The sequence below is a fragment of the Arvicola amphibius genome, chromosome 8 (assembly GCF_903992535.2).
Source record: "Arvicola amphibius chromosome 8, mArvAmp1.2, whole genome shotgun sequence".
In the NCBI taxonomy this organism is placed as follows: domain Eukaryota; kingdom Metazoa; phylum Chordata; class Mammalia; order Rodentia; family Cricetidae; genus Arvicola; species Arvicola amphibius.
This window is the reverse complement of record NC_052054.1, coordinates 26,274,989-26,347,077: the sequence shown is the minus strand read 5'-3', so window position 1 is coordinate 26,347,077 and position 72,089 is coordinate 26,274,989. Positions and strand designations below refer to the sequence as shown.

The following is a 72,089-nucleotide window of genomic DNA, read 5'->3' as shown; positions in this document are numbered from 1 at the left end:
TTCTTAACTTGTGGATCTCGACCCTTTGGGATTTGAAAGACCCTTCCACGGGTGTTGCATATCAGACATCCTGTATATCAGACATTTACATTATGATTCATAACAGTAGCAAATTACAGTTATGAAGTTGCAACAAAAACAATTTTATGGTTGTGGTCACCACAACATGAGGAACTGTATTAAAGAGTCATAGCATTAGGAAGGTTGAGAACCAGTGCTCTAGGGAATAACCAAGACTGTTCTGGGCTTATGTACAAGGAGGAATTCCCTCTATTGGAAAGGAATTGCTTTTTTTTAAACAGTGTTATTCTAGCCCAAACAAAATAGAGGAGACATGCCACTAGCTAGCTCCTTCTCAATTGGTTCATTTTACAAAGAAAACTTCTTACAGGTTAATAGGGTAACATTTTATCTCAAGGCAGATCATTCATTTCATTAATATACAATTGAAAGTGTTGTAGAATTAGTGAGGAGTGGAGTACTTGCTATGATCCTCTTGGGAATGTCTTAAATAAACCAAACTTGAAGATTTCAATGGCTTAAAATAATGCCCCAATGCCGGAAAGTTCATGTCTCTCATCATTTAAAAGGGAAGCTTCTGATAAAATACTACCACAATATATAAGTAGAGAACCAACCATGTTGGATGAGGAGTGGGCCTGCTTTTTGTCCCAGCTGCCCAGCTAGATTAACCCCCAAAATAATCATACAGAAATTGTATTAAATCACTGCCTGGCCTATTAGCTTTAGACTCTTATTGTCTAACTCTCACATCTTGATGAACCAATTTCTATTAAATCTGTGTATTGCCACGTGACTGTGGCTTACTGGCAAGATTCTAACCTACGTCCGTCTCAGGTAGGAGACTGATGGTGTCTGTCACTCTGCCCTTCTTCCCAGCATTCTGTTCTATCTACTCTACCTAAGTTCTGCTCTATCTAAAGGCCAAGGCAGTTTCTTTATTCAACCAATGAAAGCAACACATAGACAGAAGAACCTCCTACACCACAACCAGAAGCTCAACAGAACACAGAAAATATCCATGCTTAGTGTTTCAAATGTAAAACAACAATGTATCTGAATTTTTCCATATGTTACCTAGGCTAGTACAGTGAAACCTACTCCCACAGGCTCACACAAGCCAATAGCAAAACCTGAATTCAATGGCTCCTTGGGTTGCTAGGCTAGTATTAGTCACACTAGGAATACACACCATGCCCCAGGAATGCTATTAAAGGAATTCTATTAACCAGAAACCTGATTACTATACTAATGTATAATGTAACTCTTAAAATATACAGTGCTTTTAGATTTATTTAGCCACATAAAGGGAAGGCTCTCTTTTATAATTTGTATCTCTAAGCTATCCTCATAGAAACTGTTCCAAATGGAAACAAGGAAGGAAAAGTGTTCTTGACAGTTAATTCAATTCTAGTTATGCCAATCAAAATGAATTCCAGAAACAAGCGAAGCAGCATCCTTAGCACTTAAGAAAATGGGTATCCTTGGAGCAGACCTTCAGACCCAACACTGTGAAACACTGGGATTATTTTAAAAGTCAAAAGTACTTTGAATACATAGGCTTAAAACACTTCAAAGATCTTTTATAACAGTTAATAATTCTTGATATTTAGTTATCTCAAATCATCAGTGATTGATTAGCTTAAGCAACAATTTCAAAGTAAAGGACCAGAATAATTTCTTATTATTTTCCTCCCCAAACTAAGCTTAAAGTCCTTTATTGCTCAGCTTTCTATTGCCATGAGAAATCAACTTAGAAGGAGGGAAATTTTGGTTTGACTTGTAGTTGCAAAGGTAGCCATCTGTAGTGTTACTTTGCTCTGTTGATTTGGGGCCTGTGATTATGTAGCATGTCATGGGAGAGTGTTTTGGGCATACTGTTCATCTTCTGGGGCTAGGAAGCAGAGAGAGAGAGAGAGAGCGAGAGCGAGAGAGAGAGAGAGAGAGAGAGAGAGAGAGAGAGAGAGAGAGAGAGAGAGAGAGAGAGAGAATGAATGAGACTCCATAGTTTCTCCTTCTGGGGGACACTGCCACTAATTTCCATCCTTTAGGCTCTATACTCTAATATTCAACCACCTCCCAACAGAGCCACAGGTTCATGATTTAAGCTTTTAGCATTCTGAGTCTCTAGGGGGAAATTTAAGATGTGAATCTTAAAAAGCACAATTTAGTTTATAGGTAGTATTAGCATGTTTATGGTAGATAGCTTCTAAGATGAGTTTTAATGGTCTACATCTCATAGCATTCATGTCCTCATATAATCTCCCTTTGAACTTGGACTAAACCTAATCACTTACTTTGAAAAAAAGTAAAGTAAAAAGAAAACAATGGATACTACTTCCAACATTAGGTTACCTCAGAGACATGACTTTGGGGCCAGGGAGATATATCAGGTAAAGGTGCTTGTCACCAAGGCTAAAGACCCAAGTTTGATTAATCCCCAGGGCCCACAGGAGAGAACTGCCTTCCATGAGTTGTCCTCTGACATCCACACTTGTGCTGAAGCAAGCATATAATGCCTCCCAGTTGACTTCTGGCTGATTTCTCCTCACTTAATCTCTTGCATGCTGTCTCCTTATTATACACTTCAGGTCAGGTGGCAAGGAATTGAGGGAATTGCTGGTCAGAACTTCTTGAGGGTTGAAGCCACAGTCTCTAGAATGAGTATGAAAATGTTCCTCACCCAGGTGATAACAGTACAGTCTTTGGTGAGACCCTGAGTTTAGAGGGTGCAGCTAAGCCATACCTAGGTAGCTGACTTCCAGAAATGGAGAATAACAGCTGTTTTCAGCTAGTGAGCTGCAGAGGCCTTTACCTGGGTATCAATAGATCATGGCTACTGCAGTATTCAGAAAGGATTCAGAGAAGGCCAATAATGCCTAGCCCGAATAACGACTAAAATACCAACGTTACATCATCCACAGAATGCAACAATAGAAAGACAGAGGTTTAACTGTGACAAAAACCCAGATCTTTCATATAAAAAGCTCACAAAAATGAGCTTTCACTGACACTTTTAAAGTACATTCCGACATTTAAACCGTGAAAACTGATAATTCTGTGGTCACTGCAATAGGCCCAAGTGAAAGTTATGATTTGGTGACTTTAACTGGTTTGACATAAAAAGCAGCCTCCGGATTTTTGAAAACTGTCAGAGCAACATTATCACAGTGACCATATAGCAGGGGAATTATGGGTAGTAAAGCTAATGGGAATCTGCTAGCTATCTACGGGGCCTCTAAAACTGATGAGCCAAGTGACTAAAAATATGCAAAGCCAGTGACTTTCTTTAGGTTTTCCTTTAGTTTCAAATACATACATCCACACACAAGTGTATATTTGTATATATGGGTGCTGCCCAGCTTTTGTAATACTTATATTTCAAAAGAAATTCTGCATGCAAAACTATATATAAAGAATATGTATTTTCACATTTTTTCAAAAATATTGATAAGAATCCTATGAACTGCTACCCTTCCAGAGTGGAAGGCACCAGTGAAGCCAGGAGGGGAGTGCAGGGTGGGTGTGGTGAAGGAGAAGCAGAGTGATGGTGTGGAGGGGAAGGCTGTCTTGGACAAGGCTACTCATCTTTTGTTTCTCAGAGACAGTGGGATTACTGAGGTCTAAGACAATGCTGAAGCTGAGGTGAGGCAACACTATGAGCAAAGAAGGCTCAGAAGTTAGAGGAAAAATCAAGTTTGGGTGTTATGGGGGAATAGAATTCTGACCTTACAGTAAACTCATGGAAATAATAAAACAAAATATATTTTTTTGGAGGCAAACATTTGAGAACACTATTAGTATTACTAACTGAGAACAATCTTTTGGGAGAACAGATTGTCATTTAATAGTCAATGCAGTATTTGCATTCCTATTCCACAGACACTCTTTTAAGGGGCTGCAGAGATGGCTCAGCAGTTAAAAGCACTTGTTGCTCTTCCAGAGGACCAGAGTTTCATTTCCCAGCACCCATAACCAACTGTAGTTCCCGAGGACTAGATACTCTCTTCTTGCTTTCTTGGGCCTGCACATGCGTATATGAACATGCATGCGCACACGCATAGCATATATTCACACAGGTACACACATATAAACATACACAAATGCAAAAAATAGTACCAGCTGTTGTGGAATATTAATTGAAGATGTGTTATATTTGTTTATGCTGTGGAATGTTTGTTTAATGATGCAAAGATGTGTTGCATTCTTCTATGTTGCATTTGTTTAACTCTGTGAAGCTGTGCTACTGTGCCTGTCTAAAACACCTGATCGGTCTAATAAAGAGCTGAATGGCCAATAGCAAAGGAGGAGAAAGAACAGGTGGGGCTGGCAGGTAGAGAGAATAAACAGGAGGAGTAAGATCTGGGAAGAGAAGATCAAAGAGCAACAAAAGAGAGGACGACTCCAGGGAACAGCTGCCCAGCTACACTGCAGGCCACAAAGTAAGAAGTCAAGAAATATATACAGAAATAGAGAAAGGTAAAAGCCCAGAGGCAAAAGGTAGAATGGATAATTTAAGAAAAGTTGGCAAGGGAGGCTTCCAGGAGAAAGCCTCGGGACCGTGGAGGGTGGCCCAGGCCACTGGGAGAAGCCTTATGTGCATGGTGGGCACAGCGACAGCAGTGCCTCCACAAATCTGACCACTGGATCCTCAGCCTCAGCCCCGCCTGAACCTGGAGGAGCAACCATCCGAGCCTTGGGCCGGTAGACACCTGGAGGAAAGATCATGGAGGCTCTGCTCTGCTTACACCTGAAGGAGTGTTCAATGGAGCCATAGCCCCCAACTGCACCAATTGGAGGAAGAGGGACCCCCTGAAGCAAGGCTCCACCCGTTCTGATTGGAGGGAGAGATGGGTAGACAACAGGGCAAGAACATACTCAACAACATAAAGAGCCACATGGCACCACCAGAAACTAGTGGACAGCAAGACTTGCACATCCCAATGTAGATGGAGCAGAAGAAAACAACCTTAAAAATAAGTTTGTTTGTTTTTTGTTTTTTTCAAGACAGGATTTCTCTGTAGCTTTGGAGCTGTAGACCAGGTTGGTTTAGAACTCACATAGATCCTCCTGCCTATGCCCTCTAGAGTGCTGGGATTAAAGGCGCATGCCACCACTGCCCAGTTTCCTTAAAAGTAACTTTATGAAGATGAATGGAGCCCTTAAAGAGGAAATAAAAAATTCCCTTAAAGAAGTGGAGAAAAAGACAAAAAATCGGAAGAAATCAACAAATTCCTTAAAGAAAACCAAGAAAAAGCAATCAAACAGGTGAAAGAAATGGTTCAAGACTTGAAAACTGAAATAGAGGCAATAAAGAAAACAAAAAAAATGAGGGAAATCTGGAAATGGAAAATCAGGATAAATGATCAGAAACTAATCCGTATATAAGAAATGGAAGACAGAATCTTAGGCATTGAAGATACGGTAGAGGAAATAGATTTATTGGTCAAAGAAAATATTAAATCCAACAAATTTTTAACACAAAATATCCAGGAAATCTGGGACACCATGAAAAGACCAAAGGTTAATTGGAATTGAAGAAGGAGAAGTCCAGCTCAAAGGCACAGAAAATATATTCAACATAATCATAGACAAAAACTTTCCCAACAAGCATGCCTATGAAAATACGAGAAGCTTAGCTTACAGAATACCAAACAGATTAGACAAAAAAGTCCCTTTGCCACATAATAATCAAAATAATCAAAACAGCAAACATGCAGAATAAAGAAAGAATATTAACAGCTGAAAAGGAAAAAGGCCAAGTAACATATAAAGGTACACCTTTCAGAATCACACCTGACTTCCTAACAGAAACAATGAAAGCTAAAAGGTCCTGGTCAGGTGTTATGCAGACACTAAGAGACCACAGATGCCAGCCCAGACTACTATATCCAGGAAAGCTTTAAATCATTATAGACGGAGAAAACAAGATATTCCATGACATAACCAGATTTAATCAATACCTATCTACAAATCCAGCCCTAAACAAAGTACTAGAAGGAAAACTCCAACCTAAGAACTTCATCCACAAAAACATAGGCAATAGTTAGTTAATCACACACCAGCAAATCCCAAAGAAGAGAAACACACACACACACAATAACATCAACAACAACAAAAATGAAAAATAACAGGAACTAGCAATCACTGGTCATTAATATCCCCTAATATCAATGGACTCAATTCGCCTATAGAAAGACACAGGTTATCAGATTGGTTGCAAAAACAGAATCGATCCTTCTGCTGCATACAAGAAACACACCTCAACTACAAAGACAGCTATTACCTCAGAGTTAAGGGTAGGGAAAAGGTTTTCCAATCAAATGTACCTAAGAAACAAGCTGCATAGCTATCCTAATATCTAACAAAAAAGACCTCAAACTAAAATCAGTCAAAAGAGATAAAGAAGGTCATTTCATATTCATCACAGGAAAAAAAATCCATTAATGTAGTCTCAATTCTGAACATACATGCCCCAAACACAAGGGCATCCTTATTTGTAAAACAAATATTACTAAAGCTTAAATCATACATTAAACCCTACACACTAATAGTGAGAGACTTCAACACCCTACTCTCACCACTGGACAGGTCTGCCAGACAAAAACTTAACAGAGAAATAAAGGAACTAAGAGATGGCATGACTCAAATGGATTTAACAGACATCTATAGAACATTTCACCCTAACACAAAAGAATATCAGTACCTTCTTATCAGAACCTCATGGATCCTTATGTAAAATCAACACAACTAAGAAAGAGAATTACAGACCAATCGTCGCCATGAAGTTTGATGCAAAAAAAAAATACTCAATAAAATACTGGTAAACTGAATCCAAGAACACATCAAAAAATTATCCACCTTGACCAAGTAGGCATCATCCCAGAGATGCAGGGATGGTTCAACATATGAAAATTCTTCAATGTGATCCACCATATAAACAAATGAAAAAAAGCCACAAGATCATGTCATAAGATGCTGAAAAAGCCTTTGAAAAAAAATTCAACCCACCTTCATGATAAAGGTCTTGGAGAGAGTAGGGATATAAGGAACATACCTAAACATTATAAAGGCAATATACAGCAAGCCAACATCAAACTAAATGGAAAGAAACTCAAAGTGATCCCACTGAAATCAGGAACAAGACAAGGCTATCCACTCTCCCTATATCTATTTAATATAGTACTTTAAGTTCTACCTAGAGCAATAAGACAACAAAAGGAGACAAGAGGATACGTCTTGGAAAAGAAGAAGTCAAACTTTCACTATTTGCTGTATGAAAGTATAATTAAGTATAAGCAGAGACTGTTTTTTCCATTTTCCAGCCACCTAGACCTGAATAATTACACAAAACTACATTAATTATAACACTGTTTGGTCAACAGCTTAGGCATATTCCTAGATAGCTCTTTCATCTTAAATTAACCCATTTCTATTATTTTACATTTTACCATGAGGCTCATAGTTTGTTACCTCTTGTTTCTTGGGTAGCTACATGGCGTCTGCCTTACTCTGCCTTCTTTCCTTCTCTATCTCTGCTTAGACTTCTTGCCTTGCTATATTCTGCCCTGCCATAGGCCAAAGTAGCTTCTTTATTAACCAATGGAAATAAAACATATTCACAGCATACAGAGGGGAATCCCACATCACATAAGTAACCCCAAAAATTCTACCATGGAACCCTTACAACTGATAAATACCTTCAGTAATGTGTCAGGATACAAGATTAACTTAAAAAAATCAGTAGCTCTCCTATATACAAGTGATAAAAGGGCTGAAAAAGAAATCAGAGAAACATCACCCCTTATAATAGCCACAGATAAAATAAAATATTTTATTTATTTTTTTTATAACTCGGGGTAACTAATCAAACAAGTGAAGGACCTGTATGATAAGAACGTTAAATCTTTGAAGAGGGAAATTAAAGAAGACGCCAGAAAATGGAAATATCTCCCATGCTCTTGGATAGGTAGGCTTAACATAGTAAAAATGGCAATCTTACCGAAAGCAACCTACCAATTCAATGCAATACCCAGAAAAATTCTTCACAGAATTCAAAAGAAAAATGATTGACTTCACATTTAAAAAAAAAAAGGACAGCCAAAACAATTCTATATAATAAAGGAACTTCTGGAGGCATCACCATCCCTGAGTACAAACTTTACTATAGAGCTACAGTAATGAAAACAGCTTGGCAATGGCATTAAGAACAGAGAGGTGGACCAATAGAATCAAATTGAAGACCTGGATATCAATCCATACACCTATGAGCACCTGAATCTTGACAAAGAAGCTAAAATTATAAAATGGAAAAAAGAAAAATTTTCAACAAACGGGGCTTGCATAACTAGATGTCAACATGTAGAAATAGATCCATATTTATTGCCATGCACAAAACTCAAGTCTAAATGGATTAAAGACCTCAACATAAAACTAACCTCACTGAACCTCACAAAAGAGAAAGTGGCAAGAAGCCTTGAACACATTGGCACAGGAGACCACTTCCTAAATGTTTCTCTAGTAGCACAGACAATAAGAGCAACAGCTAATAAATGAGACCACCTAAAACTGAGAAGTTTCTGTAAAGCAAAGAACACGGTCAACAAGACAAAATTGTAGCCTACAGAATGTGAAAAGACCTTCACTAACCTCACATCTGACAGAGGACTGATGTATAAAATATACAAAAAACTCTAGAAAGTGAATATAAAAAATTCATTTAAAAATGGGATATAAACCTAAACAGACAACTCTCAACAGAGGAAACTCAAATGGCTGAAAAACACCTATAGAAATGTTCAACATCCTTAGCCGTCAGAAGAATGCAAATCAAAACAACTCTGAGATTTCAACTTACACATGTCAAAATGGTCAAGATCAAAAACAGTGATGACAGCTTATGCTGGAGAGGATATGAGGTAAGGGGTACATTCCTCCATTGATGGTGGGAATGCAAACTTGTACAGCTGCTTTGGAAATCAGTATGGCAGTTTCTCAGAAAATTAGGTTTCAATCTACCTCAAGATCCAGCAATACTCAGTTTTGGGCATATACCCAGAGGATTCTCAATCATACCACAAGGACATTTGCTCAACTATGTTCATAGCTGCCAGCATCTAGTGTGTTGGGGTCCCTGGGTAAGGGTCTCGTGCAAATCAGGACACAGGGGATGCAGAGTATGAACAACTGCATAACAAGCTTTATTTTGTATGGCTTTTTATACAGACTAAAAAGCATTACCTCAACTCTGAACCCCCCCTTTTCCCACGTACATGATCATGAGAAACTCTTGCCTCACCTTGCAAGAGACAATACCTCAATTAATAACAGTAATCAAAATGAAAAGAAGTACACAGAAACAAGACAAAAAGTATAAAAAAGCAAAGCACTCCTTTGTAACTGGTAGAGCATGAAGAACTGAGCTCAAAGGCCACATCCTTATCCAGGTACAGATTCTGACAGAATGTTTGAGAAATGGGCAGAGAAAGTTTGCTTTCATCTATGCTTGGTTTGCCAAGCAACCATTTCCCAACTTTGTCTCATCTGTCCCAGTTCTGTGTCTCCACACATAGCAGCATTATTTGTAATAGCCAGAACCTAGAAACAACCTAGATGCCCCTCAACTGAAGAATGGATAACTAAAATGTACATTTACGCAATGGAGTACTACTCAGCAGTAAAAAATAATGAACCTTGACATTTGCAGGCAAATGGATGGAATTAGAAAAAAGTCATACTGAGTGGGGTACCCGAGACCCAGAAAGACAAATATAATATGTATTCACTGATAAGCGGATATTAGATAAAGCAAAGGATAACTGTCCTACAGTCCACAACACCAGAGAACATGGACAACAGAGAGGACCTTAAGAGAGACATACATGGATCTACATAGGAAGAAAAAAAAGACAAGACCTCCTGAGTAAACTTGGAGCGTGGGGGAAAAGGGAAGAGGGTGGAAGGGGAGAGGGAAAGAAGTAAGGGGAGTGGGAAAAATGTATATTTCAATAAAAATAAAAAAAGTTGGCAGGAAATAAGCCAAGCTGAGGTCGGGCATTTATAAGTAATAATAAGTCTCTCTGTGCGTATTTATTTAGGAGTTGGGGGCAGGCCTTTAAAAGAGCACAAAGAGAAGAGTTAAAAAAAACCAACCAAATACAAAAACAAATCTTAATTAAAAAGCAAAACACAATAGTCAATATCCCTCAAAGCAAACCAGCAGGCACGGAAGAGGCTTTCTCCAGAAAGCACTGGTCACAGATCTTACACAACATTCAAGACATGTTCATCGGAAGTGACTTTTCACAGGTCACTCTAGCACCTTGACTTTTGTGTATACTCTAGAATTCTGAATCGCTCGACACTCTTTTAGACCAAGCTGCTTTTCTTTTTAAATACTCAGCTTCTTTATTTCGTGCTCTATTTATAAATATTCTTAACACACTTTTCTGTAGTCTGACCCTACCCCAACACTGGCTAATGCTGAGAGCTTAAAAGACAGACACTAAAGCTCAACAAAACACAACATGGAAACAATGACTTTTTTATTCCAGCCTAGTCCCAAATATTTGTTCATTCTTTTTCTCAAAGGTAAAAATTGCTTATTTTTAAAAGGACTTGATTTATTGCTGTTTTTTTTAAAAAAATATTTGCAGAAAACTGTATGATAGGGCTCATGGTATTCGAGGGGATAGAAAACTGAGTGGAATGGAGTTACAATTTTTTCAAGTATATTTCAGAGCACATGAGTTGATAAGGGAAGTTAAAGATTAAAATGTCAAGTGCAATATATACAGCACAGCAACCTGAGTAGCTTTCAGTTTCTAAAGGGAGGAATTTGCCTCATTCTCTCTCCTTCTGTATGCAACCCTCGTTCCTAGGCAGGACGGGAAAAAGGGAAAAGGTTGGAATGTCAGAAGTCTGGTGAAAATCCACAGAGTATGGAATGTAGCAAACAGGGTCATTTAACAAAACCTGCATTTTGTTTTGAAGGTCTTGATTTTAGTGTCTTGCCTTTGTAGCAATAAAACCGGAACTAGAGACTCTGTGTCAAATTTGACTAAGACTAAAATTAGATATGAAGGTTGAACTGCCCAGCTTCTCCTTCCTCCTCCTCATTTTCTAGCAGTTTGAATGAAGAGAAGGTGGCTCACACAACCAGAGCTGCAACTGGCTGCGTGTCTGTGTGCTTTGAGCCAACTCTATTTCTGTGGGAAGTATCCAATTATGTCTCATTTCTGGTGAGGTGGCAGGCGGCTGCTGTGTATGCCTGTCTGCGGGGCATGCACATGCCAACGCTGACCAACATGGCACGGTAGTGGAGAGCTTAGTCAAGAAATGAGTTTACTCAATTTTCTTGTACTCTAGCTTAAAACTTCATCTTCACCTACTAAAACAAACAAACAAAAACAGGCCAAAAGTAATGTCACTAAATACTGTGAACTCTCTTAACCACTGCTAGAGAGGCATTTATCTACATTTCTGCTGTCCTCCACTTTATTATATCATAATTTCCTTCAGTTTTCAGACCGTTTCGACTGCACTCCTTAACCCCCAATTTTAAGTGGCTACCAAATCTTTCTGCGTCTAAGTCATCTGTCCTGTAGTCATTTATTTCTTCTTGTCATGGACCATGTACGATACACCGTGGTAAACAGAATGCACTCAGGGAGGAAGACAGACACCACCGCTGCCGTTATAGCGAGGTTCTGACAGGAGGCATGTGAATAAACAATTCTGTACCAAATGTGTGAGCCATTCTGGTGAAGAAGGTAGAGGGAGTCCATGGAGACAAGTCTAGTTTGGGTTACCAGAGAAGATAGTTGAGTGCACATATTCAGAAAAAACACAGTCCTTGTATTTCATTACTGGACACAACTAAGGAGAGGGCTTTATAGTAGAGTTAGAAAGACACTCTGCCCTGCACTACTGGTACTTATGGGCTATACCTGTGTGTGTGTGTGTGTGTGTGTGTGTGTGTGTGTGATGTGTGAATGTGTGATGTAAAAATATAAGCACAAAATGCCTATTTTCTAGCAGGGGAGATATTGAAATTGGCAATGAGCTTGCTGTACCAGCATGAGAACCTGAATTCGATCTCCAGCACCCATGCAAAAACTGGGCACATAGACACCTATTTATAGTCCCAGAGCTGGGGAGGCAGAAACAGGTGGATCCCTGGCACTCACTGGCTGGCCATCCAATCAGTGAGCTCCAGGCTCAACAGGAGACCCTATCTCAAAATATAAGGTGGAGGGAATAAAGGAGGACACCTGAGGTCAATCTCTGGCACCTCTCTCTCTCTCTCTCTCCTCTCTCTCCTCTCTCTCTCTCTCTCTCTCTCTCTCTCTCTCTCATCTATCTATACCTATCTATCTATCTATCTATCTATCTATCTATCTACCTACGTACCTATCTATCTACCTATCTATCATCTATCTATCTATCTATCTATCTATCTATCTATCTATCTATCTATCTATCTACCTATCTTTCTATCTATCTCCCTACCCACCTACCTGTTATCTTAGCTATCATTTGGGCCTTCTAAAGGATTATTTTTCTTTAACATATAGTGCATTGAGAACTAAATTATAAATTATCTTCCTATTGAAAAAGTTCAAAAAGTTGTCAGGCAGCGGTGGCGTTTTTGATCCCAGCACTTGGGAGGCAGAGGCAGGTGAATCTCCAAGTTCGAGGCCAGCCTGGTCTACATAGTGAGTTCAGGACAGCCAGGGCTGTGCAGAGAAACTGTCTTGAACAACGAAATGAAATGAAACAGAACAAAAAGCCAAACTAGCAATTTCTCTGACTTATACAAACTAGCAATTTCTCTGACGTATACAAACTAGCAATTTCTCTGACGTATACAAACTAGCAATTTCTCTGACGTATACAAACTAGCAATTTCTCTGACGTATACAGGGCTACGCCTCAGGCTGCCAGAACCCTGGCTAGGAAATCACGGCCCTTCTCTCAGCTCCTCCTTGGCTGTCTCTCTAGAACAGTGGGCCCCAACCTTCCTAATGCTTTGACCCTTTAATACTGTTCCTCATGTTGTGGTTACCCCCCCCACCATAAAATTATTTTTGTTGCTATTTCATAACTGTAACTTTGCTACTATAAGAAATTGTAAGCAAATATCTATATTTTTTGATGGTCTCTTAGTCAGCTCCTGTGAAAGGATTGTTTGACTCCCCAGAGGGGTTGTGACCCGCAGGTTCAGTTTGCTTCTCTAGACTTCTCAACATAGCCACAGTGACAACAGTGAGTTAATTAGAGATCACACTATAGGAAGAGGACACTCTGAGTTAATGGTCTTTCTCCTCTGTCGTCACGGATCAAGAACCCTATTTATACACTCAACAAGTTACGTCAGTTGTCTCTTACGGCACCCACGACAAAATCCCCTATCTATGGCCGTTTTATGTGAGGCACAGTCAAGGAATAAGCACACACATTACCAACACAATCAGATGCGGACAAGAGAACTAACTGCAATGCTGGGACAGCTTTTCTGAGAAGGTGACCCTGTGAGATGACGTGGGGGAAGTGAGGCATCTGCTCTGGGACAGGAGTCAGTCAACAGAGCTGCAGAAGTGGAGACCACATCACACTCTTTCCAGGAGCCCTCTGCCCTCACATCTTTTTCTACTCTTCTTCTACTGAAAATAGATTATTTTTTTGTACAATATACTCTAATATGGCTTCTCTTGAATTTCCTCCAAGATCCCCACCACTTTCCCTCCCAGCTAAAACCACACCCTTTCCTCTCTCTAGTTAGAAAACAAACCTGCATCCAGATAACAATAAAATAAGAAATGAAAACAAACAGGACAAAACAAACAAAATAAAAAAAGAGCCAATAAAAAAGCACGAGAAACACATAGACTGACTCTCTCTCTCTCTCTCTCTCTCTCTCTCTCTCTCTCTCTCTCTCTCTCTCTCTCTCTCTCTCACACACACACACACACACACACACACACACACACACACTCACTCATATAAGGAATCCCATAAAAACAGAAAACCGGAAGCTGTAATATATACACAAAGGGCCTGTAAGGTTAAAAAAAAAAAAAGCCCAGACAAAACATGATGAGACAAATATCCTGCAAAGATCCTATTGAGTTTGCTTTGTGGTGACCATCTACGGCTGGGCATGGCCGGGCCCTCACATCTTCATCTTCCAATGTCTTCCTCACAATGGACCCACTCGCTCAAGACAACTCGATCAGTGTGCGGTCTGGCTCCTCCAGCCTGGCTCTGCTTCTGACAGAACATTCGGGACTCTGGTCTGCCTGAAATGAGCTTCCCACCACACGCCCGAGGAATCCCCACGCAGGAGCTCACTGCCCTGCCCGGGAACTCCCCGCATCCCCATCATTACTGAACCGCAGAGCCGCGGAACGCTTCATGAATCCCAAAGGCTTTTTCCTTTCCTTTCTGGTCACCTGTTTATTTCCCAGACCGTGTGGTCACCCTGAGTTCCAGGAAGGTCACAAGGTCACCTGACCACTTCACCAACATTCCAAACCCGGCACGTCTCAGACACGGCCGTGGGCACACTCGGGAAGCCGGGGCGCTCCCCTCCACGCCCCCTGCCCCAAGGCGCCTGGATGACGTCACCGGGGCGGCGGGCAGTGCGCGGGGCGTGACGTCACGGGGGCGGACCGACCGGCCGTGAGGTCACCGGTGGGCGTGGTCGGGCCCGAGCCTCAGTGTCGTCACGGGCGGGGGCGGGGCTCGAGCGTGTCAGCGCAGCCGAATCAAAACAAGCCCGAGACCCGCCTTTTCCCTCAGGCTCCCGAGCGTCTCGCTCCGCTCGCGGGCCCGTTGCGCTCGCGCGGCTGCGAGCCTCGGGTGGCCGCGCGTGGCCGCCCGCGCCGGCTCCAGGAAGCCGGGGAGGGCGCGGCGGCCGGGATGGCGCGGCTCGGGCCGCACGGCGGGGCGGGTGCCTGAGGAGAGCGGCCGGCCCTGCGCTCTCCACAGCCGCCCCGGCGCCGCGGGGAGCAGCCTCCGTGGGCGCCGGGCACTGGGACCCCCTCGAGCGGGCCGGGGAGATGCCCAACCCCAAGAACAGCAAAGGCGGCCGCAAAAACAAGCGCGCCAACAGCAGCGGGGACGAGCAGGAAAATGGAGCCGGGGCCTTGGCGGCGGCGGGTGCGACAGGCGCGGCGGCCGGAGGGGCCCTGGCGGCGGCGGCGGGCTGCGGGGCGGTGTCACCGGGCGCGGTGGGCACCGGCGGCGCGGCGGGCCCGGGTGGTGCAGGCGCGGGCGCCGCCAACGCCGCCAGCGCTGCGGGGGCTGCAGGCGCGGGAGACGCCAAGAACGGTAAGACGACAGCGGCGGGGCGAGCGCCAACTTCCTCCCCGACGGGCGGGCGCGGTGGCGGGGCCCTGGGTGGCGCGGGCGGCGCGTGGACAATGCGAGTCAGGAAGTGCTCGCCCCGCCCCTCCGCCCCGCCGTGGCTACTCCTTCGCGGTCCCCGCGTGGGGCCGGGCTGGGGACCTCGCCGGGCTCGGGATTCGGAGGGGCGCCCGGGGCTCTGCGGCCGAGCTCCGGTTAGTGGCTGTTCCCTGTGGTGTCTGCGCTGGCTGAGTCCGGGAGTGTCCCGGGCTAGTGCGAGCCGGCGGGCGGGCAAGTAAAGGTGCCCAAGTTAGAGTGATCGGATCGCAAACTTCCCCGCTCACCCCTGACCCAGCCGCCTTTGCTCTTAATGAGGAAAAGCCTTAATTCCCGGTAGATCTAGGCCTGCCGCCTTGATTGCCACAGGTGGAGAGGCCAGAGCTTGGCTGCAAGAAGTGTTCTCTCTCTCTCTCTCTCTCTCTCTCTCTCTCTCTCTCTCTCTCTCTCTCTCTCTCTCTCTCTCTCCTCTCTCTCTCTCTCTCTCTCTCTCTCTCTCTCTCTCTCTCTCTCTCTCGGGGAGTGTTCTCTTAATTCTCAGTCTCGCTCGAGGAAGGAAGAGAATCTGAACTTTACTTCCGTTCCCAGCCTGGAGTTTAAACAAATAAAAGTCCCCTGTATAATTGTTTCACATTTGTTTTTCGAAAGAAGCCTGATAGTCCTCTGAGCACCTGAATGATCCTTGAGAGGGGGACATGTAGATGATAGCTAAGACGCGGCAGGATTTTCTCATAGGGAGGCACGGTTTTCGTGACCAGGTGCTTGGCATTTATTTGGACGGCTTGTAAACTTTTCCTTGTCGGGCAGTTTTCCAGGGAAGAGAATGGACACCTTAACACGAGTAGATGAGAATCGTTGCAATAGTTCCGCAGTTGTCAGTCGCCGAAGCCGTTCTCTATGGAGAACAGGGTTCAGCCCTTCGAAGAACAGTGCTTCCATAGGAGGCGACAGGCTGTTTGGAAAGGAGCCCCACTGGCCATGCCTCTGCAGTTTTGAAATAGGTTTTATTTATTTATCACCAGGCGCAAAGTTCCATATTTGTGAATGTTTGATAATACTTTGGCTAGCCTGTACCTGTTCTTGCTTTCCTAGCTCTAGCCTTTTGATGTGCAGAGAGGAAGGTATTTAGACTCTGGATACTATCGACTCTGCTTTAACCATTTAGATCTTAGATATCTGGAGAAAGGCCAGATTTTTTTTGAACCTCAGTTTATTTTGATGGTGGGGTAGAGTGTTATTCTGAGGGAACCATAAATAGACCCTTGACTATCAAGTTCCTGGTCCTTATTACTTTAAAGACTTATTACCTAAAGGTCAGCAAAGCTCATTGCAAATAATAGATGATTGATGAATAATAGCTATTAGTTATTCATTTAGAACTTCTAATCGTTTGTAGTGTTAATAGTACTGTATATTAAATAGGGACAATGCGGGTGATTACAAGTTAGGACATCCTTGGTTCTCAAAGCCTTCGTTCCTGTACTGGTTTGCCACACTCTGAAAGATTTGAATGTTTTAAAGTGCTTGAGGAAGTTTTCCTTTGGCAGGTGGTGCCTCCTTGAAAACATTAAGCCAGTTACGATGCCCAGTATTGATTTGAAGGAGCACACTGGTAGATTTATTTAGCATTACTGTGCATATCTGTGTAAAGCTGTGTGTTTCTGATTAGGAGTTTCTTTATTAGACAGAAAAAGGATGAAACGGGTCCCCACATTTCCATAACCAGAATCTCAGAAGCTGCGGATGAAGAGCAGTGAGCTGAGTTTTATGGCACACATGGTTGGTTCTGACATAGGTGATGCCTTGGTGAATAGTTCACCTTAACCAGAAGAACCATCTCCATGCTTCTGAAGACAGTGTTAACATAGGTTCTGAAGCCTACACAAAAATGAATAAGGAAATTGTAAATACTTTTGAAATTATATAAATATATAAGTGTATATATGTATATATATATGAGACCTGTTAAAACTAGTAGTTGTTTCAAATGTATAGAGTGGTTTTATGTCCTGTAGGTATAGGGCATATATGCACACAACATATATATATGTGTGTGCATGTGTATGTATGTGTATACACTATACATATATGTGTATATATATACACACACCATATATATATATATCACACACCATATATATATGGTGTGTGTGTGTGTGTGTGTGTGTGTGTGTGTGATACCTGTCCAGGTCAGAAAACAATTTTCTGGAGTTGATTCTCTCCTTCCACCCATGTGGATTTTGGATATTGAACTCAGGTTGTAAGACTTAGTGGTAAGTGCTTTTACTAAGTCATCTCACTGGCTCAAGACTTAATTATTTTTAAATTTTAAAATTACATTACTTAGACCACTTTAGTATTTCTATTTCAAGTTTTTACTTTTATTACTGGGTTTCATCATTATAAAATTTTCAAAGCACAAGCTATTTACAGTCTTTTGTTGAGACAAAGTCTTAGCTATATATAGCTTTCAGGCTGGCCTTGAGCAGGTTTCATATCTTAAAATTTTAGATGGTTTGTTTTGATCAAGTCAGTTTTTATGTTTGCATGTAAACTTAATGACCAGTTAAAACTAGTAGTTGTTTCAAATTTATAGAATGATTTTATGCCCTGTAGGAGTAGGGCATTGTAGTTACCAGAGCAGGGTAATATTAGCTCTTAACTGTACATTCTACATATAAATAACTCATCGTTCTATAGAGAAGATTGCTAGCCAGGGGGAGTTTGGGGAAACTCTAGTATGGTTGGAGTGGAGGCGATTGAACTGGTTGCTATTGTGCATTTGAATAAGAATGCAAAGGATATTGCATTCTACTTATTAGATTCTAATTTTGGAAGCCTTTTTCAAGGATTGGAAGAAACAAGCTACTGTGAAGAAGTGCCATCATCTTCCTACATAGTAAACATCTGTGTGCACATACTGGAACATTATTATGTTTGTAGGTGGACAAGATTTGTCATTCACTATTTTTAGAATCTAGTAATCAGGCAGTAGATTACAACTGGTTTCATTCTGAAATTTCGACTCAGTTAGGCCTCAGCCTTTTTTCTTCAGCTCTAAAAATATTTGAAACCTTGATCATGGTATATCCGATTTTCAGTGAGCCTGAATTGTACATACTTTTATAAATTCCTGTTTCGTGACTGAACAAGGTTCACCAGACAATTCATTTTGAACATAACCTTTGAACTAATTCTACCTTAAGTCTCTTAACAGCTCTGTGTAAATGTAGATAGTGCTTGCTTTGCATTTTCGGACCCATTTTAAATCAGTTCCTCGGATTTCTTTGAGCAAGTTATTTAAGTTCTCTTTAATTTCTGCATATATAAAATGAGATTATCATACCTACCATAAATATGAAGCAAGATAGCTATTATATGTTAAAGAGAGTATATTAGAACAGTTCCATGGAGTTTATAGTGTTGGTTATTTGCCTTAGACACTGGAAAATAGTCTCTTGAAAGAAATTTATGGGCAAGAGGTTTCTTACGGAGTGTTCTTCGTGGAAGAGGGAAGGAGGCAGGATTTGTCAGAGGGGAAAGTTGACCTGTGTTGTAGGTGCACCTGAGATTAAGGCTTTTCAGTGTGTTTAAACCTTGAGCTGTGAGGGCAGGGCCTCGTCTCTGTCTCTCTGTCTTTGTCTCTGTCTCTCTCTCTCTCTCTGACTGTCTCGCTTGCTCGCTCACTCAACTCACGTCTTGTTGAGTATTTGGACTTAAGTTGCTCCCCTAGAGATGGTAGACCTTAGGGTGGCCTCTCTGCTGGAAAACTTGGAGAGGAACTTGTTTTCCTGGCATTTACCAGGTTCTTCTTTTAGAAAACCAGTGTCATTCATAGAGGGTAGTGTGGGATAAATCAACATGTCTCACTAACTGCTAAATAGGTTTTGTGGGCCAGACTGAGGGATAACCACTGTATAACATTATTTTGATGGGAAGATAGGTTTTGAGTCATGCAGTAGTTTATAAGTACAATTATTTTTTTAGTACCACCTATTTCCTATGAACAGCATTTGTATTTTGCTTTATTTTTGATCAGTAAACATACCGTATAGCCAAGTTTGTAGTATATTTTAAATTGGTTGTTCCTTTTAGACATTTATTTTATTCTTATTATTCATTTATACATTTATTCATACAGCCACACGTTATAAATTACTTGTATGAATCAGAAGGAAAATAAGAAATATTTGCTTGTTTTTCTTTTGTTTTCCCCCACCCACCACTTTTATTTTTTCTGAGACAGTTTTGCTTCGTAGTCCAGGCTTTCTTCCTTCAGTTCTGATTTCCTTCCTTCTGCCTCCCGAGCTCCTGAGTGTCTGAGTAAGAGGCACGACCTCAGCTCCTGGCTGACATTGTCTTTCCATGTTGGCCTTTTCAGTGGGGATGGTGGAATCCTGCTTCACACATCCAGTATTGCTCCTCTCTGCTTCTTCCAGGATCAGTGATTAGATTATAGAAATTTAACTTCGTCAGATTTCCTATAAATCTAAGAATATAAAATATTCCTCAGAGAAATGAAGACAGATGACAAGACGTATATGTGCCACCAGTCCTAGCACAAAGGAGGCTGGAGAATTCTAGCCAGCCTGAGCTACACAAGAATCTGCCTCAAAACCATAAACCAAACCATAACCAGGAGACAAAACTGGCAGTTAACTGTGTAGCTTAGTCTTCTTATGAATTTACTTCAAGCTTTTAGCTGTGTACAGTTAATTGAATTAATTTAAGAACATGAAGGTAACCGAAGGATATGTTAAGAGAGGGGGAAATCTGTCCTGAGGATTATGGTGACCATTTTCCATACATTCTGAAGAGATTTATTTAAAATAGTGGTTCTCAACCTTCTTAATGCTGTGGCCCTTTAATACATTTCCTTATGTTTTGGTGAACTCCAACAATGTGTGTGTGTGTGTGTGTGTGTGTGTGTGTGTGTGTATATATATATATATATATATATATATATATATATATACTTCATAACTGTTATGAATTATGGGCCAGGCGGTGGTGGCACACACTTTTAATCTCAGCACTGGAGAGGCTCTCTGTGAGTTCAAGGCCAACTTGGCCTATGAGAGCTAGTTTCAGGACAGGCCGCAAAGCTACAGAGAAACCCTGTCTCAAAAAAACAAACAAAAAAAAAACATAGCTGTTATGAAGTGTAATTATATGCAGAATATTTGATATGTGACCCCTGTGAAAGGGTCCTTTGACCCTTACCCCCCAAAGGGGTTGAGACACACAGGTTGAGAACTGCTGATTTAAAACACTGTGTTAGCTTGGAGATGTAGCTCAGTGATGGAATGCCTGTGGAGGGGCAGGGGTGAAAGAAAGAAAAGAGAATTTGAAGAGAAGGCTTAGTAGTTAAGTTGTTCTTGCAAAGGGTTTGTCTTTGGTTCTCAGCAGGCATATGGTGGCCCACAATTGTCTGGAACTCCAGTTCCAGAGATCTGACACCCTCTTCTGGTTTCTGTAGACACTGTATAGATGTGGTACACAGATGTACATACCAGTGAAACACCCATATACAAAAACTAAAAATATATAAATCTAAAAAACTTTAAGAAAAAAAGAGTTGTAATATTCCAGATTCTTTTCACATTTCTAGACAAACATATAATCCCACCACTGAGAGATCACAAGTGTTAGTATTTTCACATACCTTGCAAGCTTAAGATTTTTTTCATAAGACTTTTCTGTAGGAAGAGCTATTTAAGTTTTTGCTTAACGGTTTTTCAAAAACACATTTTAATCCCGTATCTGAGTTATAAAAATAACATTAGAATTAGAAGAACCAGGAAGAGTAATGCATAAATTAAATATATGGGAAAGAAAAATACAGTAATAAGAGATTCAGGTTTATACGTTCATTTAAAAAAATAAGTCTATGTTCAGCTGTAATCCTCTCCCCAAGATTTGATCGTAATTCTTTTGTTTTTTTTTTTAATTTAAATTTTATTTTACATATATGGACGTTTTGTTTACATTATGTTTGTGTACCACTTGAATGCCTGATGTCTGCAGAAGCCAAAAAAGTCATTGTACTCTAGTTTAGAACAGTTGTGAGCTGCTTTGTGGGTGCTGGGAATCAAATCTGGGTCCTCTGGAAGAGCAGCTGGTGCTCTTAAGTGTTGAGCCATTTCTCCATCCCCCACATTTTTTTCTAATTTGTGAAGCAAAATACATTTGTGATGGCATGAAGTGCTTAATTCATTAGAAAATATATTACAGGTTTAAGAACTATTAATGAGTAGTTGGTGAAGGTCATTAAGTACATAATATTGTTGGTCAGGGCTAGTATTCTGCTTTCTTTTTTAGTTTACCCAAGGAAAATTATTAAATTTTACAGTTTCTTTATTGATTAACCAATGAAAGCAACATGTAAGCTGGTTGGGCGGACGGGACAGAACAAGGGGCCTCACTCCCCACAACATTTTACCTTCAGCAGAGTAACCCTTATGTGTGTCCCTGTAAGCAAAATAAGAGCTTTTGTGTATATAGTTTATTTACTGTTCCTAATTTTATTCTGAAAGCCAGATTTACCTAGACTGTAATTACCATATTAACTTTGTGCTACATAGTTGTGTATTCTTCAAAGTAGTAGTACACCAATCAGGTTCTAGTCACTTGGAGCTTAGTAAAAATGCTCATTTACTAACAAATATATCTTATGATATTGGCCAACGTATAGAGTCTAAGTTCTAACAATGTAATATATGAAAACAATACATAATTAAAATAAACCAGTACTAATAAATAATAAATAGGGTTTAATATAAATTTATACAGACATGCACATGTATCTCTTTTATTTTTGGTCAGATGGAGTTCTTAACACCTTAACTTTACCTGGCTAAAGCTGAAGACTGAAGTTCATTGCAAGGCCATATTGTCAGTGATTTGTAGTTTGTTCTGAGCAAAAGCTTACTGAGGTATATTTTATGTATCATCAAAGTCAACAAATAGGAGTCAGTGATGACAGTTGTATAGTTGGCCTTTTTAAGTTAGGAGGCACTGATCTTGCCTTGACATTCTTTTTCAATCTCTTATATGGGGATTATACTATAATTACATCATTTCTCCTTTCCTCCTTGTTCCAAAACTTCCCGTACACCTTCTTTTGCTCTCTTTCAAATTCATGGCTGCTTTTTCGTTAATTGTTGTTGCATTTATATATGTGTATACATATATATTCCTAAAAATAACCTTCTCAGTCAATATAATGTTAGTTGTGTGTGTGTTTTCAGGACTGACCATCTGGAATTGGATAACTAGTTGGTGTACTCTTCCCCGGGAAAGACTTCCTCCCACTCTCAGCTTTTCTTAGTTCTTTATGTAGGGTTGAGGCCTATAATCAACCCTCACCCTTCCCCCATCCATTTTGGTATATCTTTTGTTGTCCTTGTTCAGCTCATGTTGGTGAGATTCTATGGGTGTAGTTTCTGACATTACTAGGAGACATGATCTCACAGCAAACTTTTTATTTATTTATTTTATTTTTATTTTTTGGTTTTTCGAGACAGAGTTTCTCTGTGGCTTTGGAGCCTGTCCTGGAACTAGCTCTTGTAGACCAGGCTGGTCTCGAACTCACAGAGATCCGCCTGCCTCTGCCTCCCGAGTGCTGGGATCTTTAATCACAGCAAACTTTTTAATCCTCTGGCTCTTGCAGTCTTTCTTCCCCACCTTCTGCAAGGGCCCTCAAGCCTTAGGCGTGGGGACTTGTTTTCTTGAACTATCCATTGGAACTGGACCCCACAACTGCACTTTGGTTGTGTCTTTTGTAATGGTCTTCGTCTATTACAACAAAAGTTTCCTTGATAAGGAGTAAATACTACATTTACCTGTGGGTATAAGGACAAGCATTTAGAATGTGGTTAGAGATTATGCTGGTTAAGTAAAGTGATGGTTATAGGTTCTTTTCCAAGATTCATAACTTCTCTAGCCCCAAGTACTTGGCTAGGTTTCCAGTACCAAGCATTATTTCACTCTTGTTGAACAAGTCTTAAGTCCAATTAGAGAACTATTGGTTACTGCCAAGATGAGTGGCACTACTGACCCTTAGAGTTATCATGCCATATTGGTTGTTGATGTCATTCATAATTGTCATAGCTGGTTAGAACTGTTGTTTGCTTAGCTCCTTTAGAAGCTTTCATGGGGATTTCTGGTATTAGTCCTCAGGGAAGAAGCAATTCAGGTCATTTCCAGCCTCTGGGTCCTGTGTTAGAAGTGCATGGTGTCTCCAGTAATAGGAACTTACCCACTTCCACCTCTAGGATTAACCAATGGCAATAGCAATAATTTGTAATGTTTAGAAAGCCTCTTGGACACTTCCTGGTCAGGGCCTGCTCTATGGATTATTTTTTTTTAATTTTAATTTTTTTTAAATCAAAGCCTCCTCAAAGGGCAGAAAAGATAAACGGGGTGCACTTACTAAGTCGTTTTTCTAAGGATATCAATCCCATCATGTGGTTAATTACCTCCTAAGCATTAGCCTCTTAATGCTGGTGTGTTGGGAATTTAATTTGAACAAAAGTTTTAGGGAAGTTCTGGTTTAGTTTTGGACTTGATATGTTAAAAGATAGTCATTCAGGTATGTTGGTACACACCTCTAATCTCAACACTCAGAAAACAGAGGTAGGCAGATGTCTGTGACATTAAGGCCAGTCCAGGCTATAAAGTGAGACCCTGCCTTAAAAAAGATTATTTTTAATGAATTTTTAATACACAGAGTGTGCCATAGAAAACTTGTGCCGGTTTGATATTGTTCTGCATGGCATCTTTTCTCCGGGGCCTTTCTTGCCTCTGGTTCTTAGTTTTACAAACATGCTGGAGAAATTCTCATACCCCTGAAGGTCTCTGATGTGGGAGGGTCTTCTGTTTTGTGTTGACTTCATTGGTTAATAAAGAAACTGCCTTGGCCATTTGATAGGCCAGCCCTTAGGTGGGTGGAGTAGACAGAACAGAATGCTGGGAAAAAGGGAAGTTAGTCAGACGCCATGCCTCTCCTCTCTGAGACAGACACCATGGAGCCAGCTGCCAGGTCATACATGCTGAATCTTTCCTGGTAAGCCACCACCTTGTGGTGCTACACACATTACTAAATATGGGTTAAAGCAAGATGTGAGAATTGGCTAATAAGAGGCTGAAACTAGTGGGCCAGGCAGTGTTTAAATGAATACAATTTGTGTGTTGTTATTTCGTGTGTAAAGCTAGCCGTGTGGGAACTGGGCAGGATGAAAAGCAGGCCTGCTCGCCTCATCACTACAGGTCTCAACAACAGGAGAGTGCTGTTTGGATTCAGTGCTTAGAGTAGGTGCTGTTGTGCTTAGGGGAGGTTGGGGATTTGGTAGCTAATAGGGTTTCAACAAATTATGTACTAATAGCAGATAACGAGTTAGTTACCAGTGATAATGCAGATGCAAGCATGCACATTGACATTCTGTCTTGGACCATTCTAATGTTAATGTCGAGGATGACTCTGGCATTGTATGGGTCTTTATTTAGGCAATGCTTTGACTATAAATAATTTTCCTTCTGTAGTCATTTCCAGTTTAATTGAAAACAAATCAGATGACTTAGGAAAAAACAAGGTGTTACACAGTTATATCTTCCTTATGCAAAAATAAACATAAATAAGTTATTGCATTATACTACAGCAGCAGCTGTGAAATGAAGAGCAGGCACATGTGCTGTATAGTATTGCTTTAACTATAGGGAATGGAGGGGAAGCTGAAGAGGTGAAAGGAGCATGTGGAGTTGATGAAGATTGATCTATTCAGGCAACAACCAGAGTTCATTCCATTAGTATGTCCATTGATTTATTTATTCACCCATCCACTAGACATTTATTGTGTTCTAAGACTGGAATTATACTCATGAATTATACTTGGGATCACCAGAATCCATACTCTTATAGATGTTCCAAGTAGGAGGAAGTGAGAAAGGCTTTGAGTTTTGTTGGCTGTCATTTGATGTGGCTGTACTAGGATAGGACTGAACAGTCAATTTGGTTGTTTGCTAACCAGTGAAGTAACTACCATCTACCAAAGATTTTAATCAGGAACAGCTGTAGAAGGGTATAACCATAGGTCATTGATAAACTTGTCAAGTAATTGTATAATTACTTGTCAAAAAATAGTTTGGCAAGATGATTATCTTTGGATATAGTAAATTAGGATTTGGAAATCAAATCTGCCATGGCACTTTGTGATTTTTCAGAATGATAATAGGCATGTGGCATCCCTGTGCTCTTTGACCCATGAAAGGTTAGCTAGTTGAGGTTAATGCTGGAATTAAACACCAAGGGCAGAATGCCTAGGACCTTCTTGTACTCCAGGGCAGGAGCTTGTCCTTTTGTTGAAATTTTTTTCTCACCTTCGTAGAAGATGGCTATCCTTGTGTATGGTTGGATTAATTTGTCATTTTATTCTTATTATCTTATTAGTTCTAAAATAGCAAATTCTGGTGCGAGTCGCTGCCACCGTTTTGTAAAGAGTGATTTTATGTGTTTATGTATGTGTTTTAACTTTATTACAGAAGCTTTCATTTCTCAGTGTTTGTAGAATAGCAGCTTGCTTTATCTTATCTCTGTATGTGTTAGGTTGATTATTCTTGAGAGCTTTTTTAAACTTGTAAAAAGTGAGTAGTGTTTCTAATACTTATAAATTATGTTGTAATTTATCAGATGTGGAAACGGGAAGTAAATTATTTGTACTGCTATCCTTAGGAAGATAAACTTTGAGAAAAATCTAAGAAAATATATTAAGAGGGAGCTTTAAGAAGATGACATAATGAGAAAATGAAATGTTAATCACATAATTGCTTAGACTGCATTTGATAATTTAGCATGGTTCTGAGATATAGTCAATAAAGTGCAGTTCATGGTGAAATTGTCAGGGAGGATAAGCATTTCCTCTACCTTCTTAGTTTTAGGCTTTGAGGGGACTGCAAATGAGATTGTCAGAAATGTGAGGAATAAAGTCGTGAGGAATAAATAAAATTTGAGGCTTACCAATTAAATGGTAAGGAGTAAGTGGGGAAGGGGCACTTCTGGGGAAAGTCATTTGTTACTTCTGTGGAATGATAAATGAACTTACAGTATATGGAAAATACCAAAGATTTGTGATTTTGTCTCTTTTGTGTGGTAGTAAGAGTCTGGTAGTTAGAATTAGCCTCAGGAAGGAGATTGTTGGTAATTGAAGTCTTTTGGTGGGAAAAGGGGGACTGCTTTACTTTTGGGCAGATAAGAGACTTCCAAAATTGAAAGCTTTCAACTCTAAATACTTTTGGAAAGAAAAGGGTTTTTTTGACCATAATGGTATATTCTGGACTTTTAGAATATATCCTCCCCCCCCCCTCTCTCTCTCTCACACACACACACCTGCAAAGAGCAGTTACAGAGTAAAAGATAACCCACATGTCATAATTCAGAATTTTTGTTTCTTTCACTTCATTGACAATTCACTAGTTGCAGGATGCCTTAAATAAGCCTGTATAAAACTAATCAAGAGGATGCATTCTGGCTCAAGTTAACAGGACATCAGATTACCATTGTAAATTAAGGCAGTTGTACTTTAATGTATGTTTTTCCCTAGAAGTGAGTATAGGTTTGGTTATACTTTAGATCATTTCCCTTCAAGTTGTAAGAACATATCAGGAGGGCCTTTCTTGTGTTGAGATGGAATCACAAGCTCTGTTTGACATCACTTAGTGAACATTTCTGAGTGTGAAGATCATTTAATGTGATATTTCATAGAATTCGATTATAACAAAACTTACTACTTGTTATGACTAACACAGTATCTGGACAGAAATGGAAACTGGGCAGTTTACAGAATTAAGTTGTAGCTGTTTTGTATTGGCAGCAGCTGCGGCCTGTAATCTGAGACACTGAGCCTGGGAGAGTTGGCAGCAGTTGTTAATGAGCAAATATGGTGTGTCTAGAGCAGTTACACCAGAAGTCACGGAGAGAGCCTGGCACTGAGAAGCAGAAGTGTCCTTCAGTGGTTAAAGAAGAAATGTGCATATCTAACACATGGGGCAGCTCAAATTCTTCTTCCATTTATGTATTCTTACCCTGCAGTGCTTATGGTAAAGTGGCAATAATGACCCATTAAGGAGAAGCTTCTGGTCAAGAGAAGAAAGTCTCTTGTCTTTTCTTCTCTTTCTCTACTCTCCTTTCTCTCCTCCCCTACTGGGGATTAAACCCAATTCCTCCTCATACTTTCAAGGTAATCATACACCACTGAGCTGTACTCTAGCCTGTGGAATATTTATTTCTTTGTATTGTCTGGTGTGAATTTTGAAAATATTTTTTAAAAAATTTCATCACTTTTCAGCATTGACATGGAATTCCAGCCCCTTTGAGAAAGAACAGTCATCCAAATTGGGAAGGAAGGGAAAAAGATCCCTGAACATTGATAAAGACTTTGTTTATGAAAAAATCCTAATGACTATATACCAAAAATTAAAATTAGTAAATGAATTCAGCAAAGTTATCGGATAGAAGATAAACACATAGAGTACTAGCATTTTTACACACTTAGCAATGAACAAACTAAAAAGGAAATTAAGGAAAAAAATTAATTTATAATACCATAAAAATTTCAGTATTTAGAAATAAGTTTAACCAAGGAGAATAAAAGCTTAAAGCCTGAAAGTCACAAAATATTGCTACAAAGGGTAAAGAAGATATAAGTAAATGGAATGACATTCCGTAGTCATAGATTGGGAAATTTAATAGCAAGATTTGAACACTATTTTTATCTTTGGCAGTCACATAAATGAAAGAAAAATCACATCTCATTTGCATTTGTAGGATTGTGAGTGAGTAATATATTGTCTATATATTGGTCATTTCTGTTTTCCTGTTTTTTTGTCTTTACAAATTGTTGTGTTTTATTGATTTTCACAGTCTATATATTCAGAATTTTATTTTGCATCTGCTTGTTCCATTTTACTATTTGTCTTTCAGTTTTAAGTTGGTCTTTACTAGCTAAACATGTTTTGTATGATTATATACTACCTACATAGAGACAAAGCAGGGGAAATTTTAAAAGTTTGTGCATGGCATGAAGTTAATGATACTTGAGACCTCTGGATACTGGTTGCACTAATACCTTTAAGTTCACGAACTTTTTAAATACTTTGGGTTTGTCAACTCTACTGATCTGACTGCCGTTCCTACTGCCATCTTCTGTTACTCTCTTCGTTCCTGGCCACTACAGTTGATTGGACTGCTGCGCTCAGTGCTCACATTCTTTACAGTTTTATGCCATCTAAGTAGCATGTTGTAGCTGGTAGATAAGGCTCCTATTCCCTCTTCTTATGAACCAGGTTGCAAACTGAGGCTTCTTAAGGCCAAATTGCGTGTTTTTGGTTATGATAACGAACTTAAATTCACAGTCAGAAGAAAGATTTCATTTTTCTCATTCAGGCACTTGAACTGAAATGGCATGTGTATGTTAATAAGAGCATGTGCTCAGTTGAATCAAGAGTTTATTCATACACTGTGCATGATCCAGGCAGCCCTACACCTTCTTAAATGTCAGTGATTTGGAAAAGACTCCCAGATTCACCATGTATTCTAAAGAGTGTGAGATTGAGAGTACAGGTTAGAGCTGTACATTGGCCTTGTCAGTTTGCAAGATTACTGAACCTTTCTAATCCTACCTTTTTTTAAAGTTGTGCATACTTCTCTCTCTCTCTCTCTCTCTCTCTCTCTCTCACACACACACACACATACACACACACACTGTATATGTGTGCACACTAATGAGAGAGACAGTGTGTCTTCTGATGTGGCGTTGTGTGTTGTACATTATTCTATAGTAAGCAGAGGTCAGGGGACAACTGTGGAGTGGGTTCTCTCTTACCTTTGTATGGGTTTCTCGGATCAGACTCGGGTTTTCAGGCTTGCATCATTGGCTGGCAATCACTTTACCCACAGAACCATCTTACTGGCCCTAAACCTGAATTTTATGTAGAGAAAGTGGGGTAACATGATACTGTTTGTGATGAGCCCTCTGCAAACCATAAAGCTGTTTGAAAAAGTGATTTGTCGTGCTATGATCTGGGGGCTTTAGTGCTTCTAGATGGGTTTTTCCTTCTTAGTTTGTGAAGGAGGGTGGCTGCTTTCCAACTGGTGATGAATGCATACTCTGATTTGTTGGAAGGATCCAGGATAGACCTTGGCCTTCCTCCAGGGAGTTCACAGTGAATGCTAATCTTCCAAAATTCATGCGTTGCCTTTGTAGGAGGGGACTGTTGTTTCTCTACAGATTTGGGTATGAGAGCTCTCACTGTAGATTTCCCTAGAGAACCTTCCATTCGGTCTTAGGCAAAACCAGGTTGCTTGAGAGAGTCTTTCTAGAAGTTCTGTAAAAGTCTTGGCTTTATGGTATAATTTAATTTCTAGATTTTTTGTTAGTTTATAAATGATACTTCATTTTCCCCTTGTTTTGAAATGAATAATTTTGAATGTTGGAGAATGATCATAATACCAAACTCTACCTGCTCCACAGAAGTTAGAAAATGAATGTTTAGTTATTGTGGCCTCCCTAGGTTAAAAAGATCAGTGAGAGTCTGTAAGCTGGCACTTTTACTTTTCCTTAGAACATTTTATGATTGTTCTTAAAGGGTTATATCATAGCAGGCCACATTGAGTGTATATGTGTGTGGTAAATTGTTAGGCCAAGAAAACATTGTCATGACTGATTCTTGGGTTGTTTTCACACTCACTGAAGTATGTATACGACTTAGACACACCCTCTCCATCTACAAGCCTTTCCTTGTTGTAACAGATTCCTCAGTCCTTGTTGGTTGCTGATGGAGCATTTGAGAACTGTTCTATTCAGTTTTGCTCTAGGCAAAGGCTTGTCTTCCCTGTATCCTAATAGAACGACTCTTAGGGCGATAGCTAGAAAGTGTCTTACCAGATTATTTTGAAGGGAAAATGGGAGAAGAAAGTATATTATTTTGGCGCTTTCAGCTCAGCAGAATAAGTAAATAAATAAAATTGTTTAGTTTAGGATATGGGTAAAGTGTAGAGGAAGGAAATTAGCTATTTTGTTCTAAGATTGTATCAGTTTAAATTCAAATCATTTTTACAGTTGTTGTGCTAACTCAACCAAATATACCTTAAAGAGGCTGAACTTAGTCTCTATTGAGGAAAATTGCTTTTTCTCTCTATTGAATGACAAGTGAGCCATTGTTTGTGACTTTTTCACTTGTCTTGAAGTTAACAGCTTTATTAACTGAAGTAGATTTATCTCCTTGTCTGTTTTGCTTATATAAATGGAGAGATTAGAGCCAGGGAGCATTTATGCTTTATTGGGTTTAAGTACTAATTTAACATTTGTTAGCTTAGAAGTTAAGTGAGTTTGAGTGTTAAGTATGAGCAGTGAACATTTTGAATAGACTGTTCTTAGTTACAAAACTTTAAGTACCATAGTCTATCTGGTTACATAATATGTTTGGTCACTGTCTCTGTGCTCTTTATTTTAAGTGGTGCTGAGAATTCAAACCAGGGCCAAGAGCATGGCAGGCAAGTATTTTACCACTGAGCCACATCCCCAGCCCAGCTCTTTATTAACCTGTGTGCTGATGTGTGCGGTTGGAAGAAGGAAGGCCACTGAGAAGGTGAATGCCCTCGAGTAAGTGACAAAAGGACTCTGTCTGTGTTCAGGAATTGGTTGTAGACTCTGCACAAAGGGATCTCCTTGTTTCTATTCTTTGGAACTATGTTATTTTTAAAGAAACATTCAGAAAAAAAGCATGGATCATTTTCTCTATTCTGAAGTCAGACTAAAGCAGCCATATTTTGGATCTCTGTCCATTTGGGTCTTGACATGACTTCTATTAGAAAATGAAAATAGGGGTTTTCCATCTTAGGGAGATTATTGATAGGTCTGTGTTTTTTTTTTTTTTCTGATGTCAGCATGTTGGAACCCAAATGGAAATTTTAAAATGGGTAAAATACCTTTATGTGTTTAGTTTGAATTTGAAACTAGGTTGACTTTTAGGTCTTAACTGAATTTAAGAGAAGAGTAGGCCTGTACCTAGAATAGGATGAATATAGTGAGAGAGCACTAAAAGTCTATGATGATAAATACAGTTGAAGATGTGCTTGGCCTCGGGTTTCTTGTGTCTGTTTGTTTGGTATGTGAAGCGTCCATGTTTATTTGCGTAAAGTTGGTTGCTTGAGTACTAACCTTATATAAATCTAAGCAGAAAACATGGTTATCAGAACATAATTTTACATATCCATTTTTCTGCCAACTTAGTAGCAGTCCCAGTAGCATGAGAGGTTAAACTTGAAGCTAACACAGATTGTTTAAATAGTCTTATTGTAGCCTCTGAACTATTTGAAACTTAACAAAATATTTTTAAATACTAGTTTTCCTTTATGTGTAAAGTTTACTATTTTATTTTTAAGTGAAGAAAATTACTTATTTTGGAAAAAATTAAGTATTTTTAAGCTTTCATTTTTAAAAAGCACACCAGCTAATAAAGAAATAGTCCTTAAACACTCAGTAAATTTGGGGTGTGCATGGGCACTAGTGGGCTTCAGTGAGCTCCTGTTTGCAGTGTCTGTGTTTATCTAGTTGCTACTGTCAGTCACAGGGGCCAAGCCAGAAGCAGAGCTTTGCTTATTACCTGCTTGGTGGGAACCTCCTTCAGCCAATGGTCTTTGAGAGGCTGGTGTGTTCCCCTTCACCTGGTAGGTGATCTGATAAATGGAAAACATAGGTAGATGCCTAGTTGTAGAGTTCTTTGCATATAATCTAGGGACTCTGGTTTTAGCCTGAGCTTCTTGGATTTCTAAATGTGTGTGACATGCTTATAACCAAATTTGAGAATGCTAATATGAAAACAGTAATCAAAGTTTAGTTGTGTGTCTCTCTTTTTGTGTATTTTAAGTTGTCATGCCCAGTTTTTGAGAGGTTTAAATAGATGACAGTTTCTAGTTTAAACATTGTCATTTTCATGTATTTAAGCAGAATCTAAATGACAGTAATTTGATAACTAGCTATTAAAAATAATGAATGGCGATTAATACAGTAACTGAGAACTGGTGGAAGTGCAGAGAAGAAGTGATTGTGGGGTGCTCAGCCACAAATGGGGCATATGTAGCATACCTCTTACCCAAGGCTCTGAGACTACCACAGAAGAGGGGTAGAAAGATTGTAAGAGCCAGAAGTCATGGAGGATTGGAACAAAACAGTGCCTCCTGGACATGACAGAACCCTATGCGCCCCTGAACTCATAGCAGCTGTGGTCGTTTACACAAGACAAACCCAGACAACAATCTAGCTTGGAGTGGGGTCCTTTCATGAAGCCTTTCTCCTGACTGAGGTTAACTTGCATTTAGAATAATAGCAAAATTGTCAAAGTCAAGTTTTCAAACTCTGTAAATTAACCAAAGGCTTTCAGTAATTCTACGAATGCTTTTCCAAAAGAAGTAGTTGTATTGGATTAGTGAACTTCGTGGTGTTTTAGCTTGTCTTATTCTCATCCTTTTTTACCTCCATATCAAGGTAGATTTCAAAACTTGTAGTTTGTAATCATGGAAGGTGAGATAGGTTTGCAATTTTCCTAAAAATTCTAGTCCTGCTGAATTGTCACTATTTATTTTGTCTAGAGCAGTGGTTCTCAACCTTCCTAATGCTTCGACTCTTTAATACAGTTCCTCTGTTCTGGTGATCCCAACCATAAAATTATTTCACTGCTACGTCAGAACTGTAATCTTGCTACTATTACAAATCATAATGTAAATATCAGATGCAGGATAGCTGAAATACTATTCTCAGAGTGGTCATGACCCACAGGTTGAGAATCACTAATCTAGAAACTCTTGGGTAGGGCATGTCCATTAGTGAAAAGCCCTGTTTTTGAGATGTCTATTGAAAATAGTTGACATGAGTTATCTATTATTGCAGCTGCCAGAGGTGACAATAATAATAGTTGGGGTCAATAAAAATTGGTTCATGAAACTTAAAAAGAAAATTTTGGGAATGAAGTGTCCATAGGGGTCTTACAATCTCAGATATAATCCTAAAACTCTTGAAAACCAGCCTCTGGGAAGGGCAGTATGCATGCCTTGGAAACCTTTAAAATAAGGTCCCAGTTCTGTCTGTGGCTAACTTTAAGGTTCCAGAGGATCAGAAAGTAGAGGCTAAAAGTGAATTTTAAATTGCCTTGCCTTTCAAAGGCATGCTCCAATATATGTACACATAGCCTTTCTGCAAAGGGTATTGTACTTAATGCAAGTTACTTAAGTCTGTGTAGGTACTAACTAACCACTAAACTAACTGAATAGAGAGACTTTAGTGACTGCACAAGACAAAAACCTTTACCAAAATTACTTCAAGAAGCCGGGCGGCGGTGGCGCACGCCTTTAATCCCCGCACTCGGAAGGCAGAGGCAGGCGGATCTCTGTGAGTTCGAGGCCAGCCTGGTCTACAAGAGCTAGTTCCAGGACAGGCTCTAAAAAAGCTGCAGAGAAACCCTGTCTCGAAACCCCCCCCCAAAAAAAAAGGGAAAAAAAATTACTTCAAGAATATTAACTAATCTGTGTAGCAATAATAAGTAGCAATAACAAGTCTTAGAATAAAAAGAAACCAACATTTGAGTTGCTACCTAATATTCAACATCCAATTAAAAAAAGTACAAGACAATCAAAAAATGGGAAAATACGATTTACTATTATATTCAACCCCCATAACAAACCACACTGGAGATATATATATATATATATATATATATATATATATATATATATATATATATATATTTAAGGCCTTTCTTGAATGGACCTACCTCTTTAGCAGCTGATAGGAATTAGAGTATTTTCAGAGATGTCTTGTGTTTTCTTTGTATCATGTTTTGTCATTGTGGCAAATACTTAATAATCTGTTTATAAGAGGAGAAGGCTGCTTGGTGTGGTGGCATATGAGTTTAATTTCAGAAGACAAAGGCAGGTAGATCTCTGAATTTGAGACTAGCTTGTTCTGCATAGTGACTGGCAGTTTTAGGATACCTAGAGAAACTGTATTTTTTTAAAAAAAAAGGTTTATTTTGAGCCGGGCGGTGGTGGCGCACGCCTTTAATCCCAGCACTCGGGAGGCAGAGGCAGGCGGATCTCTGAGTTCGAGGCCAGCCTGGTCTACAAGAGCTAGTTCCAGGACAGGCTCTAGAAACTACAGGGAAACCCTGTCTCAAACCCCCCCCCCCCCAAAAAAAAGGTTTATTTTGGCTTATGATTATAGAAATTGCAATTAATTGGTCCTCTCTCTCTCCAACTGTACATCATCAAAATGTGGTAGACCCAAACTACTCATAATAGCTAGAAAGTGAGAAAGAGAGGAAACATCTGGTATCCCACATGTCCACACTGGAACACTCCCAGTGACCTGAAAGCCTTCCATTAGTCCCCAGCTTCTTAGTGTTCACCACATTCTGTTAACCAGGCCGAGCATCAAGCCTTTAATATGGGCTCTTGGATTCCAGATTAAAAATACATTACACACTGAAGTTGTTGATCTGAGATGAACCAGTGTACTACATCTGACCAAAACCAACCAACCAACCAACAAGTCTACCTGCACTAACGAGTCAAGCATGGTGGCACACACTTTTAATCCCAGCTATTGGTAGGCTAAGGATTTTGTGTTCAAGGACAACCTGTGCTACATAGTGAGACAGTGTCTCAAACTGCCCTTCCCTTCTCCCAAAAAAAGCATTTGGAAGTAAAGTTCAGTGGTAGAGACCAATCCAGCTGTGCCACACCCTAAGTTTCCCCAGCAAAGAAGTAAATAAAAGGAAGGGAAAAGGGAAAGGAGAAAAGAAGAAAACAAAAAGGGGGAAAGTGGGAAGCTCTAAGGTCAGTATATTAGCACACAATGTCTTATCAATATTTCCAAATACTTATTTGTGTTTGTTTTTCTGTTTTTCATAATATTTTGCTTCAATACAAAAAGATAAAGTAAATTTACTGGACTGGCAGGGTTTGAAGTCATATGTTACTGCAAAGGAAAGGATGCTCACTGAGTTTGTATTGAGGTCAACAGGTCGCACCCTTCTCTGGCTGACTTTGAAAAATGAGAGCTAGAACTTTGGTACCTATCAAGGACAGAGTTTATTTCATTCGTATTTGAGTAAACTGAATTGCAAGTTATTAAATCAGGTGTTGAAGAAACTTTTGTTTTAGTTATGTGCTCCTTTTCCATAATTAATTTAAATTGGCCTTCAAAAAAATAACATAGTGTACGGTAAATAATTATAGAGAGAATGAGTAATAGGGACATAGTTAATAGTAGGTAAGATAGTGTTTTTCATAAGCCAGTATGATGCGGGATTCCCCTCTATGTTCTGTGAATATCATTGGTTAATAAATGAACTGCTTTGGGCCTATAGCAGAGCTATAGGGGAACAGAGCTAGGCTGGGAAAACTAAACTGAAAGGGAGGAAGAAGGCAGAGTAAGAGAGAAACAATGTAGCCCCGCCCGAGACAGATGTTGCCAGTAGGCCACAAACCTCATGGTGAAATATAAAATAATGGAGATGGGTTAATTCTAGATGTAAGAGCTACCTAGCAATAAACTTAAGCTATTGGCCAATCAGTATTGCAAATAATATAGTTTCTGTGTGATTATTTCGGGGCTGAGCATCTGGGAACCAACAAGTGATCCTCCTCCAACAAATTGGTGCCAGTGTGACTGTTTAACCTGAGAAAGCTTACAAAGGAATCCTAGACACAAAAGAATGGTTTGGTAGTGGCATTTTCTTTGTGCTCTGTTTACTAGAAGCAAGCAGAGGCATGGCTCCTTTGAGAGAGGTTTTCCTGATTCAGCAGTAGCAGTACAGTAGTAGCTGTTTTGAAATGCTGGCTTTCTTGGCTGTGTTGCTAGCACAAACTCTGACAGGGTCTGGCTATCGAGCGTTTAAATGGGGTTTGTAAGCAGCATGTTACAAACTGCTTGATGGCTCAACATAAACCAGCTGCATACTTGGAACTGGGGCAATGTGCACAGCTCACAGAGGCAGTCAGCTGACTTTCACCATGTTGGACTCTGTGGAGCCAACAGGAAGTTTGCTGTGTATACCCTAGTAATGCTGCAGCTTAAGTTTTTAAGAAGTGCTTAGTATTTTAAGAAGTGCTCCTGGACAGTAAAGAATTACAATTATACAATAGGACATATTCAGACATAAAAGACCTCTAAATGGGTCACAGTGTTAGATAAATGTATGTAGCTTGGGAGAGAGAAGAAAAATAATATAGAAAGTTATAAAAATAAGTAAATGGTATTTAAAAAGGTAAAGTCTTTAAAGAGACAGTACAGACATAGATTAAAGGACTAAAAAATAATAAGCCACATAAAAATGGAATATTATGCAGGAAGTCTGGGTTATGTATATTACTATATTTTCTTTGAGTGCTTTGACTGTGAAGGAACTAAGTAACCAACATATATACTTTAAAGGTGTTTTATGTTCAAAATTTGAGCCTAAGGATATGTTGCTTTGGAAAAGAGGTTCTTACAGAGGATGAAAACCTGTGGATTCATTCCAGGCTAGTGTGATTTGATGGACCAAGAGCCCCTGAAAGGTCACCTTGAACACCCCCCAAAATTACTTTGCCCAATAAACAGCAGGAAGCAGTTTGGAGAAGAACTATGCCCATATTCCCAAATATTGTTTATAAATGCTTGTTTACATTTAAAGAGGGATATGCTATAAGATTTGCATTGGTTTATTGGTACAAATTTAAGGTCAGTTTTATTATATGTATATTTCTGCTCTTGATTAAGGTATTGTGTTTGTGCAGCTCATTTAAAAATGTAATATATAATTAAAATACAGGTTAATAAATAATCATATATAATAGTCAAGCTTATAGTCATGTTAGATTTTCTTGATATATAGAGATATAGTTCAGTTAGATAGGTATTCTTTAAATCTTTCTTTGAATCTTTCAAAGACTACAGAATATGGCATTTAAGATTTTAGGACTTTTAATGACAATGAGACACATCTGCACCTAGCAGCACCAATCTACTTCAAGAGGAAGATGGGCATTGAAGAGGCTCCTCATGGAGTTTGTTAGTCATTTGGGCAAGAAACTGCTCTTGCCTGGACTGCTTGATGGTATGCGGTATGAACTAGATATTCAGGACCCACAGAGAAATGACTGCTGAACTTGTCTAAAGGTGACACTGTCCTTTGGGGTTCATGCTTCAAGAAAGAGTCTACTAGACATTCTGCAGGACACAGAAAAATGTGACTGACAAACTACCAATATAGGCTGAACTGTCTTTGAAATTTCCTGCTTCATGGAAAAGTCTGCTGGACACCATGGGTCTGTAGGCTGAAGATAGATACCCCAATGGTACAGAAGAACTTTGGGTGACTGTCCAGGCAGGGAGCTGTTTCTGTCAACTCTAGAGTTTTGGAAGTTGCTTACAATGAACTTCCTGTTTCCTTAGGTAATATTGTATCCTGGCATCTTTGATGGAATTGAAGAATAGAAAGTAGATATAAATATTGTAACTGTAAATCTTTCTTGATACCTGTTTTGTTATGTGTAATTTTGCTATATTAAAGTTAAAACCCTCCTTTTCATTTAAACAGAAAAGTGGAAGTGATGTGGGATTCCCTCTGTATGCTGTGAATATAATTAGTTAATAAAGGAACTGCTTTGGGCCTATAGCAGAGCTATAGGGGAACAGAGCCAGGCAGGAAAAACTAAACTGAAGTCTGTGAGGAAGAAGGCAGAGTAAGAGAGAAACAATGTAGCCCTGCCCAAGACAGGTGTTGGAACCTTGCTGGTAGGCCACAAACCTCATGGTGAAATATAAAATAATGGAGATGGGTTAATTCTAGATCTAAGAGCTAACTAGCAATATGCTTAAGCTATTGGCCAAACAGTATTGCAAATAATATAGTTTCTGTGTGATTATTTCAGGGTTGAGCAGTTGGGAACCAACAAGTGGCCTCCTCCAACACCATTAGAAGAGATAAATCACAAATTTAGTGTTCACATTTCTAGTACAAGGGGAGGAGGCAAACAAGTAGTAGTGATATGCTCTAGTCTTTGTTAGATTAAAAAACAAAAACCAATCACTTAACTATTAGGCCTTTAAAAACAATAAACAGTATTAAGGACAATATCTTCTTTGTAAATAAACCACATTTATTTTTTCTGCTCTCATTATTAAAATCACGTTGTCCAAGGGTGGAACTGTATGGCCCCTAAACCAACTCTTAGCAATTGGCTTGAGAGGTCTATTTTATTTTGCATAGAAGTCCCACACTACGATTTCTTCAGTGTCCACATCCCATAAGAAAAACCCAGCACTGATTTAAGATGACACACTGTAGGGCAGATTGCCTATTGGAGAAATCTGAAGGAATTTTATGCATTTGTCTATGACAGACTTGTTAAGAAAGCTTACTTAGAGCTCTCTGAAGTTATTTTCTATGTGGAGTTTACAATTTGAATTGTAAAGCACTATACTTGTTAGTTTTTGTCAACTTGGCACAAGCTGTAGTTATCTGGGAAGAGGAACCTTAGTTGAGAAAATGCCTTCAACAGATTGGCTTGTAGGCAAGCCTGTAGGACAGTTTTTTTGATTAGTGATTGATATGGGAGGGCCTAGCTCACTGTGGGTGGTGCCAACCCTGGGCAGGTGGGTCTAAGTTGATAAGAAAGCAGGCTGAGCAAGCCTTGGATGAGTAAGCCAGTAAGCAGTATTTCTCCACGACCTCAGCTTCAGTTTCTGCCTTCAGGTTCCTGCCTTGAATTCTTGTCTTGACTTCTGTCAGTGACAGAGTGTGAACTGAGAGCTGTGAGCTGAAATAAACCTTTTGCTCCTGAAGTTGCTTTTGGTCATGGTGTTTTTACATCACAGCAATAGGAACCCTAAGACAAGCATTTGGGGAATATAGTATGCTTTTCTCCATATGTCCTTGTTTTAGTTACTGTGATTATCATATCCATGATATATGACTTAAAATTGCTTCTCAGTTAAGCTTTTAAAAAATATTAAACAGTAGTGAAAATTGGTTGTATTTTCAGATATGAAGCTGGTCTTTACTGCTCACATTGCCAGATAATCAGACAATCATGCTTTATCTGTTGAACAGCCTAGAGAAGAGGTAGAAACCTCTTTGCATCTTCAGCCATAAGAATTCCAGAGGTGGGGTAGGGCAGGAACCCTAATTTGGGTTTTGTCCTTCAGACACCGTGTGGGGACTCATCAAGAGAGAAATACATTTTGAGGTACTGAACTATAACTTACATGGTAAATGGGAATCTAACAAATAAAGGATTTGATTTTGGCCAAATTTTGACTGTTACTGACTAAAGAGAATATTGACAAAGAGAATTATTGAAACCAAGCCTGTTTTTTAACAACAAAAAGGTTTTAGCAGTGGAGTACAGTGCTAAGAAATGGTATGAAGTCTGTACAAATGAGCTACAACATTTAACAACAGTCTCTGCAGATAATCTACATGTATGCACATGCACATGAAAACCTGGTTTCATAATGTAATGCAGTTTAGAGAACTTGTCCTACCTTTCCTTCAGAGGAGTACTAGTAGTGCACTTAGATGCTAGAGGACCACGAAGTTTTCTAGTGTCCTTAAGCTCACAGTCTGAGCCAAAGAAAAAGTAGACTGCAAATTTATTGTTTACAACACTGTGGCCCTTATATAAATCTCACTGTACAAATTTTGAATAATGACATAAATAATATTAATAAAAGCTTTATATTATGTACAGAGTTTTAGTGAACACATTCCTCCAATTTATATATTAAACCGTCTCATATTTCTAAAGCTGACAGGTCATTGAGTTCTAAAATTTGTTACTTGGTGGTCCTGCTTTATCTTAGAACTACTAACTTTTGGCATTGCTGTTATGTGAATTCTTAACTTAAATAAAATATCTTCAAAGATCTGGGTCACATTGTGTTATTTTGATGCTCACTGTTATAATTTAAAATTCTATACCCTTTAAAGTATTTGGGCGAATTGATACTAGTATTTAAATCATTGTGAAAGTTTGTAACTATGAAAGAGAAATGAAATGGGGTGGAAAATACCATTATGTATCACACTGTTAATTTATGAGTAGTAGAGATAAAGCTTATAAAATTTAATACACCTATGAATTCAAATACAACACAGTGATTGCATATTTATGTGTTTGAACATGTTTCCCCCATATTGATCCCAGACTTAGATGGTTGTTTTTTGTTGGGACAAGTCTTTAGGACCATTTTCATGAATAAAATGTCGTTTTGTGCTTTATGAATCCCTGCTACCCAAGTTTGGAGTAAGAGGGCTTAGGTTGGAGAAAATGTGTAGCAAAGTACTTACTTTTTCTGATATTGAGAACATCTTTAAGGTGTTAAAAACAAGTCAGTTAGTGAAATGTTTGGAGTATGCCACCCTGCTTCGTTTGTTGTAAGGAAAAAATACATCACAACCACTTTATAACTTGAAACACACGTGAGAAGTCATGATCAATAAAGAATTACATTGAGAATAGTGTAGGCAAGATAATGGTAGCATTTTGACAGGGAACTTTTAATGTGTGCTTGGAGGCTCACTGTAGAGAGAGATGGTGTGGGCTGGAGACAGAAGCTTCTTTGGTCTAGAAGTTTGCGGAAGGAATTTGAGGTGAAGAGAAAACTGAGAGGACCCAGGTGAGAAAGAGGAGGTGTGTACTTGTGTGTAGTGAAGGGATAAGTGAAAAGGGCTAATGTACACTGCTTGAAGTGTGTGCTCTACTCCCCATGTGTCTAGGCAGGCTGCCTGTGTGGAAGGAAAGGAAGGTTGGTCACTTTTGTGTAGCTGTGTTACAAACTCAGTTTCTTGAATTTTTTTTTTTAGCTTTTTAGCAGTAATTGTTTATAGTTTAATGAATAAATGCTAAGCTCTATCTGAGCTACTTCAGTAACTCTTCTATTACTCATAGTGACCCTTTGAGGTAGGACTGTTTGTTATTTTACCAATTTACAGGTAAGAAAATAGTGGCATGGGGCACTTAAGTGTCTTGGCCAAGGCCTGAAAACTAATGAGTTGAGAGCTGAGTGTCATAGTTACATAGGCTGACCAGAAAATGAAAACAGTTACCAGGAGTTTCATGTTGTAAGAGAGACTACTTTGACACGGAGATGTTCAGAAATCCTGAAATTCACTTTTGGTGTCCTGAGTACATAGTTGTGGTTTGAGGAAGTGAGGTGACAGAAAAGGGCTGGGTGTACATATACATACCTGTTCTCACCTTTCTGTCTCTGTTCACCAGGGCCTCAACTGCTCCCTCCCAAGTACTGCATCTGCTTGGTCCATTCCTGTCATTAGCAAACCTTTAATTACATAGCAACTACAGTTTCCTAGTCACAGGTATACAAGGTTATGTAAGACCTTGTCTCCACTATAGACTTTAAAGTTCTGGAATGCGTTTATGACTTCAGATGGTCTTCTTGACCCAACCCCACCTAGCTCTCTGTCAGCTTAGGGTGCTTGAAATTGTTTTCAGAGTGGTGGAGTGAACTCAGTTTTATAGGTATACCCTGAAAGCAGCAGTACCTTATTTGTGGCACAGTTACTGTGAATGGGAGCATTAAGGTTTTGTCAGATGGTGTTTATAAGTGAGCAGTAAATGACTACTACTTACTGCCTTAATTTTAAATTTGTTTTTACTTTGGAAAGTTTCATATATAAATACTATATCTTTTCTACCCCGATCTCTCTCCCCTACAGCCCCTTCTGTGTGCCTCCTACTCTCTCTCAAATTCTTAACCACCTCTTTAATTATTGTCTTATATATATGAGTGTGTTTATACACACACACACACACACACACACACTACTGAGTCCATTTAGTGTTACTCCTGTGTGTATGTATTTAGGGCTGACCATTTGGAATTTGATAAATCTATCAGGAGGCTTGTGCCTGGAGAAGACTGATTCTCTCTTAACAGCCATTGATTGCCTGTAGTCCTTCATTTAAGGGTGGGGTCTTATGAAATTTCTCCCACCCATATTGACATATCAGCTAGTGTTGCCATTATGCAGGTTTTGTTTATGTGATCATATTGTTGAAATTTCATGGATGCAGCTTTTCTGTAAAGAATAGAAGACACTACCTCACAGCAGACATCCTGGTTCATTAGCTCTTCTGCCCCTATTCTCCATAGTACTCCCAACCTTTAGATGTAGGAGTTGTGTTGTAGATGTATTAATTGGGGGTGGGCATTACACAGTCAGCCTTTCTCTGCATTTTGACTAGTTTACCAGACTTTTTTAAAGGTTGCTAGGCCTGAAGTAGGGGCAGTGTATAGGGTGAGGCGTTTAGGGAGAGAAGACAGAGTAGCCCTGTTACTATTGTAGAGACTTGAAACTTCTTGAGGGTTTTGCCCAGAATGACCTAACCTTTGCATGTTTTCTGTTGAGCAGGGAGAAATAGAAACTGGGTCCTGAATACTTGATGATAAACCTGTAAAAACAGACCCTGGAAGGTTATATATGTCTTTTCGGTGTGTGTATCGGGAGAGGTATATGTGATGTGTGGTATGTTTGTGATATGTGTGTATACAAGTTGGTGTGTATGTGCCTGTGTGCATGTGGAAATCAGAAATTGACCTTGGGAGCCTTTATCAGATTCCACTTTATTTTTTAAGATAGTGTTCCACTAAGCACATAGCTCTTTGATTGGTTAGACTGGCTAGCCAGCAAGCTCTAAAGATCTGCCTGTCTACCTCCTTCCTCCAATACTGGGGTTGCAGATGAGGACCACAGCACCTGGTTAGTATGATGGTTCTGGGGATTTGAACTCATGCACTCATGAGTGGCAGTAAGCACTTTACTAGCTGTGCTGTTTCCTTAGCTCTATAGATGTACATATTTTTCCTTAACATTACTGATCATGTAAAAGGACATTGTCAGTATCACTTGTTAGGTTATTGTGATTTATGTCCCAAGAGATGGTGGTGACACATGCTCTTACTGAATGTAGGGTCACTCTTCTTTACTAAAGGATTTTTAGATGTGTCTGGTTAGTTCATCCCATTTATATCTTTGTGGGACTGCTGTTCTTAAGAATTAGGGATTTTACAGATTGATAACTACATTGCCATCATAGAATCTTCATCTAGCAACTGAAGGAAGCAGATGTAGAGATACACAGCTAAACTCTAGGCTGAGCTCCCAGAGTCCAGTTGAAGAGAGGGAGGAGCAGTAATATGAGCCAAGAGGTCAAGATCACAAAAACACCTCACCTGAGCTAGTTGGAGCTCACTGACTTTGAACTGACAGCAGGGCATCCTGCATAGGACCAAACTAGGCCCTCTGAATGTGGTGGTAGTCATGTGCCTCGGGCGCACTAGTAGCATTGGGACCAGGACTTACCCTAGTGCTTGAACTGGCTTTTTGAAGCCTATTTCTTTGAGGGATACCTTTCTCAGCCTAGATACAGTGGGGAGGGCCTTGGTTTCTGCCTCAAAGTGTTGTGACAGACTTTGTTGACTCCCCATGGGAAGCCTTATCCACTCTGAGGAGTGAATGGGAGGTGGGGTAGAGGAAGGTGGGGGGAGCAGGAGGAGAGGAGGGAATGGTAACTGGAATTGGTATGTAAAATGAGAAAAGATTGTTTTAAAATAAAAAAAAGAATTAGGGGTTTTAAGTGGCACACATCTTTAATGTCAGCACCTATAGAGGCAGGCTTGTCTCTTAAGTTTGAGGCTTGCCTTGGTCTATGTATCAGGTTCCTAGATAACTAGGGCTACATAGTGAGCCCCTGTCTCAAGACAACAAAAGAGGGATTTTTATAATGTAACTAATTTATTGTAGATATGATTCAGGATGCTAATGGTGCTGTTTTCTTGAGTCACAGAATCTTTTTCCTAGATGTTTTTGTTAGGAAATAGTGTGGCATCACCCACTTACTTAATTTCTAAGCACTTAATTTATAGTAAATCCAAAAAAGAAAAAGTAGGAAATACAGTGTGACAGTTTGCATTTAGTTGGGGAACTAGCTACATATGTATAAAGTTATTGTAGAAACAATAGAAAACAATACACAGTATAATGGAACTTCACAGTTTATAAAGTTTACATACATCTGAGTTGAATAGGCAGATATTTTTATATTCACAGATGAAAAATGGCTTGCTGTAGGTTCAGCAGAATTACCACATGTACTTTATCTTTCATACTTTTTTCTGTTGCCTGTCTGGGGGGGAACAGGGGAAGAGGAGACTGCATGAGAGGTGAGGGCACAAATGGAAGTCTCTGGGCTGTTCCTGATGTGTTCTTCCTTTTACTATTTCTAGTCATCTTATTGCTTAATCTTCTGCCTGCCTTCTGTCTTCACTCTGAATTTGGAGGTATGTCACAGAGTGAGGTATCTGCTGAATGTATTACTCAATGTCAAGCAGGCTCTTGACTTTGTTTTTGTGGTCTACCTACAAGGCCACATTTCAGTGATGTGTAGACATGCAGGACTGACAAGGTGGAGTGGTGACTATATTAGTCAGCTTCTCATTGCCCTAGTGAAATACCTAAGGCAGGCTACTTAGGAAGATTTTGTTTATTTAACTTACATATTTGGGGGTTCCAGGCATGGTATCTGCATGGGCCTAGTTCTGTGCAGGGTCCTTATGGCTGTATCACATTATAGAATATGATAGTGGTACAAATAGTACAGGAACAGGTCATCACTTAGGTTACTGTAATTAACATTTCAGAATTATTCCTAACTGAAGACAACATCAAGAAAGAGAACAACCCAGGAACCATACTCTTGTTCCAGAGACCAGAGTTTCTTCCAAGGACATAGTTCCCATTAGGCCCCACCTCTTATTGATACCATATTCTCTCATGTTGCTGTAATGGGAACCAAGCACCCAGCTATGTCCACACTATAGCAGGGACTTTCAACATAGAAACCTGAAGGTAGAAAGCAGTTGAGACTAACTGTGATGAGTGATGGTGTCAGAGAGACAGGGATGTGTAGGCAGAGCTACGGACTTCATTCTGTTTGTATTGAGCTCTTAGTACAAATTTCTGACTCTTCCGACTTCAAAGATCTGTTATGTAGGAGGTGCTTGATGCTCAGATTTAAGTATAACTATCTGCTGTTTTTGAAAATGATATAATTGCCCCTTATTAGTCCATCTTAGTCTGTTTTTAAGGCAGCATTCTGAATATTGTGAATGAAGAAATCAATAGCCACCCTTAATTAATTCGGAGTACATATATCTAGGTTAGTACTATTCTGTTTCAGAGGTACGAAGAATTAAAGTTTAAACCAACTGAATTTTGTTTAACTGACTAACATTTTTAAGGACACAGTCCAGGTGACTTAGATTACTCAATAGGAACCATTGTAATTTTTTCAGTGTGCTCTAGTATATTTGGTTCTTTTTTCCATATAGGATCACAGCCCTTCTGCTTTTGTCATGTGTGAGTGTACATGCCATTTCCTTTAATGAAACTTTATTCAGCCCCTGATTGTAAATGAGTAGCAAAATTACAGTTATGAAATAGCAATGAAAATGATTTTATGATTGGGGGGCCACCACAGCTTGAGGAACTGTATTAAGGGATCATAGTATTAGGAAGATTGAGAACCACTGTTAGAAATGCTACTGGCATTTAGAGATGCAGGCATTTTGGTGGCAGAATTAATACTATGACTTTCTTGTACAAAATGAGATTTAGACAAATGAAGATTAAGAGTTAGAGTCCTTGGAGGCAGTTTGAGAAACCACAGTAGTCATTTAGGGCTATTTTTCTGAGGCCCTGCCATCCCTCTCTGAAGGAGGTAATTGGAATGCGGGAGTCATAGCTAGTATTTGCACAGGCTTTAAGGGTCCATCCACCTGTGGTGCTGGATTTTGTGGGATGGTGTATTGGTTACTCAGTGGGCATTGGTGAACTTGCAAAGGTTTCTGAGGAGGTACGAGTTCTCGTTGTTTGTTCCCTGTGTTATGTTTTCAAACTGCAGAGTCCAGAGTTCCTGGAAATGCTCTGTCCTCAGCCTTTATTGTCCTCTGTTCCATTCTCATTCTCTTTTCTTCCTCTTGTGTCTACATACAAATTTCTTGGAGAGTTATCTGCACATAGTCACTACACTTTGGCTCTTGCCCACCATTTTTCTCTTATACATGCTTCTAGACACCACAAGGATAGTTATCTCAGGGATGGCAGTGCTTGGTTCCCTACTGCTTCTATGAGCTTCTGGCTTTACCTTAACTTTTCTCAACAAGCCATTTTTCCCTGCAGGGACTATCTGTAAATGTTTGAAGACATTCTGAGCTTTAAAACTGAGGGAAGGAATGTTACTGGTAACAATGAGGTGAGAGGCAAGAATGTAGCTAAATACCTTATAGCACAGGGTAGCTCCTACCTCAGGAATTATCTAGTTCCCAAATTGTCAGTAATGCAGATGCTCTGAAATACTGGTCTTGTTCAAGGATATAACACTAATCTCCATTCTTAAGTATTTCCCATGACTGATTTGACATTTTCTTTTGACTGGTCTTACAGTAAATTGTTTCTGCTTTACTGTTCTCTGTAGCCGACTTGCTTGTCACAATTCTCTTCCCAATCCGTTTTTTAAGTTTATGTTTCATATTCTCTTTCCATGGTTCTTGGGTCCCAGGAATTTAACCTGCATCTCTGAATGTGTGATTCTATCTGTACTCTATTTTTGAACTCAGTTGAGCTCTGGTCATACCCATCACACAGGTACTTCCTGCTCATCAGATCCCAGATAGGGAAGTCAGTCAGATCATTGCTCTTCTGTGCCTCCTGCACTGACAGATGTGTGACACTGCTCCCTAAGCTCAGGCTCTTACATCCGATCAACACACTTCCTTCTGTCTGTCCCAACTTTCACAGTACCACCACTGAAGGTATGGAATCTAAAACAACTTTTAAGTCTCATAATGCTTCCTTAGCATCACATTTACAGCAGATGTATTTTAAATACCTCTGTGTAGCACTTGGAACCTTCTGTATCAAGCCCAATGATTTCTAGTTGGGTAGACCTGGGGGTGCAGCACACTGGTAGAGCATGTTTCTAGCATGGAGCAAGGCCTGGAATCCAGCCCCAGTAGACCACCCCCAGATCATAGGAAGTTGAGGTGGATGGGGTTATACAGGTCAAATGCTCAGTACACGTATTATACTCTATAAAGGAGTGTCCAGATGCCAATAGTGCCCTTGTTAAGGAATAGTAAATTTTGCTTTTAGTTTTACTTGGGGAAGTGAAGAGAGAAATGCTGAGCACTAATCCTGGCAGGAGACTAAAGAGGAACAGCATGGAAATACGGACTGGAACTTAAGGGAAATTAATAAATTATGTTAAAAACTGTAGAAGTGCAAAGAGACCAATTGGGCTATCCTGTTGCTTTGTTGTTTGGCGTGCTAGTCTTTTCTGGGCAGGTAATCACACTTAGCCTCTGCACACATAACTGGCAGCTGCTAGTATGGGCCTGTGGCATCATGTCTTCTTCCTTGGCATGGCCAGAACTGTGTCTACTCAGTTCTTGCCCTGCTAGATTCTTAATTTCTCACTTTGGATACACGTTTTGCTAATTTTACTACCTCTTGCTTAGAGCTTCAGCTAACACCTTATAAAGCTTCTTTGATGTATAAAAATGCCATGCCGGGCGGCCGTGGCGCACGCCTTTAATCCCAGCACTCGGGAGGCAGAGGCAGGCGGATCTCTGTGAGTTCGAGACCAGCCTGGTCTACAAGAGCTAGTTCCAGGACAGGCTCCAAAGCCACAGAGAAACCCTGTCTCGAAAAACCAAAAAAAAAAAATGCCATAACTGTATAGTAAGATTTCCATTCATAATAACAACAGTAGTAAGCTTTATATGCTAGGTACTGTCAATTCTCTAAGCATCAGTGCTCACTAAAAATTATAGCCTTTCTATCTATATAAATTTAAATACACACACATTATACACATTTTTAAAAGTAAAATACCATCCCACTTTCTTGGGGCTATTATTCCTAGTTTGCCTCTTCCTCCACTTTAAAAAATAAATATTATTTTTTAGGGCAGATTGGAACAAAATTGAAAATACAGTTAATGTGTGTGTACTCTGTTATCACCCCTACATCGAGTCTCTCGCCCCACTGTCAGCAGGTTCTGCACACAAACTGGGCCTGAGCCTCTGTTGATACATAGCAGCACTCAGTTCTAAAGCTAGCGTTTAGGGTTCACTGCTGGTGTTGATGTGCTGTGGATTTTGATAAGGGTACAATGATACGCAGTTTGTGTCACGGTACATCATAACAGAATAGCTGCACTGTCCTAGAAACACTTTCATCCCTCTCCTCTGGTGACCCCTGATCTTGTTAGCGTCTCCATCACAGGTGGTCTTGATGGTTTTAAAAGGCATATTCTAAGTCCAGGTACTAGGTGGTTGTTGAGAAGCTGTAAGAATCTGGTGTCTGTCAGTCTCCATGCAAACATATACCTCTTAAGAAATGGTCCTGCTTTGTTACTATGTTTTCTTTACTTATGGGAACCTGCTAGCTTTTGGACTCTGCATGGGTAATGCGTGTAAGACTGCAGAAGTACTTCTTTGTTGCTTTCTGTCTGAATACTTTAAGAGAATGGTTGTTTTCAGCCAGGTGGTGGTGGTGCATGCGAGCTAGTTCCAGGACAGGTTCCAAAGCTACAGAGAAACCCTGTCTCAAATACCAAAAAAAAAAAAAAAAAAAAAAAAAAAGGAAGGAAAGAAAAAGGGAGAGGGAGAATGTTTTTTTTTTTTTTTTTTTTTTCACATCTGGATAGTGGAGTTCTGTGTAGGCCAATAGTTAGTTTGATCAGACATCCTGCCATTAGTATCTGATGACTCTAGAAGAAAAGTTGAGATGAGACTGGTCTATTTTCTCAATGCTATTTGCTGTTCAGGACAGTCTAAAACCCCTGATAAAGCATTCAGAGACACCACCAGAACTGGTTGGTTTAGTAGCTTCATATTAATTCCTAGCTGCACTTCAGTGACTCATTTTTAAAGGAACTCTGGAAATGTCTGTTATTATACCCACATCTTGAGAAAACTTTATACTGCACTGTCAGAAGGCCTGGAACACAGTTGATCTATGAAGGATTTGGGTTTCCTGAAACTTACCAGTATGTTTTTCAGCAGATATTTAATAATAGAAAATAAATCCCTTTGGGACAGGATCATATTAGAAGAAAATGGTGAATGTTTCTAAATCTGCCTGGTATTTGTTCCAGTGGCTATAGCTGGCATGAGTTGGCCAACGGTGATAGATTGGAGTCCTCATATCCTATGTACTGACTCTCCTTTATTCTTCTTTTAGAAGCTCCTTGTGCCACGCCCCTGATCTGCAGCTTTGGGAGGCCAGTGGACCTGGAAAAGGATGACTACCAGAAGGTGGTGTGCAACAACGAGCACTGCCCATGCAGCACTTGGATGCACCTGCAGTGCTTCTATGAGTGGGAGAGCAGCATCCTGGTGCAGTTCAACTGCATTGGCAGGGCCCGCAGCTGGAACGAGAAGCAGTGCCGCCAGAACATGTGGACCAAGAAGGGCTATGACCTGGCTTTTCGCTTCTGCTCCTGCCGCTGTGGGCAGGGCCACTTAAAAAAGGACACAGACTGGTACCAGGTAAAGCGGATGCAAGATGAGAAAAAGAAGAAGTCTGGATCAGAGAAGAACTCAGCAAGGCCTCCAGGGGAGGCTGGGGAGGAGGCAAAAAAATGCAGGCCCTTGAACAAGTCCCAGAAAGGCCTGAACCATGACCTTCCCCGGCGCCATTCCATGGACAGGCAGAACTCCCAGGAAAAGACAGTTAATGCTGCAGCCTATGGGGCCCGCTCCCCCTGTGGCTCCCCTGGCCAGTCCCCACCCTCTGGTTACTCTATCCTTTCCCCAGCCCACTTTAGTGGTCCCCGCTCCTCCAGATACCTTGGGGAATTCTTAAAGAATGCCATTCATCTTGAGCCTCACAAAAAGGCCATGCCTGGGGGCCATGTGTTCAGAAATGCCCACTTTGATTACAGTTCGGCTGGTCTGTCTGTACACAGGGGAGGACACTTTGATACCCCTGTACAATTCCTGCGGCGATTGGACCTCTCTGAACTCCTTGCTCACATCCCCAGGCATAAGCTGAACACTTTCCATGTTCGGATGGAAGACGACGCCCAAGTGGGCCAAGGCGAGGATCTACGGAAGTTCATTCTTGCAGCCCTCAGTGCCAGCCACAGAAATGTTGTAAACTGCGCTTTGTGCCACCGGGCACTTCCTGTGTTTGAACAGTTCCCATTAGTGGATGGAACTTTGTTCTTAAGCCCCTCAAGACATGATGAGATTGAATATGATGTTCCTTGTCACCTTCAAGGTATAGGTGTTGATTCACCTTGCCTGCTTTCTGTTTGTTAACACCCAAAAAGCAAACAAGATGGAATTGCATTTTTTAAAATTTAATCACAACTGACATGTTTTTGTTCTAGCCAAGGGCTAGGTAAATTGAGTATTTGAGCTTCACCCAGTGGGCTGGTGGTTTTTGTACTCTGATGTCACTGTACTGGGTCAGGTGGTCTGGTGGGTAATTTTATGTCTTTGTTCTGTGCTAATTTGAAGAAAGGACCACTGATATTTAGGCTTTCACAATAGAGTAAAAATTTAGAGAAGGAATTACATTATTCTCTTTGCTGTGAAATTGTTTGAATCCTTTAATGTGCCTAGCAGGCTGTGATCCTTTTAAACAGGGAAAGCGGGAAACAAGAAGGGCCCTTATGACTTCTTATTTGAATTAATTTTAAAATTGTGAAAGATAAGACTATTGATAGCATCAAAAGGAAAATGGGGGATGACTGAAAGCCCAGGCATGACCTTGGTTGAGGGAGTGTAGTGGTTAGCTTATATGTTTGACAAAGACTTGGGCAGATTTTAGTTATAAATTGAACGGCAAAGAGTTGGTCAGTGTAGGTGTGAAATTAAAACTGTTGAACTTCCAAAAGGAAGAAATGCATGCTATATGAGTTTATAACTTTTTTAACAAAATGCTACAGAGTCAGATAAAAACGACTCCTGTCTTCTTCCCACTAAACCCTGCTGTCTCCACCCCCAGAGCCAAACACTTAGAAACACTAACTGATTCTTCAAGGTTTTTGACATCAGGATTTTAAAAGTTATTTTCATTCTCCAGTTTTAGATACTGTCTTCTGCCTATACTGGTGTTTAAGGCGGATGACTACATATCTCCCTCTGTGGATAAATCCCTAGTGTTTCTGTTGTTAGTGGTGTTGAACCAAGATATATATTCCCATTATAGAAACAGTCTTGTTAAGGACACTGTTTTAAATGAGAGTTCTTTTCTTCATGTTTCCACTGCCTTAGATTTTTTATTTTGTTTTGGGAGGCAAAGATCTTGCTGTGTAGCCCAGGATGGCTGCAGAATCACAGTTTTCTGAGAACTGATGCATTAGGAGCTGACTGTTGGTGTGGAATCTGAAGGGTTAAGTGTCTGAGAGTGGTGGTTTTATTTTTTGTTTTAACTTTGGAAGGTTGCTCTCTTTAGCAGCTTTGTAAACCACTTCTACACACTTAACATAATTTTTGAAGGTTTTCTCTTCTTCTGTAAACATCTCTTAAGGCTTTCATCCCCTTATTCTCTATTCTGCCTGGAGCACTCAGGACCCTAGTGTTCTGAAATCCCACCATGATGTGGCTCCTGAGCCCCTCCCCCCTTCATTTACTGTGGACTATCTTGGATTGTTGAATATATATACTTAGATCCTCACTCTGGAGATTCCTTGCTTTTGCTTTATTTCTTTTTACACTTATATTTATTCTTTTTACACTTACAGTACTTAACTCCTGTTGATGTGACACCATACCTCCTAGATTGACATTCCTGACTCCCATTTAATGGGAAAGGAAATCCTTAGTTTATCTTTACTTGTCTCTATTATTCTGTTATGCTTTCTTGAAATAGAACATTTTCTTGGATTTGTCTTCTACTATTTTTAATTTCCAGAGGCTTATTTGTTTATGTTTTATTTCTTGAGATACTCATTATGTAGATCAGGCTTACCTCGCAGAGATCTGCCTGCCTCTGCTTCCCAAATACTGGGTTTAGAGGTGTGCACCAGCAAGCCTAGTTTCAGGGACTTTTCAATAGTACCGCATTCTTGTTTCTCAGGCACACTTTCTTTTATTATCTTTCAGAGGAAGAAAAAGGAGCTAGGAGTAGTTAAGATTACTCTTGTTGGTGTGTTTTGCATGATTCTCTGGAGTCCTTTAGCCTTTGTTATGAGGTGGAATACCCCAAAGCCTTGTGGGCTGTTGGGATTTAAAGCCCTCCCTCCTATAGTTCCATGGCAGGGTTGGTTGGTTGGCTTCTACACATCCAACAGGTAACAGGCTGGTTGGCTTCTGTTGCCCCAGCTGGAATGAGTTCCATGTCTGCTTTCATATTTCACTAGGCTAGTTTGGGATTTTTTTTAAGTTGTGTTTTTAATTTTGTTTAATATTGTTTATAGTATAGTGATTTGATGCCTGTTTATATTGTGTAATGATAAATTAGGTTCTGAAGATACCATTCACCTCATATTTATAATCTCTGGCAAGACATTCAAAACCCTAGTTATTTTGAAAAATACTACATAATTCTGTTGACTATAGTTGCTACACAGTACAGTGAGACATTAGAACTTTTACTCCTAACTGTAAGTAGTTGTGTCTCTTTTAACCAGCTTCTTCCCACCCACCTCATCCTCCCTCCCTTTCCTAGCCTTAGGTAGCCATTGTTCTTACTTCTGTACTTCTATCAGTACCTTTACATGCCGCAACTATGTGAATCACATGTTAGTCTGACCTTGGCATATTTTTATTACTTAACATAATGTTCAGGTTTACTCGTTTTATGGCAGTATGACTTGTTGTGCGACCTTTTATTCTTTTGGTGGGGCTTACCACCTAACTCAAATAAATCACATGGAGTCTTATTCTTAGTTTTGAATTCCTGGCCTTAGCTTGGCGGCTGCTGCTGATTCCTCTTCCTCCTCCTCTTCTTTTTTTTTTTGCCAGCTTTTTTTTTTTTTTTTTAAACAATTATCCTGACTACCTTTTGCCTCTGGGCTTTTATCTTTCTTCATTTGGTATATCTTACTTTGCTTCTTTCTCCATGACTTGCTGTGTAGCTAGGTGGTTGGCCCCTGATGTCCTCCTCTTCTGGTTCTCTTGTTGCTCTTTTTCAGTTCTCCTATTTATACTCTCTGCTTTCCCGCCTAGCATTACTTCTGCCTCACTAGTGACCATCTCTTTATTAGGATGATCAAATGATTTAGACAGGCACAATAACACAGCTTCATAGAATTAAACAAATGCAGCATAAACAAAAATCACACACCTGAAAATAATCCCGACAATGATTAAATTTCTTTTATGGCTAAATATGTGTGTATATGTATATGTACAAAAGTATCTTCTCTGCTCATTTGGTGGACTCTTAGTTTGGGTCCATAGCTGTTAAGAGTATTGCTGCAGCGACTGTGGGAGTACAAGTACTTCTCACATACGGATTTCATTTCCTTTGGCTGTATGCCCATAGTATGATTTCTGAATCACACGGTATTCTAATTAAAAGGGTTTTTTTATATGTTCTATTGTTGTTAGGTAATTCATATTTTTATGTATTTATTTTTGAAAGATTATTTATGTAGCCTTCGCTGGCTGGAACGGCTATATAGATCAGGCTCATTTCGACCTCAGAGATATTAGCCTAGCTCTGCCTCCAGAATGCTGGAATTAAAGATGTGAGCTACTGTGCCTGGCTCAAATTTTAATTTTTTGAGGAAACTCTGCTGTTTTCTGTCATGATTGTACTACATCCTATTGATAGTGGGTGAGGATTCACCTTGAACTTACTCAAATGGATAAAGCTGGAGAACATAATTAAATGAAATAAGTCAAGCACAGAAAGACAAAACCATACGATCCATATGATCTCATTCAGCTGTAAACTCAAAAACAACTGATTTCAAAAGTATAGAATTGAATAGTGCTCGGCCAAGACTGGAAAGGGTAGGGGACACCATTCCCAGGGTAGGAAAGAGAATGGTCAATGACAGAAACACAGTTATATGGGAGTTAGATTTCTTCCTGTCTTATAGAAGTGGAATTTGTGTTTTTATTTTTATTGAGCACAACTGCTAGTAATTTTAGAGAGAAGTGGGTAGAAGCACCTTTATTTTATTTCCACACCTTAAAACGCTGACCATACTTTATAAAAATGAATTAGGGCACTTATGATGGACATATTTATTTTTATGTCCACCAAGTATATGTTTGTCAGTCAAACTTAGCAGATGTGCTAGATGAAGTCATCAGTGTATAGTCTTGGTATATGAAATGGTTTTATAAAATGTAACTGTCCTAAACCCGAGGCTGTGACTAATAGCATCACACATGGAATTAGTAAATAGCATGTACACATTATGTAATCCTGTACATTGAGCATTCTGAGATTTCCAAGGAAGAAAGGGCTACGTGGGTTTGGAGCTTCAGGAGGCAGTGTGAAGGCAGTATGAGGGATGGCGGCTAAAAGGAAACCAATGAGGTTATGATCAGGAGATGAAGAGAACTGTTTGGTTGGAAATGTTGCAGAGTAGAAAATGAGTAGGAGATGTGGAGAGCAGGCCGGGGTGAGGCAAGGCATTCCTTTCAAGCCATTGTAGAAACCCTTTGCCATGTGATTATGAAGTGAGAGCTTTTTCAGCATTTAAAAAACAAACCTATAATAATATACCCCCAAAACGTTGCTTGGAAGGTTTGGGACCTAGAGTTGGGGTTGAAACTTTGTCATATCTATATGAATGAAGATGAGAAGCTACCGTCTGAGAGTGAGAATTAAAAAGAAGAGATAGCTGCAGGAGGCTTTTTAGGGAAATTGCCGATTTGGAGTATCTTGACTATACAAAAGGGTCTTCTTTAGTTCACCTTGATTGCAGACCAGATAAATGATGCTTTCACAGGCAGGAGTAGGTAAGGGTGGGAAAAGGCCCATTTTAATGGGAAAGGAGGGGAGAGCATTTGAATATGTTTAGTTAATTTTTTGTGGAGATATCTAGCAAGCACTGTTAGAAACAAGCATTTGGGGTGAACACGTGGGAGCTTATTTTTAACATCGGTGGCTAAATCTTGGCAATAAAAGTCTTCAGTGACAAGAAGAGAGGAAGTGACTGTGATAAAGCTCAAGACTGAATCCTGAGGGTGTTGATCAGGGAGGGGATGGAGAAAGGCAAAAAGTAGATAGGCCTGCCTGTCAGTACGCACACTGGTATGTAAGCATACACAGATAATATAACGTGGTGTTTAATGCACTCTACAGGGTACTGACAAACTTCTGGTTTTCAAGTCTGTAGTCAGAGTTTAATGAATACTAGAGAAGTCCAGTACCACAAAAAAAAATTAGTCATGGGTCAGTGTTTCTATTGCTGCACCTCAGAAGTCTGGGTGATCTTATTTATAGCAAGCTCTTATCCCAACCACGCTTTTAAAGCGTTTTCAGTTCCAACAGAATGACCACATTTTTGGGCATGGAATTCCTCAGTTCAGTTAATTATATGTTGCTGAGATGTTTGCTGTGTTCATTAGATTGTTATTCCCTTGCTTTGCCCCTTACTCCTTCTGGTCCTCCCTAGCTCTGCTTCCAGCCCCTTCTCTCTGATTCAGGAAATGGTTTTGTTTGGTCTTCAATGGTTTTGTTTGGTCTTCATAAGTAAGATGGTCTAGTTTTTGTATCATATGTCATTGTCCCATTAGGACTCTGCTTACATAATCTTTCCTATGGCTCCGAAATTCTCTGGATAGGCCTTGGTGGAATGGTAATGGAAAATAAATCCAGAAACTAAGTTTTGACTCAGGTTTCCCAAGGGTTGGCTCCTTATTTTCATTGTAAGCCTTCACAAGCTACCCAGGCTCTTTAATCTTCTGTCTCTCCTGTTTGAAATGGGAATAACAATCATGAGTCCTTTGTAGCATTGCAGTGATAGTTAATGAAGTAATTGATAGAGAACTCACAGCCCAGAGCAGACCCTTGGTAAGTGCACAGTGAATGTTCTTGTCTTCATCATCATAGCCATTGTTACTAACATCTTCTGTGTCTGGTGTTCACCTCTATTAGCAACATAGATGAGTCATAGGTAGGACCAAGGAGGAGACTGGAAACAAAGTGTTCTAGTGGCTCATAGATAATTGAATTGACTTTTGGATATGATCCCAGGTGCTCAGTGGGTTTGGCATGTGAAACCTTGTTTTCACTGTTTAAGAACAGAGGTGGGTGGCATTGTAAGAAGCTCGCTCTTCCTGGTTTTGGCCTAGACATCCCCTACTTTATAGTGTCATGCCCCATCTATTATTCATTCAGCACACAGAGCTTTTCACATTGCTTACATTATGCTGGACACCCACCCAAGTTGACAAGGATGGATAAGGTATGGGTCCTGCTCTCAAGAAAAAAGAGGTCCATGTAAGCAAATGCAATGGAAAGCTTCCCTCTATGGACAACTAGGTGCCCTTGCAGTTAAAAACGAAGAGAGCTGGTCTTTGCAAGTAACTGGTAAAAACCCTTAGTCTGACTTTTGGTAGTGAACAACACATTCTGAATAAGATCCACTGTGCAGTGTTCTGGGGTGCTGTTCCCTGTTCTCAGCCATGTTCTAGAGTTCTCTCTTTCTCAGCCGTGCTCTAGAGTTTTCTCTATTCACAGCTATGTTCTAGTGTGCTCCCTGTTCTCAGCAGTGTTCTAGAGTGCTCTCTGTTCCTAGCCGTGTTCTAGAGTGCTCCCTGTTCTCAGCAGTGTTCTAGAGTGCTCTCTGTTCCTAGCCGTGTTCTAGAGTGCTCCCCGTTCTCAGCAGTGTTCTAGAGTGCTCTCTGTTCCTAGCCGTGTTCTAGAGTGCTCCCCGTTCTCAGCAGTGTTCTAGAGTGCTCTCTGTTCCTAGCCGTGTTCTAGAGTGCTCCCCGTTCTCAGCAGTGTTCTAGAGTGCTCTCTGTTCCTAGCCGTGTTCTAGAGTGCTCCCTGTTCTCAGCAGTGTTCTAGAGTGCTCTCTGTTCCTAGCCGTGTTCTAGAGTGCTCCCTGTTCTCAGCAGTGTTCTAGAGTGCTCTCTGTTCCTAGCCGTGTTCTAGAGCGCTCCCTGTTCTCAGCAGTGTTCTAGAGTGCTCTCTGTTCCTAGCCATGTTCTAGAGTGCTCCCTGTTCTCAGCAGTGTTCTAGAGTGCTCTCTGTTCTCAGCAGTGTTGCTGTTACATATTGCCCAAGGAAGATCCTGGACATGCTGATGAATTATTTGAACCTTTACCTTTTTCAAATACTTGGCTGGCCTGTTCCTTTTATAAACATTAAGTCCTAGTGAAGGAATGAAGCTATGACTTTTAAAAACCCAGTAAATAATATTTTGGACTTCAGGTCCTTGATGAACAGTGAAGGAATGAAGTTGTGACTTTAAAAATCCAGTACACAATATTTTGGACTTCTAATGTATCACATGTAATATGTAATTCTAGTTCCTAAATTAGCTGCGGTGATAGCCGGGCAGTTTTGGAAATGAGGACAGTTAACATAGTAATTGTGGCTATGGTAAAATTCTGGGCTGACAATATAAAGTCAATGTTTTTCGATGAATATTTTGTGGCTTGCAACTAACTCATCAGGCCAGTGGTGTTGGTTCCTGTTGGTTCATTGTATGCTACACTTAGACTCTTGAGAAGCCTGGTGATTCCAGGCTGGTTATAAGCATATGAATTTATTATTTGGATTTGGATGGACAGACAATGTAAGCACATTTTAGAAAAGTAAATTAAAGCAAGTGCATTTTCAATAAATTTGAATTTGTGATCTTGATAGCAATAATTCACTGTTATCCTAACAGGACTGCTTAAGGATATATGATGGAAACCATCTGCCTTGCTTTTCATATTTATTCAAATGATACAATATTTGCTTTTTGTTGTTTATGAGGGCATTTGTATTGCCACTGGAGATGAAGATGCTTTCTGCCACAGCCACCCTCAGCCTTGTGCTTTCTGTGTGCAGGGAGACTCATGCATCTGTATGCAGTGTGTGTGGACTGTCTGGAAGGGGTTCACAAGATCATCTGCATTAAGTGCAAGTCCCGGTGGGATGGCAGCTGGCACCAGCTGGGCACCATGTACACCTACGACATCCTGGCTGCCTCTCCCTGCTGTCAGGTTGGTATCAACTGAAGTGAGGGTGCAGTGGGTGACACTGGACTTCTGTCACCAGGGTACCTTAGAGAGTTAAAGGCTGCCTGGTGGTTACCTTGAGGGAGTTGTGAGGGCTTGGAGAAGGTGCTTCTAAGGGTGAAGAATAATTCAAGTGCTTAGTTGTTATCTTGTAGAAGAATATTATGTAGTCAGAGAGAGATGTACAGTAATAGACTTGGAGTATTTTCCATCTGTTATGTCAGAAAAAAAAAGTGTTATAAAACTTACCTTGCTTCAATTTTTTTAATTCTTATTTATTTTTTAAAACAATCTTTTCTCACTTTTCATATTAATCCCAGTTCCCTCTCCCTCCTGTCCCCACACCTTCCACCCATACACTCCTCAGAGAGTGTAAGACTTCCCATGGCAATTCAACAAAGTCTGTCCCATCACTGAGTGTGGTATCCCTCCAAAGAGAATGGACTCCAAAAAGCCAGCTCAAGCCCTAGGGATAAATTTTGGTCCCACTGCCAGTGGCCCTACAGACTGCCCAAGCCACACAACTGTCACCCATATTCAGCGGGCTTAGTTTGGTCCTATGCAAGTTGCCTCACTGTCTTTCTGGAGTCAGGGAGCTCTTGCTAGCTCAGGTCAGGTGTTTCTGTGGGTATCCACACCATGGTCTTGACCCCTTTGCTTGTATTTATTATTGGTTCTCCATCTCTTTGAGTGAACTCTAGGAGCTCAGCCCAGTTCTAGCTGTGGATCTTGCTTCCATTTCTAACTAAGCATTAAAAGTCTCTGCTGAGCTCTGCAGCTGGTCAGGTGGCCTGGGGATTAGATTTCTGTGCATGGTTTCTTTAGTTTTCTTTTTGTTTGCTTGTAATTTTCTCATTTTGTGTGAGTAATTTGTATTACATTTGTATCAAGAGGTTATAATTTACAAGGAAAAGGAAAGTTTTACTTTCTACAACAGACCAAATTTTCCTCTTGCTTACTTTCTGTGAGAGTTGGCAAACCCAAACCTCTCACTCTTGAGTTGTGTGAGATTGCCAGAAAAAAATCAGAATTCTTAAAGTGCTAGAAGAGCAGCACTCTTCTCTGACTCTAGGAGCACCTGAGGAATAACTGTCAAAGGAAAGGAGGAAGGGGTTGATACAAACCCTATTAGATAAGAAACTAAGAAGACAAAAATCCCCAGGAATACCTGAATTTATTTTCATCATGCTTATTACATAATTCCCTGCTAGGCGTTCCTGGGTAGCAGGAACATTTTCTCCTCCTGTTGCCACTTTTTTCAGTAGATACCAGTTTCTATTGAGTTCAAAGGCTGGCAGAGATAGTAGTTCAGCTGTTTGTTTTGGATAAGGCTGACTAGTTTTCTGCTCTTGTGGTATACTGACTGCATTTCCAGACTCAAGGTTATCTTTGAAAATGAGTTACCATAATCTTCTAGTTAATCACTGTCATGTTTTATGGCTACTGCTGTGCCTTAGTGCCTACTCCTAAGATGAGAGAAACTAAAGGAAGTGGCTCCTTTCTCTACACATATCTGATGTAGCAGGAGGGAAGTGAACAAAACTCATGGCACCTTAGTGTTGCATGGGACCTTGCAGAGCTCACTCAGCCTTCTGAGTTGTTGCTTATAATAGATGACTCAAATTTTTGATTGTTTTGCCCAGGTCTACATAAATTGTATCATAGCTGTGACTAAAACCTGTGATTCCTATTCTGAACTTCTTTCTACTACATGTTGAAAGGCCATGGGATTTTCATATCTTCGAATAGAAATATGCAATGGCATCCTGCCCACCAGTTCTCTAGTATATACTGCATATTTACTCGTTAAATATTAGCTGATATTTGCCAAGACTATATTTTCTGGTCCCCCCAACTGAAATGGAAATGGAAAACCTGTTTGATTACTCTTTATTATTAATCATTTGAAAGTATTCATTGTGAGGCTATAGTAGTGGTCACTACAAAGGATTTCAGGTAAGTCTGAGGCAAAAATAACAGTAATTGGTTATCAGAAAGGAAGAAAGGAATAACAGGTTAAAGAGAACGTTATACTCAAGACTCAGAGAGGGATGACGTAGTTAAAGGGAGTTCATCTGAGGTTGCAGAAAGATGGTCTGTGTATCGCTGAAATGTGCACTCTGGAACACATTTAGTTTAAATCCCAGCTGTTCTGCTTTCTGTTTTCTTGGGCATGGTATTTATCACTGTGTGCCCCTTTTCATCATCTGAAATGCAGATTATACTCCCTCACAGGAATGCTTTCAGGACAAATTTGTTAGCACATTTTTAGGAAGGATCTAAATTAAGACTGTTTCATCTGTAATTTCTGCCTATCCACTTCACTCCCAGATCTATCATGAAGGGCTCCAGGGTTGTGCTGTTAGAGCCCAGGCCCAGGCTAGTGAGTTCCAGAGTCTCAAGATACACATAGCCCTCCTGCCTAGATTGCCTATTGAATAGTTTTGAGAAATTTTATCTTATATAAAAGAAAGCAATGTTACGTGGAGTCAAATGAAAGTGTATATGGGCTTTTGAAATAAACCTGAACTCTTCAGGAAAGTTTTTCATTGTAAGTTTGGGTGCAGGGAGCCATTTTCAGCCATTTGTTTAAAATCCAGGGGATTGGTGGTTGCTGTTAGGTAACTGTTGGAGATGATCACGTAGTCTCTCGTTGATAGGTACCTCATATTAATAGAGAACCTGGGAGACTGTCATCTTTAGAAGAATAATAAGCACCAGAATGTGTATCTGAGATGTGCATACCCGGATTCTGTTAATAATGGAGATGCGTCTCTGAATTTTAGACAGTTCCAGCACTTTGATCAGATGGCTTTGGACGAGTGTTGTGAAGCCAGTGGCACTGTGGCTCATGATGTCTATTTCCCCAGGCCCGTCTGAACTGCAAGCACTGTGGCAAGCCTGTGATCGACGTACGGATCGGAATGCAATACTTCTCTGAGTACAGCAATGTCCAGCAGTGTCCGCACTGTGGGAACCTGGACTACCATTTTGTGAAGCCATTCTCCTCCTTCAAAGTTCTTGAAGCTTATTGATGAAAGCTTTGCTTTAGTAATAGCTATTTTATTGATATTATTACTTTACTACATATCTTTTATAGGGGAGCATCCTGTGACATTAATTTCTTTCTAATTTAAAACAGAGTTTACTTTGTATATTTGTGCCACTAAAATAAGGGCTGCCCCTTGCCCTGTCTTAATTCCCAAATGCTGGTGTGTGGTTAAGACTGGAGTGTGAATGGGAAATCGGACAGATTTTGGTTGGTAGGGTTTCAGTCTCATCCAGAATCTCTGATGCAGTACTAAGGTTAAGTGTGGGATTCTGTGGTGAAGCTGAATGTGTGGTGGGAGTTGGGAGGAGGCCTTCTCTAACGTTAGCTCTCCTGAGAGACCCACTGTCAGATGTTTGGGCCTTGGGAAAATAAGTGACAAATGAATGTAAGTCTGAACCTGGAGAGCCAGTACTGCAGTAGGCTACCTGGACTCTGTTCTTCAGTTCAGGTTGAGGTGCAGCTTACTCCCACTGTCGATAGGTGATTGAGACTAGTTCTGAGTGCTTTCTTTGACAGTTTGTATAATTTAACAGTTTTCATAACGGAAATAATATCCAAATTGTATGACACTTGAAAACTGTTGCTGTTGTAAATGTTTTAGGTGAGCTGAATAATACAGGTCTTGTGAAGTGAAATTGGAAATGATGCACACTGAATCAAGAAGGCAGAATGGCAGAACGTGGTTATTTGGATCGTGTCTCTAGAAGCTGGTCAGAGAACCTACAGAAAATTTGCACATGTTGTAGGTTTGGTGGGCATCGTTTACAGATTGCATTGCTGAAGCAGTTGCTTGGTATCTAGATCTTCTCAGAGGCAAACATCTAGCCTACCTGTTGTGCTCCTGAACAGTCATGCTACACTTCTCATTGTATCTACTGCCACATTAGCCCATTTAATACTGAGTTCCCAAAATCAGAGTTGACCTAGGAAGGAAGGGGAAATTGGTTAGAATGATGAAAACCGTTTTTATTCTTTTAAAAGTATGTTTCATTTTGGTAGCAGTAATGCAAAAAGCATATCTGAAAATCATATCATCCTAAAGATTTCAATAATTCCTCACTGTTTCTTAGGGAAAAAAGTCGCATACAGAACACCAGGTATTCCAAAGTTCACTAGAACTTGGATACTTGAATGTGTTGAAGATATCCCTCATAGAATTAGAATTAGAGAATAACTTCTCATGGAGGAATTTGGTAATTTCAAGTATGATACAGAAATATACATTAAAAGACTACAAAAAATAGCTGTTTTATGGATAGGCAAATTTGGGGTTCATGTAAATATTTTATATCACTTGGCTTATGCCATCCCAGGGGGTTTTCTTTTCATAATTGTCTAAACATTATTGCCAATGAGTTTTATGTTCTACAGAAGTCTTGGTGTTTAATTTGAAACAACAGCATTTAAGAACCTATGCTAAACTAAAACTTTTCGAAAAGTAGTTGGTTTGTTACTTCTGGTTTTGTGTTTGATGATCTGAAAAGTTTCATAATCTGCAAGAAATGCTCAAGTTTCATAGGACAAACAATAATCATTATTGATCATATGGTGTTTAATACAACTACGCTAGATCTATAAGATATAATATTTGCAAATTTGTCTTTGATGCACAAAGCTATAATTATGAGTTAGCTGTTTTCCTATGAAGCTGTTGTACACTCAAGTTTAAAATTTTGGTAAGTTTCTATTCAGATTCCATATTTGTCTTCATGTTTGTTCCTGATTTTTAGAATAAATAAAGTACTTGTAATGCTGTTCTTTAACCTATTGACATTTTCTAGTAAAACTATATTATTGTTCTTAAGTCAACCTATCTTTTGCACCCAGTGAGTTCTTTAGATTGAAAAAAAAAAACCAAGAACCCAAAACAGTGTGGAACTGTAAGCCACATTTTATTCTTTCTCCTTAGTTTGTTTTCTGATCCACACATGAAGAAGTTTCACTATAATTGGATAACATTTGATTTTGATGTTATGTGGTTGATACAATGAGGACTATAGATGTGTGTAGTTATATACAAAGAGAAGCATGAGCCACATACTCTAATAATTATTTGCTATATCGTTGATTGATTATGATTTTGTCTGAAAAGGAAAATTTGGCTAATTTAAAGAGTAAAATAAAATTGACTGTACAATACTTGCTTTATAGGTAAATTTTACTTTGGAAATCTGCTGACCTTAATGTTTTCACCAAACTTTGCCAGAACGCATTGGTTAGAATTGGAATGTGTCAAGAAAGATCACCACCGTTTTTGTTGTAGTTGCAATATTAAAGGGCTTCAGTTGTTGTCTGAGGTTTCTGTCCTGCCCGGTTCTGCAGTTATTCATTCCCAAAGAATCACACAGAGGTCTATATCAATTATAAACTAATTGGCCCAGTATCTCAGGCTCTACTTACTAATTCTTATAACTTATATTAGCCCATAATTCTTGTCTATGTGGACCATGTGCCTTGGTACCTTTTTTTGCAAGGCAGTCACATCTTGCTTTCTCTGCAGCTGGGTCATGACTGGAGACTGAGCTTCCCTCTTTCCAGAATTCTCCTGTTCTCATTGTTCCACCTCTGTTTCCTGCCTGGACGCCCTGTCTATACTTCATGCCTGGCTACTGGCCAATCAGCATTTTATTAAAAATAATACAAGTGACAGGGTAGAGACCATTGTCCCACAGCACTCAGTCATCCGGGAGATCTGACTTCTGTTTTTCTCATGAGTAGTTTCTAGTAATTTGTAGTTTTGAGATTGACTAATAATCTAAAGTGATTTTTATCTAATTTAATACTTCGAGTCATTGATTTGTAAAGAGTTCTATTCTTTGAGCAAGTAAAACTTGTCTGCTTCTGTTTTGAGAGAAGCTAATTTCTGATCATTTTCTCTTCAGGCCTTCTCAACTCTCCTTTTTTCATCTGATCACCCAGTCACATGGAAAATACTTGGTAACAGTGGTCTTATACCTTTAAAGGTAGACTTTATTCCATGAAATGGAGGGATGAGTGAATTGTTTTCTAATGTACAGAGGACTTTTTCCAGCATTCTTTAATTTCCAATTTTTGTAAAAAGGGGTTCATTTTTCTAAGTAAAGGAAATTTTCATACCTTTTTGGGAAAAATTAACTTATGACAGAAGAATATTATATGTTTAAATGCTAAAACTTAACATTGATTCATAACTTGCTAGACTACCTTCCTGAGTATTTCATATTATCTTACAGTACCAGTGCTGACTGTGCAGTCTGCACTGTGCCTGTTTTCTAACTTGTTTTATTTTCTTTTTAATCTCTTGAAGCACTTATTGAGTAGTTTCAGTTGGAAGATCAGGGAAGAGGTGAAGAAAAAGCATTTTTGCTTAGGGTGTGATTCCCATATCAGAATGCTGCCTAGCTCAGTTCATCGTCATACTTTGTTGACTTTATTATTTTTCCAGGTAATGGAAAGAAAATATAAGGAATGGACACCATGAAAACCAGCTCAAAAATATGTTGTCTATAAAGACTTTTTTTGTCAAAATGTTTGGATTGCACTTTCGTTGAGGGAAGCCAGTGTAAATACTTAAAGAATGTTGATAAAATTGAAGCATTTGGGTTATGGAATCGTGTGGTGTTAGAGGGTTTCTGTATGTGAAAGGTATGTATTAAGAATAAAATTTTAGAAATGTTGAACTCTAATGTGTCACTAGATTATGTTGGAATTTTTGAAAAATGGGGTTTTTGATAAGAAAAGATGGTAGGGATAGTCTCAAGATTTTAAAAAAAAATATATATATATATATATATATATATCCAGAAAGCCATTCCAAAGTTACTACTGCAACTAATAAAAACTATAAATTCTGGGCTAGCGAGATGGCTCAGCAGGTAAATGTAGGAGGAGGGCCTGCTTTTTAGTCCCAGCCACCTGGCTAGCTTAACCCCGAAATAACCACAGAAATTGTATTCATTAAAACATTGCTTGGCCCTTTAGCTCTATCTTCTTACTGGCTAACCCTTATCTTTAACCAATTTCTATTAATCTGTATATTGCCATGTTGTAGTGGCTTACTGGCAAAGATTCAGCATGTCAGACTCTGGCGGCTCCATGGTGCCTCCCCTGCTCCGCCCTTCTTTCTCCCAGCATTCAGTTCTGTCTTCCCTGCCTACCCAAGAATGCTAGACCAAGGCAGTTTCTTTACTCATTATCATGTCATTAGTGATAATGACAGCACACAGAGACTCCCACATCAAGTAAAGGTACCCACTACCAAATTTAATAACCTGAGTTTTATCCCCAGAACCCACATGGTGGAAGGAGAGATGAACTCCAAAAAGTTGTCCTCTTACCAGAACATGTATGTTGTTGTGCATGCACACACGTGATAGATAAATGTAAAAGGGAGGGAGGAACCACAATTAAGTGTATATCATATGTAAGTTTCCTTTGCAACACAATAATAGCAAATCAGCCTTCCCTTTGTTTCATGTGGGTAGTATAAAATTATTGTTCTGTTTATAAAGAATTTTGTGGTATAGAGAGTGTTAAAAAATTGAAAGAGTATGGTTTTGGTGTGCTCCAGACCCATAGATACTGTCTTAGTGTTCTGTTGCTGTGAAGAGGAACCATGACCAAGGCAACTTTTATAAAGGAAAGCATTTAATTGGGGCTGGTTTACAGCTTCAAGGATTTAGTCCATTATCATCATGGGGGCATAACTGCAGACAGGCAGGCACTAGAGCTGTAGCTGAGAGCTTTACATCCTGATCTGCCTGCAGGCAGGGAGAAAGAAAGAGCTGAGACTGGGCCTGGCATGGACTTTTGAAACCTCAGAGTCCACCCCTAGTGACACTGTTGTTCCTCCACCAGGGCCACACTTCACACCTTCTGTTTCTTTCAAACAGGTGTACTCTCTCATGACTAATCATTTAAATATATGAGCCTGTGGGTACCATTTTTTTTCATATCACCACAGATATGTTGTCAAAACTTAAAGTTCTCTTGGTTTTTCCAGAATGCTAGTTATAACCACAAAACATGCTTTATGGCTTCATCAGCATGATTTGGTGAGATTAACCCAGCAGTCTCAGAAAGAATGTGTAACAGCCAGTAATACAAGAGGGCAAAATCCTTATGCTCTGTAAAAGATGCTGTTGATGACTTTGAATAGCTTTCCTACACTTCCCCTCTGAGCTTTTATAGGTTTCAGGTGCTGTGATTTCTACTGTGTGTAACTACTGTCAACAAAGTGCCATTGCAATGTGGGAAAGTGGTAGTTGAGTTTAGTGGTACAAAACTCTTTCTTGCCCTCAGTGGTTTTCAGTTTAAACCTTGCCTGCTGTTTTGATTTAAATTTGACAAATTCTCCAAGTAATTCGATTGCTCTTTATATGGTGGTTTAATAAATTTTGGAAGGAAAAAGAACTTATCTTAAACATTCGTTCTTTTCCTGTTCTCTCAGCTTTCCACACTGGCGTAGGGGATGCTGATGAGTGTGAAATGTGCATAAAGAGTACTATATAGATGTAATATTTGAAATTATTTTAATGTATACTTGTGCTAATTTTATAGACTTGAGCTGGTTTTGCCAAGCCATGAGTATAACAAAAAAGAAGAAAATAAAGGACTTTGATTCATGGAGTTCAGTAGAAAACTGGTCACACTTAACAACTGTTAATGGAATTAGTGTTTTTGGCCCCATTTCTTTATGAGTATCATGTCAAGTGTTGTGATAATACTGGCTTAAAATGTTGATATACTTGATAATACTGTAAAATAAAGTTTAGAACTATCTACTTATATTTGTAAGCCCAATTACTACTGATGTGGAAAAGTCAATAACTGTAGAAATGATAAAATTTAGAGATGTGTGAGTTTATAACAAGGGCTGTGTTTTTCATTTTACTCATGTGGTCACTGTTTATTAAATGATGTTGCCTGTGTTTGATTTTAAAGATGTGTGGAGGCCCGAAGAATTTTAAAGTGGATATAGGCTAGATGGCATACCCAGCTTATAGGGTTTTTTCTATTTTGCCTCTTGTTTTCTGTAACCACTTTTAAACTACCTTCAGTATAGTATTGGCATTTACTGCCTGACAAAAGACTTTGTAGAATGGGAATTTTCTTTGTTTTGGTTCTGATTTGTATTGCCTTTATATCTTTGCGGATTAGGTTATTTTCTGATGACACAGTTAACAAATCTGAGACCCAGATGAATGACAGTATCCTATTACTGTGAAGATACACCATGACCATGGCAACTCCTATAAAAGAAAGAATTGAATCAGGGCTTGCATACAGTTTAGAGGTCCAATGTCATCATGGTGGAGAACCTGGCAGCAAGTAGGAAGACATAGTAGTGGAGAAGTTAAGATTTCTGTAACTGGATCCACAGACAGCAGGAAGAGACACTGAGCCTGGCTTGAGCTTTGGAAACCCCAAAGCCCAACCCCAGTGACACATTTCCTTCAATAAGGCCACATCTCCTAATATCTGTCAAGTAGTTCCACTTCCTCATGATCAAGCATTCAAATAAATATATGAGCCATGAGGTCATTCCTGTTCAAACCACCATAATCCACTCCTTGGTTCCCATAGACTTGTAGCCATATCATAATGCAAAAATGTATTTAAAAAAGTTCCCATGATCTATAACAGTCTAAACACTATTTGAAAGTCCAAAGTCTCTTCTGAGACTCATGGCAATCTCTTAACTGTAATTCCCTTGGGAAAAAAGCAGATCATATACTTCCAACATACAATGGTACAGGATTCCAAAGGGGAGGAAAGGGAACATAGAAAATACTGGACCAAAGCAAGACTGAAAACCAGCTGGGGAAACTCCAAACTGAAGAAAATGAGCCTACTGTGTGGAAAGCAGTGTTAATTCCATAGGTCTTCCCAATAGGATCGTTTTGGTAAGTCCCACCTTCCAGCAGTGGTGCATGAGATAAAATACTTGACACAGAGATTTGGGTTGATGAATTCACAGAGCAAACATTTGAAAATATTCTATGGTGTAGTTTTAGGGGAAAAATACTTGAAATGTGTCTTTTACCTATTTTTCAATGATTAATTTGTTGGCATCTTTTTTCATCTCAAGATAAATTACTGCTGGAGGAAAACTGGATAGAAGGTGACATTTTAACAGTCTACTCTTAAAATTATTTTATTCACTTTGGGATCTTTGAGCTATTTTTAGATTCATACATGTCGAGCTGTCAAGTTTGATATACCATTGATAATATCCAGTTTGGTCATTTTTTTTGCTTTTTGCTTAACTTTTTAGACAGTTTTTATATCTTACAATCCATTTTCAGTTTCTCATGATCTTGTCTGAATTGCTGGTAATCCCAGTTTGAGGGTTACTGTACTTGATCATTGTATTTGAGTCTCTGAGTCTTACGAGAATAAAAGTACTGTTTTATACATTTTTTAGCTAACATTTCTCATGTTTTGGGGACTATATCAGTTACTTTTCTGTTGCTGTAGTTAAAACACCATGATGGAAAGAACTTAAGGAAGAAAGTTTATTCGTTGCTTATGATTCCAAAGGCCTAGCATCCATAATGGTACAGAAGACATGGCATGCTGACAGGAGCAGGAAGTTAGTAATGTTTTTTTCCACAGACAGGAAGCAGAGAACAATTAGGAAGTAGGATGAGGTATAAATCCTCAAAGCCTACCCCTCCTACGGTGATGCACTGCCACCACCATGTCTGCGTTTCCTAAAGGTTCCATGAGCATTCAAATACATGTGCATATGGTAGACATTTCTCATTCAAACCACTAGAGAATAATTAACGATAGTGTTAATAACTGCAGAACTATAGGGTAGCAATCAACTTTATACATCTTGTTCATCCACATTAACTAGTCTAACTTCTGAAGCTCTGATATAGTAAGTTGATTAGGGAAATAAGGACAGAGGAAGGCCACGGGCAAGCATTTCTTTGATGCCTCAGAACCCCATGGCTCTAAAAAGAGTAATTTGGAAAGGAGTCTGAGATGAGTGAATATTTTAGAGACCTTAGTGGAAATGATAAGGTTATCACAAGCCTGCACAGGATGTCTGAAAGGTCATTTTACTTTGTGCAAGGATTATAGCAACTATGACTGTCTCCAGTGGTAGAGAAATATTGGCAGAAGTTTATGCTTTTGATGGATAATATATAAGAACATAAATTATTAATAATTAGTGTTAGTTTTGTAGACCTCTCCTTTCAAATTATGAGCATGCTATATTGAGTGGGAGGATAGTTTTTGGTAATGGTAGAGTTGACAAATGCCATTAATATGTACCCACTTTTTTCTAATTCCTTTTATTTATTGAAATGTTTATTATGTTTTCCTTATCTACTATCTTCTGTCTTTTCTCCTTTCTTGTTGCATCAAGTTTCCTAATCATCAGGATATAATAAAGCTCCCAGATAAGCTGTTTTGTGACAATTCCTGGAGAGACATGATTAAACAACTACTCACCCCAGATGGGGAACCAGTGACTACCAAAGTGCAGATACCACTGCAGTCCATCTTAGCAAATCCATGAGCAATGTGGGAGTTCCCTCTGTGTGTGTTCTTTAAATTTTTTTTTTTTTTTACTGTAAAGGAGCTAAGTATGGAGAGACATTTCATTGTATGGACTGCTAAGCTAAACCAGCTTGTATGTATATTATAAAGGGATCTTGACTTCAGAATTTGGGTCTAAGAACATGTTGCTTGGGAAAAGAGGTATTTCTTTTGTTTCCACAGAAGATGAGAACTTGTGGAATACTTACAGGCAATATGGCTTGATAGACCATACCCCACTGAAAGGTCACTGTGAATACCCTCAAAAAATTACTTCGCCCAACTGCTGACTGAGATGAACCTAGCACACAAGATACACCATAAAAGACCTGATTAACAGCACCCCAAAACAGCAGGAAGAAGAATGGACAAATATACACTCATATTCCCAAATATTGTCTATAATTGTTTGTTTACATTTAAAGGGGAATATGATATAGATATGAATAATTTGCATTGGTGTGGATTTTGGTTTATTGATACAAATTTAAGGTAAATTTTGTTATACTATATATATGTATATTTCTGCCCTTGATTAAGGTATTGTGTTTGTGTAGCTCATTTAAAAATGTAAAATTAAAAATATAGGTTAATAGAGAGTCATCTGTAATTGTCAAGTTTGTAGTCAAGTCATTTTCTAGATGAACAGAGAAGTATTTCAGATGGATAGGGATTCTTCAAATCTTGCAAAGACTTTCAGAATATGGCATTTAAAATGTTCAAGATCTTAAGACTTTTTATAACAATGAGACACATCTCCTGGCAGCACCAAGCTACTCCAAAAAGATGATGGGCATTTGAAGAGGCTCCTTATGGAGTTGGTTAGCCATTTGGGAAAAAAAAAATACTGCTCTTGCTTGGACTGCTGCACTGCACACACAGGACCCACAGAAAAATGACTGTTAAACTTGCCTAAAGGTGAGATGATCCTTCAGGGTTTCTGCTTCATGAAAGACTCTGCTAGACATTCTGCAGAACACAAAAGAAAGTGCCTGGCAAACTGCCAATATACGTGGAACTGTCTTTGAAATTTCCTGCTTTGTGGAAAAGTCTGCTGGATACTGTGGACCTGTAGGCTGAAGCTGGATGCCCCAATGATACAGAAGAATTTTAGGTGACTGTCCAGGCAGTGAAATGTCTCTGTCAATTCTAGAGTTTTGGAAGTTGCTTACTATGCACTTCCTGTTTACTTAGGTAATACTATATCCTTCTGGAGTCTTTGATGGAGTTGAAGAATAGGTAGTTGTAATTATAGTTTTCCTTAGTAATGACAAAAGATGAAGTAGATATAAATACTGTAACTGTAATTCCTTCTTGATACCTGTTTTGTTATATGTAATTTTACTATGTTAAAGTTAAAACCTTTTTGTTTAAACAGAAAAGGAAAGGTGATGTAGGAGTCCCCTTCTGTGTGTTGCTTGTATTGGTTAATGAATAAAGAAACTGCCTTGGCTTGATAGAGCAGATCTTAGATAGGTGGAGAAGACAGAACTGAATTCTTGGAGGAAGAAAGCAGAGTAGGAAAGAAGCCATGGATCCGCTGCCAGAGTAAGACATGCTGCCAAAATTTAGCCTGTAAACCACTGCCACGTGGCGATACACAGATTAATAGAAATGGATTAAAATAAGATGTAAGAGTTAGCCAATAAGAAGTTAGAGCTAATGGGCCAAGCAGTGACTTAAGTTTCTGTGTGGTTATTTCGGGGCTAAGCTTGCCAGGCTACCAGGACAAACAAGTGGGCCCTCTTCTAACACCATGAGTTTTGTTATAGTTACAGGAGCAAAAGCAGAAATCTCACCCC

At 39.5% G+C, this 72,089-nt stretch overlaps 1 protein-coding gene across 1 annotated transcript; it reads left to right on the top strand.

The window, feature by feature from the left end:
- The first annotated feature begins 15,038 nt into the window (after nucleotides 1-15,038).
- On the top strand, nucleotides 15,039-63,891 carry Heca (hdc homolog, cell cycle regulator). Its single transcript, XM_038339977.1, has 4 exons — nucleotides 15,039-15,354; nucleotides 49,792-50,832; nucleotides 58,531-58,685; nucleotides 61,571-63,891. The coding sequence occupies exons 1-4, from the start codon at nucleotides 15,084-15,086 to the stop codon at nucleotides 61,733-61,735; spliced, it is 1,632 nt and encodes a 543-aa protein (XP_038195905.1). The 5' UTR covers nucleotides 15,039-15,083; the 3' UTR covers nucleotides 61,736-63,891.
- The last annotated feature ends 8,198 nt before the right edge of the window (nucleotides 63,892-72,089 follow it).

Excerpts from the sequence above, each read along its gene's own strand:
- Heca (XM_038339977.1), top strand. The coding sequence starts at position 15,084 with ATGCCCAACCCCAAGAACAGCAAAGGCGGCCGCAAAAACAAGCGCGCC. Across the intron at positions 15,355-49,791 it reads CGCGGGAGACGCCAAGAACG|AAGCTCCTTGTGCCACGCCC; the intron begins GTAAGACGACAG and ends TTCTTCTTTTAG. Across the intron at positions 50,833-58,530 it reads TGTTCCTTGTCACCTTCAAG|GGAGACTCATGCATCTGTAT; the intron begins GTATAGGTGTTG and ends TTCTGTGTGCAG.